Genomic DNA, 68916 nt, shown 5'->3' on the forward strand with positions numbered 1-68916 from the left:
CGACGGCTACATATGTGGATACGACTTGCTCCGAGGAACCACCGCCTACTACAGCTCAGGAGAGTTCAACGACATGCTCTGAAAGCGAGACTGCACCTGTAACAAGCATAACCTCCACCCCATATCCTCTTTCCAACTCCTCTTTGCCCTGGGCTGGGGAGACATCTTGCACAGAGTCATGGAGTTATCCTTCAATCACAACCCCATCCGCTTTAACCACGTCTAGCACACTGCGGAACGCAACGAGTCAATGCAATGAGACAACTGTATCACCGACAAGTTTTTCATCATGTACCGAGTCTATATGGAGTATGTCTCTTATATCCTAGCGTTGATGACAGTTGACTGACCTGATTCATAGGCAATTGGACCACCTTTCAAACATCAGTCACGACGTCCGATATCCCCTCGTCGGGCGAGCAGTCAAGCTCTGGCTATGGAAGCCCCTCTGTCTTCATTCCTGCTAGTTTGAGTGTCATTCCTCGACTTCCTGGCGCCCATCCACACAATGCGAACCCCACAGGTCCTGCTAAACCCAAACGACGGGATCGGCCATCTTACAAAGGCGACGAGGATGACCCAAACCGTGAAGGAGTAATATTCGATTGGTTGAAACGCCTGAAGCGATTTGTAAACGTTGGGGTATGATTGAAATGAGCCGGGAACCGGGGGACTCGATGCTGGCTCTTGGAACTTTCCTACTTGCGGAGTAAGGGATATGGACACATTGTACGGCGTTTTAATCTGGCGGGATCTTACGGTACATGACGGCAACTCACTGCATTGCTTTATCTCTTGACTACTTCGCACATGCAAGCTCAGGCAGATAGATACAAAGACCTCGATTCAGGTATCACATAATACAATTGTCAGCAATTCTCTTGACAACAGCGATGTTATCGATAAAACGCTCGATTTGACCCTTTGTCGGTAGCCATATTTCCACAAGTGCAATTCAGAATGCTGTAGGTATGGCGCCCTGGCTGGGTGCCAACTCCTGGGTGGAGGCGGCGGGCGACGTCATCCGTGTCGTCAGCATCATCATCACTTTGAAGGAAAACAGGTACCAGTGAGGTGCTGTCAGCAAGCCTTTTTCACTTGTGAGGAGGCCTGTTCGGTGACGGGAGCATCCGAGGATGGTTCGGTGTGCCGGTGGCAAGCTCGAGAGGGAAAATGTTTCGACATGTCTTCTAATTAGTGAGGGGGGCCGCCGGGGCGTTTCTGATATCGGTTTACACGGATGTAGGGAGAGAGGGGCCTGTCAATCGGTTCGGTCGGGGCTCAAGGTTGATATTGGAAGCATGTAGGAAGAAACGGTCCGACAGATGCGATGCGGACCATACGACATGATGTAGTGTTGGAAGGTTTAGAGTTATTGCGGTGTAGTAGTGTAGGTTAGCGACTTGGACAGTGAGGAGGGCCCGGGATTCAAGTTACAGACAGATCGCTACCTACCTAACCTATGCAGATTCATATTTTACCTATGGACCTTTTTAATGGCTTATTCTCGTTGGTGTTCTTCTTAGTTTCTCACAAAGCTGAGAATGGCTTTTCCAGCTTAGAGACGGTGATATACGTACATTGTCGAAGTATAGTGTGCGCATTACATCGATCCCGAGGAGTGCGAGGCAGATGGGAATTGCGATAACGATCGATTGATAGCGCAATGCAGATGCATGCAGGTCTGTCAGTGGTGTCAGTGATAGGCTGCAGGGTTCCCCATTGGGTTCACCAATCACCTCTTTGAGAAACGAAGTCACCATCTGTGCTCACCCGCTTCCCGTGTCCAACTTCTCTGCTCCAGTCGTTTCCCCCAATGCAACCTTCTGGCATTGGTCCGACGACGATTCGCGATTCGATGTTGTGTCTCACGCCCAATACCCACACTGCTGTTTGTCCATGTCCCCCTCTGCTGGGCACCTACAACACCTGGAGACTATCCCAACATGGCCCTCCAGACTTCTCTCTGTCGCTCCTCCAACGTGCATGCCGCAAGCTTATACCGTCGACCACGATCCTCTGCTAATACGTGAATCTAACCCTCTTTTCGCTTCAGCAGGCCGTCGTCGTCTATCGTGGTTGTATCGCCCGCTGCCGCCCCGTTTTAGCCCCCGGGGATCCCACCAAGGCTGCTCCTCCTCCAATCGCATTCGCCCGTGCATTTGCAGTCTTTTGCCGTGCCCTCCAACGCCGGTAAAAGCGTGTGGTGCCTGCGTTTTTCCCCTTATCCATGAGGCATCTCGCCTTTCTCGCGCGGCTGCTCTTGCCTCCACGATATATCCCTTCCTTTCTCTCTAGCGCCCGTTACTAGAGCTGGCTAGACCTACCAATTACACGATCCCTTGACCGGCCCGCCCGCGACGGGACTACCCAGAAGCCAAGCCCAGCTTGGATCAGCCGCTAAGCCCTACCACGGTGGAGCAGCGATCTGATCTACGCCCTCATCCCAGCCGATATATCCAACTATTTCGGGAACATCCGAAACAATAGACATCGGGCGTGGTAGGCGGTAACACAAGGCGCATTGCGGTGCAGGAGCCTATGCAAGAGGTTGGAATTGCCATAGTTGGTAACGATGGTGGCTCTGGGCCGAATAAGGGCATGGCTGCCCGCTCTCGGAAGCGCCGTCCTCCTCTCGACATCATGGGCCAAGGAAACCGCCTATATCAACGGCGTCAGTCTCGACGGGGTTCGGAGCGAATTGGCCGTGGATCGGACGCCCGCATTGTACTCGGGCGATTTTGGCGACTGCTTGGGCGGACAAAGTCTACTCAACGTCACCAAAATGGATGCCGCGTTCTACTTCGACAACTCGACCATCTCGTGGCACCTCGACGGAAACACCAACCTGCGGAGCGAGAAGCTAATGAGTAAGTGAGAAAACAGCGATTATTGGCGGTGGTTTGGAACGAACTTTAGAGCTGACCTTTGAAATGCAGTGTACATAACGGTGGACGCTTACGGCGAAAACAGATTTAGCATGACAATTGATCCCTGCAAGATGAACATATACAGGTACGTCCAATAAGAAAAAGCAAACATATCGTTTCCGGTAAGCAGGACAGCTAATGGTACGGCTAGCATGTGCCCCATGAACGCCACGGTGCCCATCAGCGCCTGGGCTGTGTTCCCGGTCGGAAAGCAACAAGTCTCGGGCATTCCCCAGATCGCGTACGAGATCCCGGACTTCGAAGGCTCCGTTCGGATTCAGCTCTTCGCCAACTCCAGTCAGTCCGAGATTGCCTGCTTCCAGGCGGTCATGCGAAATGGCGCCTCCTTTTCCCAGCCCGCCGCCGTGAGTTCCATTCTGGGCATCTTCACAGTGGTCGCCGTCATAGCTTCGTTCGCGGCCGCGGCATACGGCGTCAGCATCCCGCACATGCGAACGCATTATGCGCACTCATTCTCGGTCCTCGTCATCTTCGAGACTTTTCAGTCCGTCTTCTTCTCCGGCGCACTGTCGCTGCAATGGCCTAGCGTGCTGCCCGCCTGGTGGAGCAACTTTGCTTGGTCTGCTGGCCTGATCCCGGTCTCCAACATGGTCGGTTCTGTCAACAAGTTTGCTGGGATCAGTGGCAACGGTAGCCAAGTTGGCGGTGCGGGCTCAACCATTATCAACAATAACGGTGGACTGATACAGCAGATCTATGGTCGTTCCCTCGACAAGGCCGCCGACTTGGCCACTGAGCTCGCACCTCTGGTGAAGCGTCAGCCGTATAACCCTGATGACCCATACGACTACAACTGGGGCGGGAGTCCTGTCACCCCGGGCATGCCAACGCCTGGAGACTGGTCTGGCTTCGGTGGCACCCTGTCGGAGCTCAATATACCTGCGCCCGATGCATTCATGTTGGCTTTTCTCTGGCTGATCATTGCCTTCTGCATCGTTACCGGTCTCGTTGCCCTTTTCAAATTCGCTCTCGAGAGGCTCGCCAAGCTTCAATGGATTCAGCAAGATCGACTCGAGTTCTTCCGGAACCACTGGACAAGATATCTCCGGGCTACTCTTTTGCGGACTCTCTTCATCGCCTTCTTTTCCATGATGGTTCTTTCGCTCTATCAGTTCAATCTGCAAGATCGAGCCGGCCCGGTTGCGATAGCGGCTATTGTGTTTCTCTTATTCCTCATAGGGGTGGGCGGCATCGCTGTATACGCTCTTCGGTGCCGGCTTCGTTCGGCGACATTTGCCTCGGAGCCTGACCACATCCTCTTCTTTTCAACAACGATCCTGCGGTATATCCCATGGTTCTCCCTCGTCCGGCTCAGCCAGTTGCGGAAAAGGGAGTTTGACCTGAAGCCCGCCGGGTCTTTGCCCTTCGTGCATTGGCACTTTGTCTACCATGGCGACAGTGATAAGTCCACAGCTCGGACGAAGGTGCACGAAGATGAAACCTACATCAAGAGGTTCGGGTGGCTTTCAGCCCGTTATCGATCGTCGCGATGGTGGTACTTTGTCTTTTGGCTAGCGTACCAGTTCGTGCGCGCCCTCTTCATCGGGGCGGCCGCTCGGAGCCCTGTGGCCCAGGTGTTCGGGCTCTTCATTGTGGACATAGTGGCCATGGTCGCGATTGCGGCCGTCAACCCCTACGAGGGCCAGAGGAACACGGCCGTGGCCGTGTGGATCCTCGGCCTCGTCAAGATCGCCACGACCGGCCTTTCGATCGCGTTCCTGCCCGAGCTCGCCCTCAACCGCATGGTGGCCACCGCCGTCGGCGTCATCATCATCGTGATCCAGGCGCTCCTGGTCATCGCCGTCTTGGTCCTGGTTATCCTCGGCGGCATCTCCTCCTGGATGTCGCTCTACCGGAACCGCGAGTACTTCTCATCGGAGCGGCTCGAGGGCACCCGGATCAGGTACTACGAACACATCGCGAGGAGTGCCCTGGACAAGACCGCGCTTCCCGTTGAGAGAAAAAAGCAAAAGAGCAAGAATAATAACACATCAAAGCCAGAACGAGGAGTGGATGACGACGCGGAGAAAAGAATCCCCCAAACTCCGTCCGAGCCCTACTTCTCCGTCCGATCGGTGCGGCGCATGGCCAAGATCGAAGACGAGGACGAGGACAACCTCTCCGAGGTGGAATCTACAACACACAACAACAATAATACCACTACTACTCTTAATGTCTATAATACTAATGACGATCCGATCAATGCGGTGCCGCGCCCACCGCCGCTCCTCCCACGCCGCGCGAGCCGCGCCGGCAGCCTCAGCTCGCGCAACTCGGTCAGCAGCCTCCCGCGCGCGGCGCGCGTCCACCGCGCCTCTTGGAGCTCGCGCGACTTCCTGGCGACGCAGAGCGCCGCCGACCTGGAGCGGCCCGACACGGCGCGGGCCAACCGCCACAGCCGGTCCTTCTCGGCCAGCACCGTCCCCAACAGATTCAACCCGAACGCGACCATGGGCGGAGAAGGTGGGGAAGCAGCGGCCATCCTGAGGGACCGGGGCTCTTTGGCCAGTCTCCGAGTTGGTGTCGGCGGCAACAGCAGCGGCTTCAGTCAGCCCGTGATGCCCGTCCAGGAGGATACGGCCGAGGACCCGGAGCTGCATATTGGCGGCCACCTGGATGAGAGCATGTTCCGGAAGAATCTGGATCATTGGATCGCGGGCGAGGAGGACCGCGCGTCGCAGAGGAGCGAGGAACAGGCCTTGAATGAAATGTTGGAGAAAGACGCGTCTGGCTAGAACGGGATGGGGTGTCAGCTTTGGTACTGGCTATGAACTTATGAAGCGACGACATAACCGACATCAATTATCACCATAATTCATGAATATGTACATATATCTTACCCCCGTATTTGTCAGATTGTATTGCATAGATTAGGAGCATGGGGAATATGAGTGACATATTGTATTCGGTTGGGATCGTCACCATAATCGTTGCTACAAGCTGTGCAGATGTACATAATCACCATGGCATGGTTGCTGGCAAGAGTGAAATATGCATGTACTGCTTCGTGGAGGACGGCCGCCACCATCTCCTCGGAACATCGGTGCCGGCTGGGGGTATCTGATTTATAGATGGCGATCCCTTTATCCGGCAGACTGCAGAAATCTGGCCGGGCATGTAGTTTTTGGTCCACCAGTCGGGAATGCGGGTACGAGGTTGCCGAAGAAGTACTCGTCGACAAGCCGGAAGGACTCGCTTACAAGATTGTCCCGAGGTCACATGCTCCCGGGACTGCTACAGCGTCATGAAATCGTGTTTGGCCATTTGTCGGGCATTGAAATAGGTATGGGATATGGGCAGGACCTTAGCAGCCTCGTGTCCCAGGCCCGTAGGCCAGGTCCAAGTTGTTCACATTGTTTTGTTACAAAAGTGGTGATTTAGTGGGGGTGGATGTGATACATGGTCAAGGGGAAGGGTTGCTGCATCACATTGTCCTTTCATATCGATGAGTCCAAGGTATATGGGCTTCAGGGGAAGATTCTCCAACTATGGATTTCCTTATGTTTCATTTATGCCTTGTGTCTTGGTATGTATTGTCAGAAAACCTTGCCTATTGTCGGGCGCCAAGAAGCACTGTTTGGATATGATGCAAATATGGTCCGCTCCGATGGACATGAGTGATTCTTTTCACACGAGGACACCACGGGCTTGGTGGTATCAGCTTCCAAGGCTTCGATACGTTCCTTGGATTGATACATAATGCCTTGCCGCTGGCCCATGCCCATCAGTTCATGTATGCCCCGGGCAGCGGACAGCAAGGTTGAAGCCCCTATTCCCCCTATATCCTAGTCAAGCAGACGATGTAGAAGATACAATTGAGCAGAGAGCCCCAATAGATAGCCCAGGTGCCAATAACGGGCTCACAAACCCGTCGGACATGTAGAAATGCCCCCCTCTCCCTACCGTTCCCCAGCACCTGTCCAGCACCAGCTTGTCGACGATCCCCCCACCTAGCCGGCGCTTCGCGCCCCAAGCTCCCTTCAAATATCCAAACGAACGATACCTACCCCAACGACAACAAGCAACGCAATTCCGGCGTGAGCGGCGCAGTGGCAACGTGGCGAGACTGTGCCCGAGCCAGAAACACACGAACGAATAGATCGGTCACCGACAAGCAGGCAAGTAAGTACTCCCCCCTTCTCTTCCCTGTCCCCGTTGCCCAAGCACATAAAGTTCCTGTGATTACAGCAAAATAAAGTCCATGATTCTGACCGGAGCCGGGCGGCCCGGAACCGCCCGGCTGCCATCACCAGCAGCCAGTAGGTGATGTGCAATATGTTGACCAAGCAAACATGTTATGATAGAATTCTCAGGGAAACTCGAGTGCTGAACGATAGCTAACATCCCATGCCTAGTAATATTCTTTTTTTCTTTTTTTTTCCTCCGTCTCCTTTCTGTAATATTCTTACTTTTTCTTAGTCGTTCTTTTCTTTTTTTGCATCATCCGTATATATCTTTTCAACATTCTTGTGCACTTACTCATAGAGTGAACCGCATTTCACATTTCACATTTCACACATGACACACGACACACTTTGGGGGGGGGGGGGGCATATTCTCCCTTACGTACCAGCCAGGAAGACCTGTAATCATAATACCAATGCCGTGAATAACGTATCTCACGTGCTAATATTTGGACCTTGTCAAGCTACAAGTCTCCCAAAAGTGAAGCCTCAAGATTGATGTGTCTTAATGAGACCAACAGTGATCCAAATTCCCAAATTCCTCGTGCTCGAGTCGGCTTGTGTCGGTGGAGGCCCAGGCGCTATCAACGCGGTCATGAGTGAGCCAGGGGGAAGCGGTAACCTAGATCAGCTTGTTTCTGCCATTCGGGATGGGCAACTGGCTGGCTGGATAATGAACAAACGCATTGAATGGCTTGCCATTGATCCTTTGGATGGAATACGTTCAAAATAACAGAACAGAGGCAATTAAATACTGGATTGTGATATGACACATTTATGATGTGCATCGAGAGTTGCAATACCAAACTTGCCTGGCCCTCTACAAGTAAACCATTGCATCCATCACCCAAAACAAGTTGCCCCAAGCTCCGAAAGGCACTGTACCCAGTAACAAACATCACATCAGAAGAGAAGACGGATTGAATTGCATCCCAAATGGGCTGGTTGGTAGTGGTGGGTATCTGCTCCTTTGCATTTTGAAGTCATTCATTCATCATACCATCATAGCCCTACCGTCAGCTACCTACCTACCTACCTGCCCTATCCAAGAAAACACCAACCACCAGCCACCAAAAACAAACACGAAAGCTCGCCTGCTCTTCTTCTTCTTCTTGGACTCATTCATCAATCATCTCATCAGCAAGCTGCCTACAGCAAGCAACGCATGAAAAAGCACAACAAAGGATGGACAAACAGCAACAACAAAAACACCAAAAACGCAGCAGCAGCAGCAGTAATCAAAATGTGGAACGAGAAAAACTCCATGACTATGCAAATGCATCTGCATCAAAGACGGGACCAGACTGAGGGGTATTAGCCAACCAAACCAGTTCTCGCTCAATGCCATCCATCATGATTCCTGCCCCCATCCTCTTCAGAGGACCTGAGGCACCCCTTCCCTTTGCTTCTCTGACCCAGTGCCCACTACTTCATCTCTCATATAGGCCCCGTATCTTCCTTCCGTCGGTATAAGCAAACTGTCCGCTGTTTCGGGGTTTCTGTGCCCATCCCCTTATACCCTTATACCCTCGACCCAAAGTTCGAGAAGAATAACCAAATGCTCCTCTTCTCACCAACAATATAGACTATTTCTCAACCTCATTCCTCATCCTCCTCGTCGATAGCTGCCGGCGTCCGGCGCTCCGTCCGGCGCTTGGGCCTGCGGTGTCTCGAACTGCTTATGTTGGAGGCGCTGTCGTCGGGCGCCAAGCTTTCCGAATCGTGGTCCCAGTCGCTCTCCGAGTCCTCATCGCCATTCGCCCAGCCAGGTCGCGCATAGCCGTCCCGCGTGCTGTCGCCGCTCGACTGGGGCAGGACGTCGATGCCGTTCGCGCCCTTCCTGTTCTGTATGCTCATCATGAGCCCGGCATTGCGCTGCCGGAGGGCGTTGCGTACCATCTCGGCGCGGTGGTGCAGCTTCTCAAAGGCGTCCTCTAACTGCTCCATGCCCTGGTATATCTCCCGCTCCACCTCGGCCAAAACGGCGATCTCGACTTCTTCGTCGTGGGATACGGCTTGTCGGCTGTACCCAGGGGTAGTGGACGAAGAAAGCGAGATGAAGGAGGCAGGGGTTGCACCGCGACTGTACACGCCCGAGAAGGGGGTAGTGTTGCGGGAGCCCATGCCGGAGGGTGGTCTGTAACCCATGCCGGATCTCAAGTTCTCCCGCGACGGCGGAGGCGAGAACATACCACTGGCAGGGGTTGCGCCCCGGGAACCTGGGTTAGCTTCTGTGGGGGTAATACCATCATCGTCCGCGCCAGACCAGAGGAATCCATCGAAGCGTCCGGATGTAAGGATCTCCCATTCTTGAGGGTTGATGTCGACGATGGTGACGAGAAGATCGTGATGGAAGGGGTTCTTGACAAGGTACATGGCAGTCTCGGCATCGCGAGGGACTTGCGGTAGGCGATACAAGCGCTGCAGGGACAGACCACATTTCACAATGAAGTCAACGCGCGGTTTGCGCACATTGGGGGTGGGTGCCCGGACCGTCGGCGCCAGTTCTTGCGCGCCTAGCAGCAAAGCATTAAAATACGGTCGCTCTCCGTCCTCGAGGCTTGTCAGTATCGCAAACTCGAGCGTCTCATCGTCCATCTCTTGTGGCGGCGGTGCGGGCTCTTCGGCGTTTGAGTCCATCCACTTGTCCACTGCTGATCGGACCTTCTTCGACTGGCGCAAATAGTGTTCTCGGAACTCCTCGGCGATATCGGGATCAAGCTGCACAGGTGACGATGATCGAGGGGGCATGTGGCCCAGTTGCTCGATTGCGTTCGCACCCAAGCTGGCAAAGTCAAAAGGTGGCCACTGGGGCAACTCGACTCTCCCTCCGACGCGCTCCAACACCTCACCCCAGCCCAGACCACGATGTTCCCCGGCCCTCCTTTCGCACATGACGCAGCTGCAGCCCTCTTCCGGCAGATCCCGCGAGAAGACATCCTCCAGGCGATCGAGAAGGCGCCTCGCCACGGACTTGTGGCCCGTGGCCACTGCCACTGAGCCCTGCTTGTGGATAATGTTTTGGTATTGGTCAAGGAGATTGAAGAAAGGGGTGAATAGTACATCCGGCCCGACCAGAGGAGGGTTCGATGGCCGCATGCCGTAATGCCGGGGCAGAACTGAGAGGAAGTGCTTCGAAATAGGCTGCTGGAGGCCGCCGTTCTGAAGGAGGTAGTCTATTCTGGGTACCTCCTGGATGTCCAGGGGCGGTGGTGGGGGAGGAGGTGGTGGCGGCGGCCCCATGTCTGTCATTGGCGTAGCTGCTGGCGTCGGGCGGCCCTCATCGGGATATCTTGGGGTATAAGAGCGCTTCTCGCCCTGTAGGTAATTGGCGGGCGGGAATTGTGGAGTGGTCGTTGGTGTTCTTGGTGAGGAGTCTTGCACGGATGCGGGCGAGTCTTCTGGATCAAGGGACTCTATTTTCCTATCACGTTTCGAGGCGGCCCGCTTCGGAGGAACAGAGGTGGCGGCAGACCTGGCGCCCGCCGTCCTGTCATCGCTTAATACGGAATACTCGTCGTCGGCTTCGAAACCCGGGGGTAATCTGGAGGTTGGCGATTTCTTGTAAGTGGCCTGGCTGGACGTCCTGGACAGCTTCGACTTGTCATCTCTTCTGGAGTTTGACCGGGAGGGCCCGCCAGAGGTTCTTGATTTCGGCCTGTCTGGCACGTCGCTGGATCGAGGCGTGGAGGTGTGGCTTCTTCTTTTCTCCTCCGACATGTCGGTCTCGGGCGGGCTAGGCGGCCTGCCATCTTTCCTTGAACTCGAACTTCGGTGCAGGTTTTCTACCGACTTGGATCTCAGTTTCTCACCAGATCCCAGATCTGTCGGCTCGGGTGTATAGGGGTCGGCCCTCTTGGCCGAGGTGGACAGGTCTTCACGGCTGTTGACGCACTCCCTGCTGTGCACTTTGCTGAAACTTGGGTAGGCGGAGACTCTGCTTCCAGTCCTGTTCATCTCCGGGACGAGATCGCTCATGGACGCATTCTTCTTATGTCGTTCCGCCCGTTCTCGTTCTCGCTCCTGGTCTCGATCTCTGTCTCGGACTTTGACGCGGTCACCACGATCCTTGTCGTCCCGGTCCCGACCCTCCTTCTCTCGCGAGCTGCGGTGGCGGCGGTGGGATGTGGAGGTGAGCGACGACTCGCCGTCCATAAGCCTGGAACTCCGCGAGGACTTGGACTTGTGAAGCGACGAGCGATGGCCATCCTTGTCTCTCTCGCTCTTGGACCGGTCCATCTTGCTGCGCGAGCGGCGGTGTTCGGATCGGGACTTGTCGTCGCTGGCCGTCAGTGCGCTGGCGGTGATGGAGCTGCCCGAGGGGTCATCTCCGGAAGTTGCGCCCATGATGGGTGTTTAAAATCGGACGGATTGTCTATTTCGCGAGCTGAACAGGCGAGCAGGTTGTGGCAGCGAAACCATGAGAGCCCCAGCTGGGCCCGATGGGACAGGAGGTTGCTGGTATGTGGAAAGTTTCTTGCTGCGGTAAAACAAAGTTGGGGTTGGTTGGTAGGTAGGTAGGTAGGTTGTGTGCGATTCGGTGCCCGCCCGTTGAGAAGAATGTGGATAAATTACGTCGATTGTGCCGCTTGTGTGAGGGTGACGGCTTGATTGTTTCGATCTCTCTCTAACCTATGAGTATGTACGTCTTGGAATTGGTATCTCGGGAGGGGGATATGGATATGTTGCTAGGTAGAATGGGAAAAAAGGAGAATGAGGAGTCGATAGAATGCACCGCCAACCAAAAAGAGACGAGGAGTCACGTCTGTCGCCAACCCGACGAGTGCTTGTGTGTGAGTGAGCTGTTCAGCGGCTGCAAGCGAGTTGACGGCCAACACAATTGAATATGATTCGATGGATCCCAGCGGGCATCACAGAAACCCAGCGAAGCACAAGGGTCGGACTGTTTTACTGGGCCTAACCTGGTAGAACAAGGGGGGGCCATGCTACAGCGGACCGCAAGCCTTTTTTTCTTCTTTTCGCAGGGAGAGAAGAAGGGAAGAATCAGAGCATGAGGAGCTGCTCCCTGTTGGCGGGGAAGCCTGGCACCTGGAAAAGTGATGCACTGTGCTAGCACTCTAAAGCACTCCAACCTTGAACATGGGCTTCAAACCCGCGGGGTTTTCCTCCATGGGAAGCTACTAGCAAGGAGTCCATGACACGATTCAGTCTTGTTCGTTGGCCGCGACAGGAGGTACTCTTTACAGCCCTCTCCTATGTCATTAGTCAAAATATCACTTTCTGGTTGCACTTTGGAGCACAGAAATTCCTCTTTGACAAAAGGTTGACTTTTGTCTGGCTTCAGCTCGTCGTTCGATTTAACTCTGTGGCATGCCAATCCCAGCCAACTTGGGCTGGAGGGTTTCGTTAGGTACATGTATCGAAACCGTAGACCGCCTATCGCCAGCAACCTTGCTGGGCTCGGTCCTTTCGATCGCAATCGCAGCTGACAAGCCTCGTCGCGCGCAAAGGCCCAGCGAACCAGTCAGCACTGAATCTCAGCACACAGCCTGGCCAGCAGCAGCAGCAGCCTGACGATGCTCGTTCGCCTGCCTTGCCTATCCTGCACTCCGTACTTTTGGATCTCTCTGGAAATGGAGTCCTCGTTTTTCAGCTGCCTGCCGCCAACATCCTTCTGTCCCATCTCTCGACCTACAGACGGGCCCATTTTGACGATATTGATCAATGAAATCATTCACAGTGCCAGGACTTGCATATAGTTCCTCACTAGATCTCCCCTCCCAGCCCAGCAGCAGCCAAGCGCATGTCACTCACCGGCTCTCTGGCCCACCCAATGGCCGCCCAAAGCTCTCCCAGAATAGCAAGGTCTGCTTTGTAAACGGTACCCGCCCCCCTCACCGCAAGTGCAGCAGGGAGCAAAGTTCCTCGATACCCGCCCCATGATGCTTGCTGCTCCTCTCATGGGCCTTTCCGGCTCGGCTTCCATTCCCTTCCCTTCCCCTTCCCCAAGCGCACTCACTCGCGACCAAGCCCCCAAGGCTGAACGGCGGCCAGGACCCATGAGCGAATCGCTTGCTTGCTTGCTCGCTACCATGCCAAAAATAAGTTCGGGAAACCCAACCACCAACCGTTCTTTCTGTGGTGAAGTCGGACCGTTGGATGTTCACGAATACGGGATTTCCTGTTTGCCTATGGGACCGCCCATCCACAAATCAGGCACTGCATGCTATTTCGTGTGTGCGACTTACTGTACTTACGATGTGATCGCCCTGCGCTCGTCTCCCAAGATTGGGTTGGGTTTGGACGCCGTCATGCTCAATGCGCGCCGGAAAAACGGTCACTAGGCAAAGAAAGGCCTCGATGTAAAAAGCATAAGTCCAACTACTCAAAATGCATGCAACTTGCCTCCTGCATAACAAGCCCGGACTCGTAAAGTACATTGATAGGTCTAGGTAGGTAGAGCCCGTCTTCTCGGTTCGTATCACACGGAAAAGGAAGAAAACGATGCGTTGGGCCCAGGACGGGCGGCCGCGTGTTGAGACACCATTGACTGGCTCTCTCCAATAAGCCCGAAACGATAATTCAAGACAGTAAAAGCAATACGCTGCGCGACCCCTCAATGGAGGAATTCCTTTTTTGGGACGTTGGGGTTGTTCTTCTCGTTCTTGTTCTTATTCTTCTTTCTATATCCGAGATCGCATAGTATACGAAGTCGTCGGAGAGCGATCAAATCATCATCTCTCGGATATTCTAAGTGAAATATAGATGGTCGATGACCCCATGATAAATAACACCAAATCATGTCATATACTGCTGCCGGGAATGTAAAACCCCCTCTCAATCCAGCCCTGCTCCTTTTTCCTGAGCAGTCCTGTCATATCTCTTACTATATATGTGTGTAAATAGTGTGAGGATGATGACGATGTCTAAATCTTTCTCTCTATGGGGACATAGATGATGATGATCATGCAGCACTCTCTTTTCCCTCCTTCATTTCTTTTATACTTTACAGGCGGTCAAGCAGACCACGGCTCTCCAGCATCAGCACGATCTGGTGAACAATGGCGCGCACGGTCTGCTTCTCGAAGTCGACCACCAGGTCGGGCTTAGCGGGGGCCTCGTACGGGTCGTCGACGCCGGTGAAGCCCTTGACCTCGCCGGCGCGGGCCTTCTTGTAGATGCCGCGCTTGTCGGTCTTCTCGCAGTACTCGAGCGGGGTCGCGACGTGGACGAGGTAGAAGTCGCCGTACTTCTCGACGAGCTCGCGCGCGCTCTTGCGGTCGGCCTCATAGGGGGCGATGGGCGCCGCGATGACGGCGGCGCCGGAGCGGGTCAGCTCGCCGGCCACGAAGGCGATGCGCTGGATGTTCTTGCTGCGGTCCTCGCGGCTGAAGCCGAGCTCGGACGAGAGCTCGTGGCGGACCGTCTCGCCCAGGAGCAGCGAGACGGAGCGGCCGCCCTGCTGGTTCAGGGTGACCTGCAGGGCGCGGCCGATGGCGTCCTTGCCGCTGTTCTGGTAGCCCGTCAGGAGGATGGTGAAACCCTGCTGCGAGCGGGGCGGGTGCGACTCGCGCAGCACCTTGACGACCTCGGGGTAGGAGAACCACTCGGGGATCTCGCGGCCGCTTCGGAGGCGCGAGCGCAGCTCGGTGCCGGAGATGTTGAGGGTGCGGGTGTCCTTGGGGATGGTGTCAACGGGGGCATACTCGTCGCTGTCGGGCAGGTAGGTCATCATCTGGAAGGGGACGACCTCGATGCCGAGCTCCTCGCGGTACTTCTCGACAGCGTACTGCGCGTCGTAGGGACCGTAGAAGTCGACACCCTTGCTGTTCTTGCCGGGTCCGGCGTGGTCACGGCCAACAATGAAGTGGGTGGCACCATGGTTCTTGCGGATGATGGCGTGCCAGATGGCCTCACGGGGGCCACCCATGCGCATAGCCAGGGGCAGAAGACCCAGAACACCCATGCCGTTGGGGTATCGAGGCAAAAGAGCCTTGTAGACACGGACACGGGTGAAGTGGTCGATATCACCGGGCTTGGTCAGACCGACGACGGGGTGGATCAGGACGTTGGCGCCATGCGACCGGGCAGCGCGGACAGTCAGCTCACGGTGAGCACGGTGCATGGGGTTTCTGGTCTGGAAGGCGACAACTCGGGTCCAGCCGAGCTTGTCGAAGTGTAACCGCAGCTCTGCGGGTGTGTCTGTAAGGGGTTTCTGGTCAGAACTGTATTCCGCGGGACAATTGCCGGCAAGTGGGGGGTGGGGAAGATAATTCGGTGGTAGTCTTACATCGGAGATCGACAAAGTCGTAGTGCTGGAGACGGTTGATGGCCTCGAGCTTGCCTCCCACGTAGAACTCCTGGGCGGTCTTGTACAGGTAGTCGACAGCAGGGTGCTCCTCGTCGCCACCGAAAACCTCCTTGGCCTCCAGAGCCCTGTTGTTCGGCGTCAGTATATGCGGCACAGGCAAATGCCCCTTGCGACTTGGTTATGCTCACTTGTCAGGCTTGTAGACATCCTCTACGGTGAGGATGGCCAAGTTGCGGTCGTCACGGAGATCGCGCAGGGTAACGCGGGCACCGGCCTTGAGACCGTTCTCGTCGATAGTCGCTTGCGACACGTCGAGGGTGATGGGCATAGAGAAGAGGGCGCCGTCGGCGAGTCGGTTCTCCTTTACGACTCTGAATCATTCTTGTCAGTTGAAAAAGCGCGCAATCGTGGTAGCTTGGAGTGGCACATACCCATTGTAGTCCTTCTCGTTCATGAACCCTATAATTTCAACCAGGTCAGTACCACGTCAGTCTTTGCTCACTCATTCCGTCGTCAAGGCAATGGCGACCCCTGTTTTTGTCGAGATGGCGGGGCAGTAGGAATTACCCCGCCATCCAAGTTGTTGACGTGGGCTGCCGGCATCAACATGTTAAAACTCACCTTCCAGCGGGGAGAAACCGCCATTGAGGATCAGCTCGAGATCGCAAAGCTGTCTCTCGCTCAGGACGATGGCGGGAAGCGTCTCGGCTTCCGCAGCCAGCTCGCTTTGCCGAGGGGCATCGCGCGCAATCAAATCCTTGAGGATTCCGCCGTGGGGAGAGTTGGCCATCTTGAAGAGTTGTGTGATGTGGGATTATGCAGTCGCAACGAGAGAACGAGAAGACAACACACTCGGCTAATAGACTCAAGTGGTTTGAATTATCAAGAAGAAGGGGAAGAGAAGTAAGATAAGAGAAAGATTAACTTCGGAACGGTTTCTTCCTTCACTCTAATTGTAGATGTACCGGCAACGGAGGGGGGGGGGGGGCTCTCCCTCGATACTATCAAAGGTATTACAAATGCCCCAAACCACTGCAGCGCCTTTTTCTTCACGAGTCGGGCTCTTTCGCCGCGTAACAGTTTTTTTTTTTTTCTCCTCGTACCCCATAATGCCACAACGGGCAGTTGGGGATCCCGAAATCAATTGGTTATGCTTTAGCCATGATGGCGTGCTCAGGAACTAGCTTGGCGGCGATGACGTGATGCTGCCATGAGAAGGCAGATTCTGGCCAGATTTATTCTGGATCATCCTCTAGGTTGTCCCCCCTCCAACCCCAAAATAGGTGAGGCGCCCTGGAGGTATTATTCCCTCATGGAGTTCTTCGTGGAGGTACTTGCTGACAGACACTGCACGAGGTGGAGCCCCTCAGTCAGGTATGGGGTTTGTGAGTGGGAAGAGCGTGAATCTGATCTATGCCATCCACCAACACCAGCATCCAGCATCACGTAAGTTGATAGCAGTCGGCAGTAGTAGAGCCGACTAGCGGAGATAGCCTTGCAGATTGATCTGCGATATCCGCTTAGCCGGAACCTTTTAGCCGTCCCAGTCTTGACCGAGCCGCTCCGATTGCCGCGTTGGGGAAGCTAACGGTTGCACCTATTTACAGTTATATTCTCCCTTGTCTGGCTGATAGTATCAAATGCCAATTTTCTGCTTCAAATAGAGACAGGTGGGCGAAGAGAAAAGAGCAACGAGGAATTAGGCACTAAGGCATGATATGATGCATGCATTAGCACGACATGAGTGTATTACTAAGGGCTGTTTTCATGGCAATCCCCCACCTTGCTATAAACGCCCAGCCGCTTCATCTTGACGCTCGACCTGTCGGGTGCGTAAGAAGCAAATTGCCAAGATATATGTTCAACCACCACCTCGAACGACCCTCTCGCTTGCGCCCACGTTATCAGCGCCACCCGCAAGCAAACATGCATGGGACGACCGGCCTTATTCCGGCCTTCACGGAACTGCTGATACGATTCGAAGACGATGCATCGTGCAACATAGCTCTCTGCAGCTTATACAAGCATTACCTAATCCGAATTATATTGAGCTGAGCTATGCTAGAGAGTAGAAACCCAAATGCTGATGTTCAACCGATATGCAAAGGAAAGACAGTGGCTTCGTATATCTCTCCTCCTAGAGCCTGTTACTGGAGTACATATACTCCAGTAACCAGGCCTGCCTCGGCCATTCAATGTAGTGGACGTAGTCCACATGGTAGAAGTGCGTAGAGTTCTCTTCTCTGCTGAATGGCTATGTTTCCAGCCGCTTGATAGGCCAACATGGGTCTTCGCTGGTCTATTTTGGTCTGCTGTCAACTCCACAGCCCTTACCAAAACACAAATGCAACAGGTACGCACCAAATCCATGCAAAGCCCTTATTCGTTCATTAGAGTACCTGCAACGGGACCCTAGTCCAGCTCAGGTATAGGCAGGTGATCAACAAGCTTCATCCGGAGCCCCAGCTTCTCCAGGGCCTCCATGGCATTCTTGTCTTTCAGATCATCCGTCTCCTGCTTTGTCACGAGCACGAAGTCGTGCTTCAGCAGCGCAGTGCCCTCCTTGACCCCGTACTTCTCTGCCGTCTCCTTGTCCACCACGCCGGTGTCCACAATCAGGCTCTGCTTCACTCCAAAGACGGCATCGGAGCTCTCGTACGGGTCGCCTCGCATGTAAAGCGCACTGTCTCCCCCGGTTCCGTATTAGTCTCATGCTGCATGCCTCCACTTTCTTTTCTTTGAGAAAGAGTGCACAAGGGGTAAAAAGACTTACGTGATCAAGTGATCCCACCCCTCCTTCTCAAACATGAAGTGCAGATGCGCCGGTCTCCAGCAATGGCGCCCGAGCTTCTCCAGCAGCTTGCCGACGGGGCCGTCGTGGGGGATGGGATAGCTGACGGGCTTGATGCCCTTGAACCAGAAGCCGCCCTCCTCGTCGCTGAGCATGACGCAGCGCTCGCTGGGCCCCTTATCCTGGCGGCCCTCGTGCTGCACGTCGTAGTGGCCGCTGCTGTCCGTCTCCCAGATGTCGATCTTGACGTTATGGATGGGCTTGCCGTGGATATCTTTCACGGTGCAGATGCAAAGCAGGGGCACGCCCTCCGGGTCTGACGACATCTCGCCGCCGCTGGGCATGGTCGGCGCGTCGTGTGTGTGGAAGGGGCCCAGCACCGAGCCCTCGGTCGACGAGGGCGGCTTGGGGTGGTTGATGCTGTCGACGAGGAGGGAAAGACCGAGAACATCGGAGAGGAGGATGAATTCCTATTTGAAAAGAATGGTTGGTCAGAGTCCGGGGAGTAGCATAAAAGGGCCCAGGCTATGGGTTGCCCTCTGTACAATCAATGGCAAACTTACATGGCGAACATCATTGCTGATCTGCCCGCAGCCAACAAGGAAGTTCAGAGCTGCCATCCATTCCTCGCTACTCAGCCTTGTTTCGCGAGCAAAATCGTGGATATGCGTCACGAGACGAGTCATCAGGTAAACGAGCCGCTGGTCCTTGCATTGCGAATTAATGCGGTTCGTATTCGGGGTGATGTTGTCGATGGTCAGGTCCAGCAAGGGCGGCGCATTGCTTTGGGAAGCCATTCTGGTCGTCGGTATCAGGGCTAAAAGGGCGTAACTCAAAGGGGTACTAAGCAATCAAATCAAGAGTAACGAATATGGTATATGAAGCGTAACGTAGACGAGGACTTGCGAATAGCAAACAGAGAAGACATTGCGAATAAACCCATCTTCTTTCTTCAGTACTTAAGGTTGCGGTCCTAGAGTATACCCCGACGCGGACAGACCCTTATGTAATTCTCAGTAATGCTGTGTCACCCGCGTACCAGCAGGACCAGAGTCCACATCGTATCCATTGCCCGAGGGCCTTTGCTGGACCGGATGGACGCATGGCAACGTTGGCGAGACACGCTAGGGGACAACAAAGCCCCGGAAGCGCCTGATCCTCGCCGTTACAAAGGTTGGAGAATTGCCATTTCCGACAACCCGTCAGCTCACCTCCCGCTCAAGCAAGTCCGTTTGGGCTGCTGATACGCATGCTGAGTGCCATTTGCGTGGGGATTCCAATCCAAGTGAGGGGCTATTTTGGAGCTACTCACGCTACTTTGCTTATCGTCGGGATCAATCCCTCGGAATGCGGGGTAGTTTTCTGCATCTTTCCGGGTAACGTCACTGGTCAACTGGTAATTGCAAGGTATCGATTGGTTACTGAATCCTGGCGTCTGGTAACTGACCTGTGGCTATTCATATGCCAATTGATATATTCTGCGTAGATATATCCCACTCTCTCGGTCATTCGGGAAAGAATCATGGTGCAATTCATAAATTGCCATTGCCTGCTTGAGTCGAAAGAGAACTTAACTGGCAATTATTGGCATTTGGTGGGACCATGATAGACTCCTGTCACTCGCCAAGACAACAACAGCTCGACAGAGTCGCAAAGGAACTACAGGACACAAGCTCAAGTATATCAGCATGTATCGTTTCTTTAGAGACGCAATGACTGAGGAAGATTCGGCGGGTCTCTCTGACATCAATATGTACTTACAAAAGTTAGCCAAGGCGGTAGAAGCAAATAAGCAGATGATCATATACCCATCATCGCATCTCTTGCCAGTGGGCAACCGGAAATCCCGCGAGAACATCTTCCGAGATCGAGAAGCCACTGGCTCCTACCATATCACGGATGACTAAACACCGTTGGGACTAGCACAAGTTGGCATAACGGGCAACAGAGCTACAAATCGCGGAGCAGATCGCTGGCGAGGGACAACTTGGTGACAATGGCTGAGCTGCCAAAAGGAGGGCATCTGATGACAGGACGGGCTAAACATTGATGTCAACCTAGGGCAATTAATGATTGGCATTGAGTTGACTGGCCTGGTTGGTAACGCTGTTTCCAATTATTATAGCATTGGTACGCACAGACCCGTTCGGGTCGTTGACCACCAACAAATATTCACATCAACCATTTTATGCATCCCCGATCACAACGAACCCAACGCTCAAATAATTTTCAGTGCATCCTATTCTTGGTGTGTATCTAATTTGCCACACGTCGATTTTGCATTCAGTATTTGGCTGTGTTCACAACAATTGGCAATACCAGATTTCCATCATGGCTCGACGCAACCACAAGGATCATCTCAAGGAAACCAAGCCCAAACCGAAAAAAGAGCAGGTAAGGTCATCAAATACCCCACTCTTCCAGAACATCCCACTGATACCACAACAGAAGCTGGAGACTGCAAGTGACTTTGAGAATGCCGCCAACGAGCATGAAGAGGCCGGTGGGAAGTGGCGTGCCGGCGACGCTGCCAAGTCCATGAGGTTCTTCCAACGGGCCATTGACACTTATGATCAAGGCCTCAAGGCATTTCCCCAAGATCTGGATCTGGCCTACAACAAGGCTCGCATATTCCTCGAGGTCGCCGAGCATCCTACACTGCTCAGCCAACTTCGCGAAACTTTGCTCGAGTGGCTCCAAAGAGGCTTGGAGGCGCACCGCTACGCTCTGAACGTTGACCCAAACAACGCCGACACGCTCTTCAACACTTCTCAGATCTTGACCAGCATTGCAGAGGAGATCTCCAACGACGACGACGTCTCTGATGAAGAAGCCTTCAAGGCACTTCAGGAAGCGATGGATTTGCAGCAAAAGTGCTTGTCCATCCAGGAAGTGAAGCTGCAGGAAACTCTCACGCAACAGAACCTGGCAGCGGAACAGCCTCCGTCGCAGGAAGCAGACATGGCGGGTACAAGTGCCAGTGCGGAGGCCTCGACGGAACAGGATTCCTCTGGTGAAGAGTACCAGGATGTTACGGTCATTGAACCCGTTACCCCCGAGGTTGTCATCGACACACTGCTCGTGCAGCTTAGGACTCTGACGACATTCTGCAATGTCCGCAGTGCTTCCTCGGAGGATTTGAGCCCGTCATGGCTTCAGGGGGCGGAGGAGCGATCAAAAGAGATCCTGTCCAGACTACAGGTCTTGTCGACGGACCAACCCAAGAAATTTCCAGAAATTGCTCTCACGAAGGCCAACTTCGCTTCTGCATTACTCGAAGTCGGATATAGGTCCGGCAACCTCGATGCGACCACATACAAGACCGAACGAGACGCGGCGTTCACGATACCGGACCTCGGCCTCGAGAACTCCCATGAAGCGCTCATTACTAATGCGCGCTCCCTGATAGCATTCAGCTCAGCACTGTCCGAGATCCAGTTCACGGACGCCCAGTCTCTGGCCACTCTGCGCTGGAATGCGTTGACCGAGGGCATCAAAAGCCTGAAGATGTCGTCTGAGGTACAAGGCATCGACAACGACGAGAAATCATTGAGCCACATGCTACGAGGCGATTGCTCGCTGCAGCTGCATAACCTGCGCTACGTACCCTGGTCACACCAGTCAGCCGCCACCAACGCGGCCCAGAACCTCAAGAACGCAACAGTCTTCTACCGCAACGCGAAGGCACTGTCGTCTGACCCGGAGCAGAAGAGCGTGGCTGGCTTGCGATCTGTGGTGGCAGAGTATATTTCTACTCTGGAAGAAGGCCAGCCTGCCGACATTGGCCCTATCATCAAGTCCAGTAATGGTGACCCGGCATGGGTCATGGAGCAGATGGAAGACATGATGGCTGATTGTGTTCTACCACTGGGTCTTTTCGACTGAAAAGGGGGTGGACCCAAGCTGCAGAACCAGTTCCGTAACAAATACGATAGAATAGAGTAAAAAAATAAGAAAGACGTGATCGTTGAATGCTTGCAGGGATCAAAACCTGGCGTATCCATGGTACTTTTCTTATGAACAAGTCTGTTGACCAGGGTATCTACTCAAAGACGACTGGCTGCCGTTGAAGGGACGACTGACGCTTTCTTAATACGATCGCTAGTAATTGATAACGCTTGGCAACTCAATCAGCATATTATATCTCCACAACCAACTTCTTCGCCGAAACGCCCCTTTTCAGCCTATCCAGCGCCGTCTGGACAAACTCCAACCCCTTCCCTACCACCTCGGGCTCGGGCGCCGCCACAAACCGCCCCGTCGCCAGAGCCCGCGGCAGGAAGTCCTCGTAGATGGCCTTGCCGACCTCGTTCCCCTCGAGCGTGGTCCCGACGACGACGTTGGACTCGATCCCGTGCCGCACGCTCTGGAACCACAGCCAGACCGAGAACGACAGCATGCACCAGATCCGCGCGGGGATCCCGGCGTCCTTGTTTTGGGGCGTTGGGTACGAGACCCGCGATAGGAAGCGCCGGGTGCCGCTGGCCTTGGGGAGCTGCCGCAGGACCTCGACACAGCCGCGGCCGGCGTCGCCGCCCATGGACAGGGCGCCGACTACTTTCTTGCCGCGGCAGAACTGCACGATCTCCGAGACGGCGGCGGACGGGTCGCGGTAGTCGAATGCCGCCGTCGCGCCGAGCGATTTCACGAAGTCGAAGTTGCGCGGGGAGCAGGTCGTGATGACCTCGTAGCCCGCGGCGCGCGCGAGCTGGATGGCGTTGCAGCCGACGCTGGTGGAGCCGCCCCAGATGAGCAGCGTTTCCTTCTCGGTCTTCGTCTCCTCTCCGTCCTCGTTGGTGGAGGCGACGGCGACTGGATGCCGCAGCGCTAGTTGGTCTTTCTGGAAGAGACCGCAGCTCGCCGTCGAGAGGGCGAGGGGCAGCACCGCCGCCCGTTCAAAGGACAACGAATCCGGGATCGGGGACGTCATGCTGGCCTGCAGCAAAACGTAGTGCTGGAACGCGCCCATGGCGGGATCGTTGAATTTCTTCTCCGAACCCAGGGCCTGGCCGACGACGCGGTCGCCGGGGCGAAATCGCTTAGCCGCCCCCTCGTTGGAGCTGCCCACCTCGACGACGGTGCCCGCGACATCGGAGCCCAGCACGTGCGGAAACTTGACCCAGCCGTACAGCAGGCCGCCCAGGTCCTGCTTGATGTACTCGATGGGGTTGACGGCGACAGCCGCGACGCGGACGAGGAGCTGGGCGGGGGCGGGGCAGGGGTAGGGCGCTGGCTTGACGGCTAGGGGGCGGAGCTTTTCGCCCATTAGGTAGGCGGCTTGGTTGTCTGGCATATTGTGGTGGTGGTTCGTGAAATATGACTCGATAATAGATCAGGAAGTGACTGTTATGGGTTCATGCCGTCTCATGTATCTGTTGCTCGACCTTGGTAAGGGGGTGGATGAGATTGTCTTATATATCCCATGGCGACAACATACCCACGTAGGCAAGCTTGTCCCTTGCATGCTACGGTAAATCCAAGCGATCGAGACTCACGCACACTTCGTCTTGAGATCGTGAGATTCTTCTTAATAGAACAGGCCCGTATACACTGGTGGGGCATAGAGAGCTGCGAATGCGAGCCTGGTAGAGTCAGTGAGCCAAGAGGCGGTCGAATATTCCCTCCGTGGCTTTGGGGGGTCAGACTCGCATCTGAAAGCCCGATTGCTCGAAACGACATCCTACCTACATATCAGCAACAGTCCAAAAGGGAATAGTTGCCTCTGGGGCGGCCATGTGTATTCGCCCGGTGTCAGAATCCCACGTGCGGCTGACAGGCGCGCTGCCTAGCCGGGTGGCACAGCTACGTCATGACTTTCGCCCTCATACGGATCCCGCATACCAGGTATGTGAACAAACCCACCCTGTCGCCCAGACTTGAGGCTCTTCTCATAAGATCACATGTGATGAACCAACACTGTCCCAGCAGTCGTTTGCTGTGAAGGAACTTGTTCAATGCATGTTGACGTTGTGGTGGTATCCAGACATTTGGGCTCGCGTGGTGCGCAAACACTACATTGGCATTCCATCACATGACCAGCTGGGGGAAGCTCGCACGACATGATGCACGACATGCATGTCGGTTCCTACCGCCTCTCATGTGAAGGTGTGTGCATGTGTAGATATGATTGGACACTTATGTCACATTGCACCATTTGAGGCTTTGCGGCACATGGCAATAGAATTGCGCTAGGGGAAAGAAACCTTGTATAAAGATAGGAGATAGATGCCTAATATAGGGAAATAAAGCAAAGAACCACGAAGTGATAGCGACCGTAATCCCACCAAAGTCAAGTTCGCCAGAGAGAACTCCCGGAGCGTCTCATCCCAGAAATGACTAGTATACAGAGGAAAATGCACAAGAGAGCCCGCCCATGCACCAGAAACAAGGAGATTGGTCCGTAACAACCGTCTTTCTATAACCGCGATAATGAAAGAAAAACCCCCAATGTGTCTATCGATCCTCCATGTCTTGCCTGTTGCCTGGCGCAAGCTATGGAGCCGGTCCTGTATTCACCCGGATGCTTGGTTCTGTCGATTTTGTCGAGATGGTCTATTGACGGTTGGGAAAGTTGTGAAAATGCAATGGGAAAAATTCGGCGAGAAACGACAAGACAGAATAGGAATAAGAAATGACAGTTCGTCTGGTCCAGTGGTCGCCAATTGGTCAGTGTCTTGGGGAAAGCTGAAGAGTCATGCAATACAGATGGCATACTGCTTGCACCGGAGCCAGGCCGTTTCGTTGTCACGAAGGGGGTCTAGGGGGTCACCACAGGTACTAAAGCATCTGGCAAGGCCCCAAGGCCAGTCCTCCTGCGTGAAATGCTCTTAGTGGTGTCTGTGGTGCTTCGACTTCCGCGGCTTCTCGATGTGGCAATAGGCGCAGCGGTAATGTCCACAGCCATGACTGGGGCATATATCGTTAACCGCGACAGTCATTGGGCCTTGAGAACATTGGCACTATACGATGGCCAGACGGTCAATACAAGAGTCAAGATTGGAGCAGTTTAGGCGTGCTTACGCAGTACCACGTCAGTGTCTTGGATGAAGACGGCATAGTTGCTGATTGATTCAACGAAGCTGGGAATGTATAGAATTGTACAGTAGCTGGTATAGGATTCAGGATAGGAGAGTATTGCGTGATGTGAATGCTGTTGTTTCAAGAGAGGACTCGAAACACGAAGCATCGTAGACTTCTTATAGAGCACTCACAGGATGACAACATTGAGCCCATTGGGCACCAGCAGAACTGGACTTATTATGCCTTCATCGTCATGTCGAATATGCCTTCGTCGGTACGGGCGAGAAGTCATCGCCTGTCATTTTCGTTGAGGCGACAAAGTGCCCGACGACGATCCACTCAGGGGCTCGAACTTCTATTACCACTCGCCAGCGGGTCGACAGATGACCCAAGCATGGTGCCCGTCAATGATACCAGAATCAAGAAAGCTTGGTCCAAGGTTTTCGGTAGAGGAGGAACAACCCATCAGAAGGTTATTACTTCGTCATCTATCATATACAGACATGATCGCGGTGAGCTTCGATATTCCTTTGGTTCTGAAGCCTCCTAGAAGCCATGACACTGCCACGGAAATTCGAGCAAGCAACGATCGCGTGGCTTAGACTCATGTCACTGCTCGCCAACCAGACACCAGGTAATACCAGCGCCGTGCCCCTCAGGGGTAACTCGATGGCAAGACGGCCGCATTGTTCTTCGGTGAATATGGTTCATCGATGGGCGACTGGACTGTCATATACAGGCGGGAGGGAAGCGGAGCGATCACAGTTCTGTTGGCCCTGCGTTTTTTGAACGGTCCGAACACTGCCCTCAGTTTCCTTGACCGCCTTTCACTATCAGCCCAGGGCAATAGGTCGTGTTGTAAGCAGGTAAGGTCATGCGTAACAGTTGCAGACGCAGTTTCGATTCCAATGGCGCAGCTTGGGTCTAACCACGTGTAATATAAAACCAAAGAAATGTGGATAAGATATGATTATCTCCTAGAAAGGAAAGCCAGAGAGTCTGGGCCGGTCTCTTGCGCGAAAGAGCCTCAAAGAACATATAATTGTGTTCTTCAAGCCCGGCCAACAGGAAAGTGGCAGCCTGAATCCAGATGCAGCAGTAAGGCTGCAGAAGTATCGGCGTACTCCGAAGAGCCGCAAGGCTGCAGAGCCTCAAACTCTGCTAGAGACGATACTTGCGCTATCGGAGTGCAGCCTTATTTACCAGGGCGGCTGGCTGTGCACGCCGGGCACCCATCTCTTTCACCCTTAGGCCGCCCTGAGCGAACAGGCGAGGTTTCGTTTCGGTGTAAAAGAAGTCATCCGGCACATTGGGCACTGAAAGACTACCTGGCGATAGGTCCATTTACGATCCATGTAAGAAAGTAGAGCCGCTTCAAGTAGTTGGACTGCCAATGTTCAAATCGAAAGTGGAAGGGAGAAAACACGAATGTTGGAATGTTTGCCCAGGTGGGACATAGAGTGCCAAGACTTGCTCGAGTACGGAGTAGGCAGAGATCTGACAGGACGTTTGCCAGGCTTTGCCAGCTCGTTGGCATAGTCGGGGAAACGCTGTAATAGCAATCAACAAATTGTACTTTGAATCGTAGCACCATACTCGATAACTTTGAGAACCGTCACTGGACGATACCCGTTCTCTTTCGAGCCAACTCAGAAGGTGAGAGGATAGAATGAAATGACAGTTACGGAGATACTGCCCAATGAGGAGAATCCCCTTTCAGTGGGAATTGATATCAGGTCGCAGGTGGAACAATGCGATATTGGGACTGCTTGCGCCCATCTCGGCCTGGTAAATAAATGCAAAAGAGAGTTGATAGCAAAGGCCGGCCAAAATTCGCATGTAGAGCGGAAGCTGGATACTCGAAAATAAGAAGAGAGATCTGCGAGCGTTTATATAGGCTCCCAGAGCCTCAAATCAAATGACTGAAGCTCTTCGAGCCTCATGGGCGCGCGTGCCCTTGAAGAGGCTGTCTTTCAGCGCACACCGCGGTGACGGCTACATACCTTCAATAGGGATTCTAGATGCTGTGAGGAGCTCACCAAGGCAGCCCTTCCTCATCTTGGATGACCCTGGTTCAGGTTGTAAGGTTTACAGCCCGGCGGTAATAGATTTGCAAGGTCGACAGGCAACTCTTGAGCATATATATATTCTTATCGGCAGGGTTCCTTGGACTGTTATCCGCAAGTTGCGTAGAGCAAAATCAGCTCAGAGCTGAGTTGAACGTCATGGTATCAACGCCACGAGCTGAAAAGGGGATAATGACCACTCTTCCTGGCAAACGAGGCACAAATAAGCCGCACGGGCGAGTACTTTACCTGGTGTTTCCATGTTTCGATATGTGCATTCATAAACAGTAGGTGTGTACTTTTACCGTAGAATCGAGCCCATGAGGCAAACACCATGGTTGTCGGTGCCTCAAACTCAAACATATCGTCAGTGCTTGATATTGGGCCTGCAAGTCGGGGTAGCTCTGCGATACGTTCACTTGGCATGCGGCTCCAGCAGATCGTAAGACATGATCTGAGTGACACCTCAATAGCGCAATACCTCATTGGATCTGAGACGCGGGGGATGATGTCTTCCTCTTGGTTCGCTTTGGGATCTTGTTGGTGCAGCCAATGAGTGGAAGTTGGCATGTTGAGCGCAGGAAACCGAAAACGAATGGCAACCCACCTACCACTCTGATAGGAAGAGTTCCAGGTATGCGGCGCCATGCATGAACATGTTTGGGAGTGTTTGTATGCGAAGAAGGAAAAACATGCTGCGGGGCTGCTGCAGGTTTTCTTTGTCAAATATTCCAATATCAACGTGCATATGAGAAGCGTACAGTATCTCTCGGCACGGAGATGAGGTCCTAATCAAACGGATCCAAGATAGCGTCAAATGGCAGGTGCAAACTGCCGCGACGGTGGAGTTTGGCAACAAGGACAAGGCATGAAAGGTTCAGTGAGATTGAAGAGCGCAAAGAAAGGAGCCGGGATATTACCAGTGGGGGGAGACAGCCTGGGCTCTCGGGTAAATCGGGGCGACGCAGCCCCAGAAGAAAGTCCTAGCAGGGCAAGCAGGGGAGGTTTGGGTGTGACCTGCAGCTAACCGTCCAAGATCTAACCAGTCAGCCGGCCCAGCGTCGCAATGTAATTTGGTGTTATGCGCCGCCCAAAACATCTAAGGTTCATATGTAACGTCCTGCCGCCGCCGCCGCCCACAAGATGCCTTTCACGTCCCAATCCCACCGCAGGCTCGATTGTTTGCTGCATTTCTCTGCAGCCTCGCGCCAGTTCACGACGTCCCTCGCGCGGATACGATGAGCTGGTCATGACTTTTGAAAGCACAAAGGCCGCATCGCGGTGGGTAACGCGGGTTATTCCAGCAATTTTGGCTGTGGCTGTTGGCTATGCGACCTACGTTACGGTAGCTCGTGTCTGTGGTAAGCTCTGCCTGCTTGCACCTCCAACTTGACGACGACAAATCGCGACGATCTTCTTTCTAACCCACTGCTTTCTCTTTTAGTCGACTTCCTGATCCACGACCGACAACAAAATGGCAGCGCTGTCGCCGTGCTCGTGCTGTATTTCCTGTTCATGCTCCTCATGATTGGCACCTACCTGCGCACGATCATCACCATCAATACCGACCCCGGCTTGGTGCCTCTCGGCCCGCTCGCCGTCTCACGGAGGGGCAGCAAAGAGGGGAGCGACAAACATCGCGGAGACGACCTCGAGGGCCAACCGTACTTTGTAACACCAGACGCCAATCCCGACAGTCCCGGACTCGAACATTTCTACACAAAAGATGTCTTCATCTGCGAAACCGACGGTCGTCCCAAATGGTGCTCCGAATGCTGTAATTGGAAACCGGATCGTGCTCACCACAGCAGCGAATTGAATCGCTGTGTGTTGCGGATGGATCATTACTGTCCGTGGGCTGGGGGTATGGTGGGCGAAAATTGTAGGTTGCTGGGTCAGACGATTACAATGGGTAAAGCACATGGCTAACAACTCCACCAGCTTTCAAGTTCTTCGTCCAGTTCACCACGTACACGGCCTGCTATTGTGGCATCGTCCTTGGTGCCGCCGGCTCAACGCTAAAGAAGAAGATGAGCAGTGGCGCCGGGGTGGATGGCTTTCTGGTCGGCGCCCTGGGACTCGGAGGCTTTTTCGGGTTGTTCACTTTCATGATGACGATAACATCTCTTCGATATGTTCTGCAGAACATGACCAATGTGGATCTGCTAGGGTCCCGGACCAAGGTCTATCAACTGGCGGTGCGGATACCCCGTGGAAGCGAAGGTACGGACAGCTACCACGTTATCAACTATCCGTTGGCAAGGCCGGGTTCCTCATATTCCGCGAACCAACACGCCAACGGTATCGTGGCTCGGGTCAACTCCCCGAATCTAGGGCGCGAAGCTCGGGATTCACTTGCTCATCGAACTTTTGCCATTCTCAGAACGGAGGCCGGCGAGAACCCGTGGGACCTGGGGTATTGGGAGAACTGGAAGGAGGTCATGGGCACTAATATTTTCGACTGGCTGCTCCCGATACGAAGGTCACCCTGCGTGAAGCACGAGCTCAACGAAAGTTTCTACCGCATGGGCAAGATCGTGGACGAGGTTCGCGCGCGACATGGGCTTCCCCCGGACTCGGCTGCTGGGCCGGATGGTTTGGAGATGCGATGATACTTTTTGGTTGGTTGGTGGGGAAAAAACGGTCAGAATTTTAGTCGAGCATATTAACGATACCCAGAGAGCATCAAAAAGGCGTTGGTGGAAATGCAGATACCAGAACTTACAGGTTTATAGATTTTCTAATTCAGAATACCCCCCTTTTCACCGACTTCAGCCGGGCGAGTTCTCCATGGGTGCTAGCACAGTATATAACGGACACGGCAAGCGCCTTTCTTTTCGCTTCGCGATGTTGTGGTTGTGGTATATTGAAGGGAGACCTTCGACTCTATTCTATTTTATCTAACTGCCCAGCACAAAGGAAAAGTCTAGGCACGAATGACTGACAACACCGAACCATGCGTACCCAGAACCCATGACCAGATAAAGGAGAGAGACGCAAGCAAACCAGGCTTGCAAATTGCCGAAAGGTGAAAGCCCAAACAAACGCCAGATGCCAAACCAGGTCCGCCCCATGGCCCCAAGCTAAAAGACTCAAGAAAAGGAGGAACATCGAAACCGAGACCAGCCCTCTCCATTGTTGACATCAACCTCAGCAGTTGCAATAACCGTGGCCTTGGGCATGGCCGCATTCACAGACCCATGATCCTGTGAAATTACTATAGGTGAATTTGCCGTAGCTTCCACAGCTGCAGCATGTGACATCTCTTCCTTGGTTGCAAACGAGCGGGTAGCCCTCTGCAGACGAAGTTCCGTGCGAAGCCCTATCACTCAACGTATCAGTCTCGGGTCTCGATGTGCAGGAAGGGGGCTTGCTCACATGTTGCAATGTTTGATACTTTGTTCTGTCTTGAGTTCTTGGGAAAAGCGCGTCGGGGAAGGAGTCTGATGGTGAAATATCGAAGTAAGTGGATGTGTTGAGACGGTGTAGGAACGATGAGATGGTGTATTCTTCTTTCTTTGCTTGAGTACTCTATCTCATTCCAGGAGTTGGCGATGATGCCGCCTTTATATCATGGCGCCTGAGAGCATCACCATCCCGGACAGCCGTCCTAGGACGACTGAAGTCACCACCAGTCTGCCAATACATCGCGAAGAGCCTCATTCGGACCATCCAAGCTGCGGCTGACGAAGAAGACGCCTAGGAGCTGACATATAGTGGTGATCTTCGGCGGCAGCGTTGACTCCTTCGAGCCCACTAGGTCATGCGCTTGATGGCGAAGGATGAAGAGGCATTGCCGGAAAGAGCAACTAGTCCGATCAACATGCACTACGATCTCACCATCAGATGAAAGGTCACTGCCGCAGTGATCAAAAGCTCGGACTCCAAGGATACATAAAGCTAATCAAGGCAGTTACGAGTTCGCGGTGGTCCCTTGCAGTGTGCTTCAATCAGATAAACATGCAATGAGCTTTGAGAGACGAAAGCCCGGCATGTGCGCAAGGAAAACCAGGGGATGGTAGGTGGTGGCCATCTTTAGTAACTCTGGGCTATGTCAAAGTCTCTCGGTGAGAGCTAATTCCAATCCGGGTACCACTGAACATACACAGCAGTAAGGTATCGACCCATAGCACTCGGTCGTGGTTGAAGCCATGATAGGGGCTTATTATTCAAGTCGAGAACCACAACGACTCAGATGCTCAAAATAGGATTGCATATTGGAAACCGTTTCTTGGCAGATTCGAACAGGGGGCGAAGCATGTATACACACTGTTGAGATATCCAAGCCGCAGCCTTAGAGCATCTATGGTTGATCGGTTCCTGCGCTAAGATCTAAGGCACGAGGATACACCTGCCCGGCTCGGACTCGATACCCAGCCAAGTCGGCTCGGATAGCAATGCCTTCGACATAGCATCCTACGTCAGAATACGGCAGTGTTGTTATTTGGTCCACCCACCCAGTCATCGTCGAGTCAGTACATGCTCATCTCCTTTCTCGAGGCTCCAGGGGGTGGATCAAACGCTCATTTTGTTTCTACCTACCTACTTGTCCTGGGAAAAGGCGGAGCATCTCACCAGAAACTGGGTCGAGCAAAACGATTCTTACCCACTGGATGCTGACTTAGGTATACCCACAAGCGAGTTGCTAGCCGCCAGCCTGATCTTGGGAATCTGGGTCGAACCAGACAGGGAGGTGTGGGGGTCTGTTGCTGCCTTTCAGCCCTATAGGAACCAGAGCGACGCATCCGAGAGAGGCTCTCGCGGTTTGGATCCACAGAATAGAGAAGAGGGTTTCCAAATGCAATATCTACCTGTCTATTTCTGGTTTCAGCTCCTCCCTTGGCTTCCACAACTGGACGTGGCTTGGGTATGATATTTGCAATTGACTGTGGAGGTGAATTGAAGCCCGGTTTTTCTAAACACGTGGGACACCAAGCCTGCCTACAGCCCCGGCAAGGCGCCAGCTGAGAGCATACCTGAGGACGAGGCTGTCTTGGGAATCACTCGGCCTTGCGTGAAGATCTGAGACATTCAGCTCCTTATTGCACTTTACCCAGCGCTGTCTAGATGTCTTTCACACTCGAAATGCCATCGCCAGAAGATACTAGCCGTTTGGCAGTGACTTATTGCCCTTGGCTTTGGCTTCGTTAGTCCGACTATATTATCCCATGGCATAGGTCCCGGAACATATACCCACAACGGCAGTAAGACGAACCTGGCGACAGCTCCTACCTTCCAAAAGGAGATCCAACCTAAGACGTTTCCTATTGTCAAAGCCCAGACCGGTCTGAGTATTGTTCACCCCAAGGCTTCGCCTATAACATACTGCCCCCTTGTGGATAGCGATCTCTGGGTACGTTTTTGGTATGTCTAGCAGTCTCATCAGACGGGTCACACTGTAAGCGGGTGTTGCTTTTCTTGGTCGTCCTGGGACACGTGCCATACATAGTCTCTGCCTCCTCAGAGTTGGGGTAACGGACAGCCGCTACGTCACTTGCACTTGCAGCCGGTACCCAAGACCCCCCTATAAAGATATGTCGGTCTAAGTATTGAGGACGCGGCCCATCCCCCCACCTTGTGTCACAGCTACAGCCCATCACCAGCGCCTCCCATGCAAGGGGTGGGGGGCAAGCAAGTAAGGCTGCCTCCTCCTCCTTCTCGTATGGAAATCGCACAAGAAGAGCCTCGATCCACAAGTTCTGGCAGGGTGTTTGCAAAGTGTGTGTCTTGTCGACTGGGAACGTGCTTCTTTTCTACTATTGATGTACATTTAATTTTAGCAGTGAGACATGTAACATCAGATACCATGTAGATAATCTCTGTCTCTCTCAGCCTTATATGCGTCACCATCCCAACCAACCCCTGTGTCGTGGTTGACCAGATGCAGCGCAACGGTGACAGTGCCGGCAGGACATGCATCATTGGGAAATGCAGGGTATATATATCTTGTATACATTAGCTAATCTCGCTCGCGTGGCTCTGCTGCGGAAGCTATTCGGACGAACTCATGACACATGACCTGAGGGCGATGCCTGCGGCATGCGAGCAGGTAGGCGGAACGAAAGCATGGATACTGCTGTGCGTTACCTCAGCACCAGCGGGAATAGGGGGCCAAATCAGTAGGTATGCTCCAGGGGAGGAACGGCATCGAAGCTCCTGGCCTGGAAGCGCTTTGCGCTTTAGGCATCCATCTTTCCCAGATGCGTCGCTGCACTGTATCTCTATTGTAAGTACATGTTTGTAAGTTGGTTGAGATGATGTGGGGGTTGTTGACTTTACATCTCCAGCGGCTTGGCCGCCTATTCGCACTCGACAACCGTAGGCCTCCTAGCAGTGCCGGCTCGAGAACACAATCAAACGACTCACATGCTTTAGCGAGTTCCTGCTTCGTATTTTCCCTCTTCTTCATCTTCTGGTACTGCCCCCAAACCCCCCTACCTATCGACACTCGGCAAAGTCAAGAGCGAGACTCATGCGGATGGATGGCAACGTTACGTTGGACCCCAAGTCTCCAGCTAAGGAACTGGAATCTGTAAAGGAAAAACGAAAAAAGGCTGGTTACCAACAGAAAACTCATTCAAAAAACACTTAACAATGTGTTATGCTTCCGCGAATGTGTCGAGGTCATGGCTCGTTGGCGAGTACAAGGGCATTAAGTCTGGAACGGCTTGATCGGCAACGAATGGGTTATCGCGGCCAGTGTTTGATTACGGCTCGTATTTATATGCAGTTGCTTCATTCATGTCAAAAGGGCGGGAGTGGTTAGGAACTTAAGGAGCGACCGTCGGGAAACTGCCCTTGAGGAGTTATGTATGAAGTAGGAGTACGAAACCCATCCGCGAACCCTGGATTGACAGAAAACCTACCGAATCTATTATCAGACGAAGCGTGCACTATCGAGTGACAGGTGCCCGGCCTTAAGCACATACACCGGTATCTCTTGCGACAAAATAAAAACACTTTCAATAGCAGTTGGTTAGTACGCCAGTCTTGGTGTTTGCCGCAATTGCAGCTCGGTCGAAGACGTCCAGGTTGCGGCTTCCTGAGGAACTTGAGAGTATTCTCCACTTTTCCCGAAATAGCGACGCGATTAGGTTTAGCAAGACAAGGACTCCTGCCGCGTTCATTGATTCTCGATTCAGACGGAGGCATCTCCGTGATCCCAACATCATCGCTTGCATTGCCCTTCACGGCTGATACGAAGACCATCGCTGTTCCAGTTCAACGACAGGCATGGCCGGCTGTCGCCATATCATTGCGAACCATTGCTCGGCCTAGCCAGCTAATTTGTCTGCCTACCAATCCATGAGCTGCTGACCCTAGCACCTCTGTTACTTCACACGTGCACATACACACACACACACTCTCTCTCTCTCTCTCTCTCTATTTCTCTCCGCCATCGTCATCGCCATGCCTTCCTCGCCCGTATTCCAGGGTTCCTCCCCGGGCTACGGGACAGGGCGACGAAAGTCGCAATTTACGTACAGGCAACTTGGACTCTTGACGTCATACTCGACTTCATCGCCGCTGAGGGTCATTTCTCACATCGACCTCGATGCGTTCTACGCCCAGTGTGAGATGGTTCGGTTAGGAACACCCGAGGACCAACCTCTGGCCGTTCAACAGTGGTATGTCGCATCTGCAGCAATACGTGCTTTTCGTCAGATCTAACAACATGTGCAGGCAAGGCTTGATCGCCGTCAACTACCCTGCCCGCAAGTTCGGGATTGGGCGGCACTGCACGGTGACGGATGCGAAAAAGATGTGCCCCCAGCTCATAGCACAGCACGTTGCTACTTGGAAGGAAGGAGATGAGAGATGGGCTTACCATGAAGATGCCGCCTCGCATATAGGAACTCACAAGGTGTCCTTGGACCCCTATCGACTGCAATCTAGAAGGATCCTGGCACTTATCAAGGCATTCCTTCCCGCGCACATGCAGAAGGTAGAGAAGGCTTCCATTGACGAGGTATTCATCGACTTATCCGCCCAAATACATTCGATTATGCTGCAGAGATTCCCTGAGCTGTCCAACCCTCCGCCATACGACGATCCCACGGAAAAGCTGCCTCTGCCGCCAATCAGCGCCCTGGACTGGCAAGCCGATGCACTCGTGGACCTAGATGACGCAGAGGCAGAGGCAGACGACCCGGACTGGGACGATGTGGCCATCCTAATTGGGTCGGAAATCGTACGAGACATACGTGCAGAAATCCGGCGGAAGATTGGGTACACATGTTCTGCTGGCATTGCATCTAACAAGATGCTCAGCAAGTTGGGCTCCGGCCACAAGAAGCCCAACCAACAGACCGTCATACGCAACCGAGCCGTCCAACACTTCTTGTCAGACATGAAAGTCACCAAGATTCGGAACCTTGGAGGCAAGCTAGGCGACCAGGTCACGTCTGTGTTCGAGACGGATGGCATCAAAGAACTACTCGCAGTCCCGGTTGAACAGATGAAAACAAAATTAGGGGAGGACACGGGCATATGGCTGTATAACACGATTCGTGGGATTGACACGAGCGAAGTAAACGCACGCACACAAATCAAGTCAATGCTCTCGGCCAAGTCGTTCCGACCAGTCATCAATAGCATGGATCAAGCTGTGAGATGGCTCAGAATCTTTGCCGCCGATATCTTCTCGCGATTGGTGGAAGAAGGGGTCCTGGAGAATAAGCGGCGGCCCAAGACAATTAACCTTCATCACCGTCATGGGGGACAGACACGTTCGCGTCAAAACGCTATTCCACAGGGCAAGGTATTGGACGAGACAGCCTTGTTTGAACTTGCCAAGAATCTCATGAACCAAATAGCTCTGGAGGGAAGAGTTTGGCCATGCGCCAACCTAAGCTTAAGCGTCGCAGGCTTCGAAGATGGCGTTACAGGCAATATGGGCATCGGGGGTTTCCTGTTGAAGGGCGAAGAAGCAAAATCTCTCAAGGCATCCTCTCGCGAGGCCAGCATTGATCCCCCTTCTGAAGAAAGGGCAGAGAAAAGGAGAAAGGTCGACAACCCGGGCATTCAACGATACCTTGCACGGGCGGCGTCATCCAGCGATTCCAATAATGATGGGACTGAGGAAGCCAGGGATCGTCAGTCGCATCAAACACTCGCATCTGAGCCGTCCCCGAGCATGGTGCGAGTCTTGAAGTAGAACAGGATGCATCTACGACAGGGACTAAAATCCGACAGCCGCCAATCACGAACTACGCATGCTCGCGTTGCGATGCAAGGCTTGAAAGCGCCGAAGCACATCAAAGCCATCTCGACTGGCATTTCGCTAAGGACCTCCAAGAGGAAGAACGTGGCAGTTCTACATTAGCCAATCGACCCGTGGGTCCGCGCAGCCAGAAGCCGTCTGCGTCTACCTCACGACAGGAAACACGAGGCAGCGGTAAGAAGCAGAGTAAGTTGAACTTTGGATGACCCGAGGTTGTATGCCGTTGGAAGCGAGTGATATATCGCCATTCCCATCTAGTGGATCTTCCCGTTGCGCCAGCCAACTGGGGCCATCACAGATCTGGCAAGGGCCAGGAAGCATAATCTCACGTCGAGTTGGACATAACACACATGCCCCGGGCGAGATAGAGAGGGAGACAAGTGGAAGGGCTGGTTGGGTGTCTGTAGGCCGAACCACTAGTGCCGTTCTCGTGCAGCCTCCCCCTCCTGCCCGAGCGGGAAATGGCGACCATTTCGCAGATGGGAGGTCGTAATATTCAGGCACAAAGGCATTTGAGCTTGCTTAGTCGGTTTAAGGAAGCGTCGGTTTAATAAGCCCACAGAACTAGTTGGCCTCCGGACTTCGCGGCAGGCACTTCCGGCGTTTACATTCGACGTACTATATCGCAGAACAAGGACAACCCCCCGGGGGGGACGCGGCGATGTAAGTAGGCAAGGCCCTCCGTGGAAGCATGATAATGGCACGACGGTCGATCCAAAGGCATGACCCCTAGATAGTATTACGAATGTGACGAGGCGGCCGGCACTTCTCACTGGCGATGTGATATGTGCGGAATGTGAATGGGTTCGACGGAACGAAGCACCAATTCTGTTGATGAACAAATGTCACTTGAACTGTCATGAGTGATCTATTTGCGTCACAAGGCAGCCCAAACCTGGCCTGCTTCCTTGAATCTGGCACTTTATCCCAAGCACTGACGTCGAGCCTAGGCAACTAGGGAGGAGCCAAGAAGCTTCCCAAAAGGCGCCTCAGAACTGGATCCACGACGCCGTGATTGGTCGTGTAGCTTAGGCACCGATGACTACTGCATTTATCTGGACCCTACGCATTGCTACCCAATTTGAAGCAGGCACCTCCCAGCCTGCAGTCTCAGTGCAGCAGACACGACACGTTGACAGAGTTGGATGGCTTCACCAGGGCTTCCGCGTCCTGACCCAATCCACTTCTTGGCAATATGTGGTTTCTTGCCATGTAAGCCCGTGTGCGTAGGTTCCGGGAGCACCACGAAGGCGAAAAGCCTCACGCCTGTCTGACTCGAAAGGCGATGACGAGGAAAAAACATGCTGTTTCAGTTTTTGTTATTGCTGTCGATTTGGATGCTGCCAATCGCATCTGATATGCCCCGGGTGCCTGCTTTTTGATAGGGCATCAGCGGCGATGGTCGCTGTGCTACGCAAAGCGCCAGGCCAGAGGGACGAGAACAATAAGGTTCGCTGTTGGGCAACATTGGCATGCCATGGCATGCTGTTGCAAGGGACAGGAGTGTTGTGTATAATACAGACGGTCCTTGTTCCCTGCATCTAGGGGCATTTCCTGAGATCTCGCACGCCTCTTTGCGTATCCTCAGTTCTACCCTTACTCAGGTCTCAACCAGCCCTTCCCTTTCTGCCGCGTAGCTGCATTAGGATCCCGCACATTTCCGTTGTGCTGTGACAGGAGAGGCCAGCCTACCTAATCTGGCGACCGACAACGGCTTTCTTTTTGGCGCATTCTTGCGGTCAGCTAAAACGGCAAACAGGCGGCAAAGCCCAGTGCCAGGCCCCCACTCCACTGAAGGACAAACACAAACGTTCCCGGTACCCGACTGGAGCTCGTGCCCAGCACCTCCCCCTAGGTACTGTAACAGGGAAACCAGGCCGTCTTTAGGCCTCAACAAACACCCAGCCAGGCCTTTTTGATCTTACATTGTGTGCCCAGCGAAGGAATGGTCAGCAGCCTGTCCTACCTATCGTCAGAGATCTCCTGTTCTTCTTGTCCCCGTATTCGCCGGCACCAGTTTCCGTACGATCCTGTCCCGGTATATTTACGGCGCCAGATCAACAACAATACGTCCGCTAGCAGCAGCCAGGCAATAATAATACGTTGTCCTATGTACCGTCCTGCCGGTTTTCTGCCTCCCACTCCCACTCCCACTCCCAATAGCAGTAGACTATTACTTGCCACACCACCACTACCACCACCAATACCACCCCAGACGACACCGCACCTCCTACATGTGAGCGTGAGCCTGCTTGTCCGTCGTCTTTTTCGCCTCCCGACCGACGATCACTTGCACTTCCGGGCTTCCAGAATCGTTTGATTTCTCCTCCAACATCCATTCAACCACTGTTTGCTCACATTGCGTGCATCACGCTGCATCATTTCCTGCATAAAGCCAGGTTCCGCGGAACACGAGTCAGCCCGTCGTTGACAGGCTTTTCGTTCGATTTTTGGTTCCCATAAATACGTTTTTTTGCCGTGCTCCTGGGCCTAGCCTGGAGTTCGAATTTGTCTTCTGAAAAGGTCGGCCGTCCATCTTGCTGAACCGTGTGTGTTCTCGCATAAGAGACATAGACAGCCAACCAGAAGCTCCCACGCACTTCTGATCACACAGTAACACTGCTCCACTGTATTGGGAGGCGATCTGCCTATTGGTTTCGCTCTGCTGCAACGGACTTTCTAGGCCTCTCACCTGACGGCCACGGCTATCCTGACTGGTCCAGACCTGCATTGTCCCAGATTGGCACTCGTCCACTGCCAGCAATTGGTGTGTCAGACATAATCATTCGGTACAACCACCCTTCTTTTTTTCTTCTCTCTGCCCGCCGCCCCCCAGCGACCTCCTGGGCCAGTAAGTCTGTTGCCACCGACTCAAGGATTGGGCTTGGACAAGCAAGAGCCAGCCACCCACCCCCCCAGGTACCCCTGTCAGCCAACGACGACGCGGTAGAGGCCAAGGCTTTGGTCGGGTTCCCCTAGGAAACCCTGAGTGGAAGATTCCCAGAGAGAGGGCCACCTTTCTCAGCTAGGCTCCTCCTGCTGCTGCCGTACCTCTCGTACTTGTTCGCTTTTCCAAAAAAGACCCCACCAAACAAAGAACGCCTAGCCGCTCTCTTCCCTCTCCACCACTTGGGCTTGGTGCTCCCCTCACCATCCATTTCTTGGTTTATCTCGCCCCATTCTCCCCCTTGTTTTTCTCTCTCTCACATCTCTTCTTTATCTCTTCGTCGACGTCCTTCCTAATCCTCATCGTCGCCCGGCATCTTCTCTACTACCTCGTCGCCCTTACCGTAATTCAAGATGTCTTCCAGACCCGGACGTTCAGCTCAACCCCCGCCGCCGTCGTCGAATCGACAGAACGAGTATTTCGTACCCAGAGATGGCATAGACCGTGAAGTAATAACAGCCGACATCTGTCGCTACCTTGGAAACGATGCTCTTGTCCGGCCCGGCGTCTACGAGGTACTTGTCCTTCGTGCTTCGCGATGCTTCGTTTCAATATGCTGATACGGATTGCTGCGCAGAGCCCTCAAACTGGCCAAGCCGTCCAAGGCTACTTCATCACAGCCTATAGAAACTTAACCACAGTAAGGCTCACCAACACCACCACCACCGACGACGACGACAACAACAAACACAATACCCAAGTCATGAAGGCAGTCTGCTAACTCGGTGGCTTTCGCAGGCAATGATCGAAGATCTGAAAGCAGATTCTGCGCGATGGGACCAAGAGAGGCGGCAGCAAACTGCTCGCAACCCTGTCGGAGGTACTATCGCCTCAGCTGGCGTCTTCGTGCAGAAATCTAACTCCCCAGTAGTCCAATACCGCAATTCGGACACGCACCAATCCCGTCAGTACTATGGACCCACTGATGGTGCTGGCAACCAGTACTCGGATGCCTCTCGTGATAACTATGATGCTGGCGCTCCAAGATACCCCGGGACTGGCTCCGCAGGCTACAATGGTGCTTCATCAAATTCCGGATACCCAGGCTCATCTCCGTATGCAGGTCAAAGCGGTGGGTATGGCCAACAGCCCTACACCACAGGTCAGCCCCAGTTTGCCCAGTCGCCGCAAGACTCGTACCCGGGTGGTGCTTCCATGTCCGGGACAGGATTTACTCAAGCCCCTTCGGGAGGTAGGCCATACGAGGTGGTTGGCGCACACCGAACCGTCGCGCCCGGCAGTGGCGATTATGGTTATGCCACCGGTCCTAGGGGTGAGCCCGTCCCTGTCACTACCATGGTTCAGGGGAGCAGACCGGTTTATGTAACTTCAGGACCTCCTGGGCAGCCTGGTTTCACTACTAGTTCTGGTGCTTACTACTCACAAAATCCGGCGTCAACCCCGGCAGGATTCCCTGCTGCCCAGCCGGTTGACTCCTTTTATGGGCGCGGTACGTACCCGAGACGTTCAAAGATTGGTTCACGGTGATTTCTGATTCTTTTAGCATCGCCAGCTGGCACACAAGGCTTCGCGTCATCAACACACGACTCACAGTATGAGCCCGCCCCTCCCACCCGCGGCTCGGCGCAACCTCCCAGTACCCAGGCGCCCAGCAGTGGATCCTCCTCGCGCCACAACCGGGACAGTCGTGACAGCGTTGACCGACACACGGATTCTAGGCATCGCAGCCATCGCAGCGGTCGATGAGCAGTACATTCCGGAGAATTACCCCCTCCCATCCCATCCCAGCCCTGGATTGGCAAGAGTAACATCTTGCACACATTATACTTTAATGACTGTTCCTTCCCACTGCCAGAGGATTTTTGGAGCCCAGCTTGCCCCATCGGCATTGCCTTCAGGATGATCATCTTTGCGATGTTCGCATTGCCTCCAAGGGTTGCAAGTTTGCGCCCTTTGATACCCAAAGGTTCACACCTTTTTTCCACGGATCATCCACGTTTCTCCCGGATATGGACTTTTCACATTATGTTGCGCGCTCGCATGCGACTTACCTGCTATGGCAATGGCGCACTACGGGGTCTTTACGATTGCATACGGACGATTCACAGACCAGTGGACTATTTTCCTGTTTCTTTTTGCACGTTTTTGCTACAAAACTGGCCATTTTTACGTTATACCAGACCTGGGAATCGGGAGGCGAAAAGAAGAACCTCATGACGGAGCAATGACTTACTTTTCATCTCAAGAACCATCATCCCTTGCCAGCTTGCTGTCCGGATCCTGCCGAATCGCGGAGGCTTTTTGCGTTGCTTTCTGTATCTTCCGGTTCATGGATTCCCCTGTCAACGGCGCATTAGGCGAATGGTGAGACACAGAACTCTTTTTTGGTTGACTAATAGATAGGGCAACGGATCAGGACAGCAAGGTGAGCACTGGGCACAGTGTATATATATGACAACCTCTCGTGAAGGATTTCCCAAGAACGCCGCTCTTCTATCCTGGCAAACCCTGGATCATTTGACTTGTTTCAGGATGATACTAACCTGCAAGGTCAACAGCTCTACGCTAGCTAGCTGCCTTCCCCCATGGACCCGATCTCTGGATAACATTTGAGGACTCCCTTTACCGGATACCAGAGGATTTTCTTTGCCAGGAAACCAGGAATACCACCCAACCTTGGAAGACAGGAACCACCGGATCACATGCCCATTGGACTTGCTCAAGGCACACACCTTCATGGACCTGAAAGCACATATCCAGTGCAAACCTCTGCGGCTGCCCACCGCCTGGTTTCGGATCTCAACCTGAATGAACCCTACAAGGTCAGAACAAGAATGACAAAACAATCAACTCGATGTCGAGTATCGGTAAGAGACCACCCTCCCAATACACTGCGAGACCATGTAAACCGAGATAAGCGACATCGACTCGCCATCTCAAAGCCCACATGTCACGGAGACAGTTTCTTTCAGTTTCATGCCATATCCATTGGACCTCGATATCCTACTTTACAACCATTAGGCGTTTCCCCACGGAACAACATATTGGCCATCTACCAGAGGACAAGCAACGACATTATTGGATCCTTCGTTCGGAAAGACTGAACACATAATTCAGAGGCTCAATAGTTTGGCCCAAATGGAAACTTGGAACACCATGGAAATCTCGTTGGAAAGTTGCCATTCTCGCACCCATGTATAGGCCGGTTTTCGACTCAACAAACAACGCCACATCAACGGACAATCGCCCCCTTTGGATTTCTCAGCAACTATCCTCCACTGGTACTGGTCATCAAACATTGGATATCGATTTTGTCGTTTACTGTTTATTATCGTCGGAATCATTCTGCTTCTGGACTTCTTCCATGGATTATCTCTTCAACCACCCTAGGACATCACCTCAGCCGGACTCAACGTTGTTGCTATTGTTAGTAGCTGTCTTGCTCATGTTTCTGTTTTCTGTTTTGCTTCCAAGGACTTTGAGGACAACCTACACCAGTAAGGTGATATCAGCTGACTCGAATAGGCGGGGATTTCTCTTTTGCTTCAGCAACGCCTGGATGCGGATCTGATGCTTGTGGCCGGTCGATGCCTGACCGCGCTGGTGCTTTATCTTTGGGCCGTGGACTCTGGAGGAGCTCGCTTTTCCTACTGGTATCTTTGGGGGGTTGTCATGTTTGGCTTATGTGTACCTTGGGAGTTGGGGACATTGGGACTTATGTGATCTATGGAGTTGGTATGACTTGTTCCTTTGGGTTGGGTCTTGGGCACACAGACAGGGCAGTTGGGGCAGATAGACTCGAGGAATACGATTACTGGCAATCTCCTTATGAACGCTACTGAGCGTTACTTTGATGGCGCGTGGCGCGTGGCAGCGTTAATATCATCCATTCGACTTATTGATCAACAACATGATACCGAAATAGGCCGACATATAGGCTTCCAAAGTACAGCTGCACGCCATTTTGTCATTGGTCAACGTGAGTTGAAGAACGCATTCGGGGATTTGATCGCAATCTAATCACATGCATTGCGTGGCACCAGAGACTTGGTGGCGCCTGGGTACCTGAAGATCAGGAGGTTGCAATGATATTTTACTCATGTTGGTTTGCAATCCTGAAGATATTCAGGATGGAGATTTATTTGCTCTGTCCGGAACGAAGTAAGGCTTATTTATATGCCGTTTGCCAGACAAAGAGCATGAACTGTTGCTCAAGAGTGTATGCCTTAGATCTAAAAATACAATAGGTGGAATCAGGAAGCCTAGGCAACATATTGCAGATCCGATCATCTCCAATAGCTCGGTGGTGGCGGCGGCGGCGGCGACGGCGGTAGCAGCAGCAGCATGCGCTTCAAGCGATCCGACGAGTTGGGCAATTGGTAGATGCACTACATCATTCTCCGAGGAGAGAAGAAGCCATTGAACCCATCGACTTACACTTTCCGTTCCGACTTGCCATCGATGCAGGCGGACGAAAGTTCCCGTGCACATGAGGCGTCAAAGTTCGCGTTGACAGCACAGCTAGGATCAACTCAAAACATCGAGACAGACAGGCGATGCTAGAGCTTCATGTTTGGTTTGGACGAAAATCTTTTTTCCAAAGCCGAAACAGCAGGAGCTGCTGGATGCCTCGTATGTAAGCTGGCAAGTCGGCCTTTCGGTCGTAAATGCCCCTTGCCGAAAAAGTTGACACGACAAGGAAAAGGCCGGTTACGCAGGGCAGGGTACACAAGCAAGAACTCGCGCGCGTGTTTCGATAACAAACATTTGCAGCGCTGATCGAGTAAGTAAGGGCCTTTTAAAACTGTCACCTGGCTGCCGTCATATATCACTGCTTGTCCAATCAATAAACTCCGCATGCTGCGAGGCACAAGTTTGTCGTGAGGACTTTTGTGGGGAGCAAAATAAGATCAGACGCCGCACCCGTCCAGTCTGCCCGTGCCTGCCTGGCCTGTCCGTCCGTCCGTCCATTCCGTCGCTGTCACCGCCTTGCCATGGATTGCCAAAACTTGGAGGGGTAATCCATCCATGCTATGTCATGTCATAATGGATGGCATTCCACAGGACAAAGGGCAATTTCCCTGACTTCGGATAAATCCTCAGATTTCCGGACGGGACCTGTACGGTTCGGATAACATGTATTCCGTGTACCGGTAGACCGGCTTCATTCGTTTACAGCAAGGCGCTTAGAGGGAGGGAGTGCATAGCGAAAGGGACATTGCCAGCTAAAATTGTGCAGGTATCATCCCACGACGCCAAACCAAGAAGGAAACAAAGAGACAAGAGAAAAAAAATCCGACCCCTCGATGACGGACGGCTAATGCCCAAGCGTAGGGGTTCCTTCCCAGCCGGGTGCAGGGGACTGGGTCGATGGGAAAAGTTAGGTACATTCCAAGTACCTGCGCCGTACCTGATTCACTGCGACCTCCCGCCGCAAGGTCTGCCAGCGAAAAGAAAAAAGCTGCGCATGTCGAATTGATTTGCGATATATCGATTGTGTCTTCACTGGACGCAATTTTCAACCTTTGCAGAACCCGTCAACAGTCGGTTCGGAAGAAAAGTCAGATTGCTCCTGTCTACCTCCCTCCCTCCAGTCTGGAGTACCTCTCCCGCAAGGGCTCCTGGACTCTTTTGAGGGGGGTTCCACTCAGCTGTCTGGGACCCATCTTTCTCTGCCTTATCGTCAAATCCTAGGCCGCGGATCTTTGGCCAGGGAGCGAGTCTCTGATTTTGCCCAAGAATCCTTTCTGGGAGCATTTTGCCTGCCCACACACACACACACACACATGTTATGCGCACAGATTCAAGGCTCGGTTGGAATTTCCGCGGAAAATCAAGAGGCATTAGGAAATGTTTATTAAAGTTTCGTCCGCAATTGCCATTTGGCTGAAAATATCGCTGAGATTTTTATTACATCATTGCAGACACCAAGCATTGAAGATATGCTTGGTCGAAGGCGGATCGGTAACGTGGCAGAGAAGGGTTACAGTGAAGACAGAAAAAGACCACCAAAATAGCAATTACCCCAGTTTGTGTCCCCTGGGACATTTTACCCATCTTGTTGAGCCGCCAGTGCCCTTTTCGATTCGGTTGGTTGTTACGCTGAAATGAATTGATCATGCCTAGGCTGCACCTAACCTGTCCCAATAATGCCCTGATCCAGAGGCCTAGTGCCTAGCGATCGAATTACCCATAGGTAGCATCCTCCCCTAGATCTGTTAGTGTAATTGCGAAAGTCCAGCGCCAGACCCGGTCCGGCCAGGCAGGCAGGCACAGCAAAGCAAAGCAGCAAGGGCTTCAGCTGTCTGTAGAATTCCGTATACTACTACATTACTGAGTGAACGAATCAATCCGTCAAAAAGAGTGTGGCCTGTTTGTCCTATCCAAAAGGTAGGTCTCTCATCCACCGCCAAGCCCCTGCGAGGATAAACCGGCCAAGCCTCTGGATGATCGAGAAGCTATTACTCCAGTTGAACTAGGTATTATTGTTACGGCGGGAAAAGAATAAATATCACCGGAACGTAGGCGTATTTCGTTGATTTCCCTGTCGTAATCAAGAGTAAGTGGGATAATCGAGGTATAGTTGTCACTACCGTGGACAGAATACTGATTATTCCAGCGGTCGCTTTTCGCCTGCGCAGAAACAAGCCACCCATCACTGATTAATCGATTGGCTGATTGATGCATCAAGTACTTGCCAGGTAGACTTGGCTTTGGCCGTGCACGTTCTCTGCCAGTGCCCCCAGCAGCCCCAATCCACTCAATCTGGACTGCTACCCACTGACCTACCGACACACCTCACACCTCACACACACACCTCTTCCAACTTACGCCGCTTGCTTGCTGCCCCGCCATTCTACTACTTACTGTTGTGCGAGTGGCAGAAAAAAAACAATTGTCATTCCCAACTGCGGCGACGCTCGCATCACGTTATCGTTGTTGACGCTGGCGGTATCTTCTATTGGGCATTTGTTCTTGGTTCAATTACCAAAATATTCCCCCCAATTTCCTTCGTCTCGTATAGGTATCTAACGACACCGCCCTGCATTCGTCCATCCCATCGAGAAAAAGCCCCCTCCTTAGGGTTAGGCCGCCGCCACCATGAATGTCGAAGCCATCAGGAGTCGCGTTGTCGCGACTCTGTCCTCGGATATCAACGTACGAAGGGCCGGAGAGCTTGAGCTGAAATCCGCCGAGTCTCACCCTGGATTTACCGATGTTCTCCTCGACATCCTGACCAACGAACCCGATGAATCGATTCGTCTATCCACCGTCATCTACCTCAAGAACCGAACGAATCGCGGCTGGTCCAAGTCCGACCACTACCCCGATGAGGTCGTCTTGAATGAGGACGAGAAGGCCAGATTTCGGGAGCGCATATTGCCCATTCTGGCCGCCAGCCAGGGTCCCATTCGACAACAGCTCCTTCAGACCATCCAGCGCATCCTCCACTTCGATTTCCCCGGCAAATGGCCCGACTTTATGGATGTAACACTGCGCTTGCTGCACGAGAACAACGCCTTGTCCGTTCTCGCCGGTCTGCAATGCCTTCTCGTGACATGCCGTGCCTACCGCTTCAAGGGAACGCAGGAGGGCAGTCGCGCCGAGTTCGACAAAATCATCGAGGCGAGCTTCCCCCGGCTCCTCGAGATTTGCAATGAACTGGTGAACCAGGAGAGCAACGAGGCTGGTGAGATGCTTCACATTGCCCTCAAGGCTTACAAGCACGCCACCTGGGTAAGCAGCTATTCCGTGATACCCGACTTTGTGGTGCTAATCCGCGCAAGCAGCTCGAACTATCCACCTTCCTCAAGCAGCAGCCCGTCAACATTGGCTGGTGCACCGTTTTCCTCCACACCGTTTCCAAGACGATTCCCGCAGCGGCCATGCCCGAGGATCTCGACGACCGAGAGCGCCATCATTGGTGGAAGGCGAAGAAGTGGGCTTACTTCAACCTGAACAGGCTGTTCATCCGACACGGCAACCCCTCGGCCGTCACTACTAGTGGCGACGACGTCAAGGCTTTTGCCAAGGACTTCATCGTGACCGTCGCTCCCGAGATCCTGAAGCACTACCTTCAGGAAATCGAGAAATGGGTCTCGAAGACGGCCTGGCTCAGCAAGCCGTGCTTGTCCTATACGCTCGTCTTCCTCGACGAGTGCTGCCGGCCCAAGGAGATGTGGCCGCATCTGAGCGCCCACCTGACCAACCTCGTCACCCACTTGGTCTTCCCCGTGTTGTGCTTGAGTGCCGAGGATGTCGAGAAGTTCGAGGACGAGCCCGAGGAGTATCTTCACCGAAAACTCAGTTTCTACGAAGAGGTGTCGTCGCCCGATGTCGCGGCTACGAATTTCTTGGTCACCCTCACCAAGGTCAGGAGAAAGCAGACGTTCGACTTGCTGTCCTTCATCAACAGTGTTGTCAGCACCTACGAATCTGCGCCTGATGACAAGAAAGACCATATTGGCAAGGAGGGCGCCCTGCGCATGATCGGCACGCTGGCCCCTGTCCTCCTGGGGAAGAAGAGCCCTATCGCCGACCAGATAGAGTACTTCTTGGTTCGCTACGTCTTCCCCGACTTCAAGAGCCCCATGGGTTACTTGCGCGCGCGAGCTTGTGACACCATCGAGAAGTTCGAGCAGCTCAACTTCAAGGACCAGAACAACTTGATCGTCATTTACCGCCACATTCTGGACTGTATGGCTGACACCGATCTCCCGGTTCGTGTTACTGCCGCGTTGGCCCTGCAGCCTCTTATCCGCCACGACGCCATCCGCGTTAGCATGCAGCAGAGCATTCCGACCATCATGCAGCAGTTGCTCAAGTTGGCAAACGAGTGTGATATCGACGCCCTCGCCAATGTGATGGAGGACTTTGTCGAGGTTTTCGCAACCGAGTTGACGCCTTTCGCCGTGGCTCTTAGCGAGCAGCTGAGAGATACTTACATGCGCATAGTAACGGAGCTTTTGGAGAAGCAAAACTCGCGCGATGATGATGGCGAATATGGCGACTATTTGGACGACAAGAGCATAACGGCTCTTGGTGTCCTACAAACCATTGGAACGCTGATCCTTACTTTGGAGAGCACACCCGATGTTCTCCTCCACATCGAAGCCGTCCTGATGCCGGTTATCCAGGTCACTCTGGAGAACAAACTCTATGGTACGTTATGCCAAGCGTGAGTGGCGTGTATCTCTGCAACTCTAACAATTGTAAGAAACAGATCTTTACAACGAGGTCTTTGAGATTATCGACAGCTGTACATTTGCCGCCAAGAGCATCTCGCCGACCATGTGGCAGGCATTTGAACTTATTCACAACACCTTCAAGTCTGGCGCAGAACTCTACCTCGAAGACATGCTGCCCGCCCTCGACAACTTCGTTCAGTACGGTGCCGGCCAGCTTACGCAGAAGCCCGAATACGTCCAGGCACTCTACGGAATGGTCAATGACATGTTCTCCGACCAGAAGGTTGGCGGCGTGGATAGAATCTGTGCTTGCAAGTTGGCGGAAGCCATGATGCTGAGCTTGCGCGGCCACATCGATCAATGCGTTACGGGTTTCATCTCGATGGCCATGACGGTGCTTAGCAGCCATGACGTCAAAGTCAAGAGCTATAAAATTCATCTGATGGAGATGGTCATTAATGCCATCTACTACAACCCTCTGCTGACAATAGCTGTGTTGGAACAAAAGGGGTGGACCAACAAGTTCTTCAGCTTATGGTTTGGTAACATGGACTCGTTCACGCGCGTCCACGACAAGAAGCTATGCATCGTGGCTATTGTGTCACTGCTCAGCCTGCCGGCTGACCAGGTTCCTCAGAGCGTCTGTGTTGGCTGGCCGAGACTCCTCCAGGGCATTACTATTCTCTTCAGGACTCTGCCAGGTGCCCAGAAGAACCGCGAACAGGCCCTCAAAGACGACTTCACATTCGACGCCGGGAGCTACGACTACGAAGACGAGGACGAATGGGCTGAGGACGACACGAACTGGCAGGCCGAGGAGCCCGAGGAAACTGCCGAGGGCAAGGACGAGAGCACAGCGTACCTAGAGTTCCTCAACGAGGAAGCAGCTAAGTTCAGCCGACTCGAGAACCAGTACAAGGAAGCGGACGACAGCGAGGATGAGCTCGGCGAGGATAGCGTCCTGTTGGAGTCGCCGCTTGACAAGATCGATCCCTACCAGCTCTTCCGTGTGGCCTTCATGAGTAAGTGCATACAGAAACCCCGTTGCTTAGAAGAAAGCGTATCACTAATCTCTTGTGGCGACAGAATTGCAACAAGAACAGCCACAGCTGTACAGTACAGTGACACAGCCCCTGTCTGCTGAGGAGCAGGCGGTCATTACGAATGCCATCCAACAGGCCGAAGCCCATGCTCAGATGGCGTTGCAGATGGCCGAAGCCAACGCAGCTCAATTGGCTGCGCAGGCATCGGGCGCGCAAGGCCCACAGTCACCTAACGGAGGTATCCCCCCTAGCTAGAGCCTGGTGATGGACAGTTACGCTCTGCCTCCTCAGGTTTCTCGGTATACAAGAAATCTCCAAAGAATGCTGCCGGATCCGTTTCGGCTCATCCTAAACCCACTCATAGCCCTTCGCACGCGGAAGCAGCTTGCGCAAGAAATATAGCGTTGGGCTTGTGACGAGCAGCAACCCCGAAAGCGAAGTGGACGTGGTCGTGGTGGACCATATCAGGCTGGCATCGTTTCGTGTTGGCGTATGTAGTAGTCCGTTGCAAAGGCAAAGGCAACGATAGCGTTGGCCGGGTCGGGGTTAGGTGCAGTGGGATCCCCCCGCGTGTTGGCCATTCTTATACCTTATACCCCCCATGCCGAGAGCGCGACAAGGAAGACGTCGAGAGGAAGCGGGGATATTTTTTATCGATGGCGGCTTGGGTCTTCGGGTTAAGCGGTGTGTTCGTGGTCGGAAAGATTTTAGATCGTGCAAACAATATCCCAAGCCCCCTTTTTAAGTAGTAAAATTCAAGTCTTGACAAAAAACATGAAAGAAGAAGCTCGCGTGGACGTGACCTGGGAGATGGAGGTCGCCATACTGTCCCGCTCCTGGAAGTCGTTCGCGGGAAGTATTATGCCAACAGCAGTGGTTTTCGTATTGAGGGAAACTGGAAGCGTCGATTCATACGAAACTCAATATCGAGATGAACATATTGCATTATCAATGGCACAATACTTTGGAAACGGTAATACGGCAAACCGTACGAGATTCGCGAGGCCTCGCTGTTTCAATCTAATTCAGCAGGCTACATGCAACTAACTGGAGATATCATGTTGTTCGACAGGTAATCCCAAAGGTTTGGACAACCCGGCTCGCTTGCCTGACCTGGTCGTCCATAGGAGGCAAGGGGTAGCGCTTTAGATCCATGCGCCAATACTAGACTTACCCTTTTATTGTTGCGACCGTAGATGCGTGCTTGGTAATATATCACTGCGAGCGGATATGCAATAAAGGAACCGGACATCAGCAGAAAAGCCGGTTGCAAGGACACAAACGTATCGCTGGTCACCGGTTCCAACATCCTCGTCGCTGCGTGCGAGCCAGACCATACCATTCAAGAAACGATCCCATACATGACCAGCAACAAGAAGCCTTCTTACAAACGGCTATGAAGGGGCGTACATGATTGGTCCTACAGCATACCTCTGCCCTCGGTGACCTTTTGCAGACGCAGTCGTCGTTGCGAAGTTCCTGGCAAATGTTGTCACCGGTTCTGACAGCTCTGCTGCCGCCGATCCGTTTTCCGCATCGCATCGCCTTACTCTGCCGCTCTGGATGCCAGCAATGAGATAGCCTCTGTTGCCCAATCCATGTGGCCATGTGATCCTGCTCCCACCAGACGGGGATGGCGCGCAGTATCGGCTTAGTCTGGCCTCTGATGCGAAAGGGCGTGGTGGACTAGACTTCCTTAATCTATCGCTTATGTCGAGACAATGCCGATGACACGCTGGCGGTAATTGCCCAGCGAAGGACCAAATGAAGTTATATGAAAGGGTTTGTCGTCGGCATTGAGCCCCGAGCCTCAGGCTAAAGGGGGCCTGTCCAGTATTGTGGGGACAGCACGAATCCGGACGAAGTTGTCCAATCCGGGCGTCAGGACTCGGTCTAATTGGGCAGATAGGCGACCCCTGTAGAAGAGCGAGCAGCGAGAGTGAGAGATACCAGACATGCACGCACTTGTCGGACAGGCCGGCCGGTGAGTCTCGTGGCCACACCACAACATGTTATCATCGACACTAACAGCCGGCCTCCGATGCGAGCCAAAGGGGAAGGTCGCCATCTCGAGCTGGCCAGATTCCCATAGAATTTCCTTCTATCAAGAGAACAGCCATGCAAGGGATGTGGGATCAAGCAGCACAAGGCATACCGGGTCCTTTCCATGACATAGGTAGTCGAATCAGGTCGAGCAGCTAGTGTTACTTACGGATAGCTTCAAGACCCCGAAACCATGGTAGCACCCTCAAATGTTCGTTACTGGCAGCTGGGGACGGAGTGGCTCCTGGGCCGCCGTGCCGTCTACATCCCACCGGAGAATCGTCATCCATCAGTAGAGACGGGTAGCGAAGGTTCCCAAGAAAACCAGGTTCCAATTCTAGACCACGGTCTAATTATAGGACTGCGTTTTGAATGCAGGAAATTGGTTTGCTGGTTGATATATTAACCCGTGGCTAGGAAAACCGGAAACTGGGAACGGCACCCCGTGCCCAGAACGGAGAGTGGGCGATAAGCTTAACCCTCGATGCCGTTCCTGGATAGGGTCATTGCAGGGGGCGGGAACTCGACGCAACGTCTCGCTCGCTAAGTCTGCAGAAGCGAGCCAAGAAACGTCCCAATATCCAGACAAGTATGGCCGATGATGCACCCTGGCAACTATATAATGCTCGGGATTCTCTGGCCTGCCTGAGACTCTGACGCACTGGTTAGCACTGATCATCCCATCCTCGCTTGTATCTTACAATATATATCGAAGACTCCGTGAAACTTATCCTCGCAAGATGAAGTCTATTCTCGTCGCCGTGCTAGCAGTCTTTGCCAGGTAAGAAGATACTTTGATCGCTCCACGATGTCAACGAATAGTGTTAACAATGAGGTTTCAGTATCGTGACTGCGCAAGAGGCTGCGGCAGTTACTGCTGCTGCTGTTCTCGATAATGCTGGTGCACTTGAGCCCGCTGCCGCCTGCCCAACCGTCACCAAATCTATCGTGGACCCGGGCTGCGCCCAAGATTGCAACAATGACTGCAGGCTGGTCACGACCGTCACCAATGGCTGCGGCTGCCCGGCCTCCATCCCCACGGCGACCCTGGTAGCGCCCTGCGGCGGCGAGTGCCCCAACGCCGGGTGCGACATCATTTACCGGACCAGGAACGAGGCCTGCGGGCCTCCGCGTCCCACGAAGCGCACTTCGACCGTCAAGACCAGCACCAGCCCGACGTCGTCGCCCGTGGTCATCACCAGCATCATCATCCTGCCGCCGCGGCCGACCAAGACGTCGATCCCGTGCCCGACGGTGATCCGCACCACGCAGCCCGCCGACTGCAGCCCCATTCGCTGTCCCATCCCCGGGTGCACCGAGCACACCAGCCTGGTCGTGCCCTGCGGCTGCGACGGGCCCAAGACCATTATCGCGGTGCAGGGCTGCCAGTCGACGTGCCCGGGCGGGTGCATCACTCGCACGACGACGGCCAGTGAGCTGTGTGCGACTTCGGCATGATGCTGGCTTGCTTGATTGACAGCAACGACTGAGCTTGAGTTACCGTCTTACTTGAAGGCTTGGAGATGATAGGAGGATAGGAGGACAGGAGGACAGGAGGATGCAAGGGTGGCAGGTGGCATGCGAGTGGGGCCGGCGGGCGGCAGTCGCATGTTGCCACAAAGCCCACGTTCCCTTCTCGTTGGCTGCGCTTCGTTTTGGCGCTTATCTCTGGCTGCACACACATTCATCTCTACATACATACATGTAGCCATCTGATCTGATACTGTAACTTTTTGAATTCAAGGGCGTTTGAATTTGGAACAATTTTGGTTTACTACTATACCGCCACCTGCTTTCTTATTTTCTGGGCAATGCTGCTGCTGCTATTGATAATCACCACCACTGTTTCAGTTGTGTCACCGGACCTTTGGGCGGCGCTATGACTGGGCGGTCACCTGGGGAATGAATGGCAACCGGCGACTTCCGCCGCCGCTGCTGGAGCTGGTGGCTGGTTCGCAACTCTCCTAGACAACAACACAACAGAACAGACACATAGACACGAGCACACCGACCATTGGCATCGTGATACCCACCGTCGCTGCACTAGTCCTATCTCCTATAATACCTAAGCGCTACCTCCTTTTTCTACCTTCTTTCTTTTTCGAAACCCTTTGCTTCCCTTTTGACTTACCGTAGTCTCCATCTCTATTCTTGTTCTTAGTCCAAGTAAGCCAAGAAGAGCCCCTCATCAGCAGCAACCATGACCACCCGGTACAGAGTCGAGTGTAGGTGCCATTCCATCCCATCTCATTAGCGATATTCTAACAAAGGATCTCCAGATGCCCTGAAGACACACAGGAGAGACCAGTTCATAGGTATTGCAGCTCCTCACTCCAGGCCTTTCTCCCTTAGGACAACCCCTCACTTTTGTGGCAGGCTTGGGGGCTTTCTAAAGCCCGGACAAGTGATGCCGCCCAACAAACATCACTTGCCACGTCGAACCATAGATTCTTGGAAAGCACCCAGAGCGGATCAAAAACCACTCTCTGCAAATGTGTACTAACCCGTCGCAGAATGGATCAAAGGCCTCCTGGCCGTGCCGTTTGTGCTCTACTCTCAGCCAACGGGCGTCTTCCAGACCGCCGGCACCAGCTTCACCCACATGTCCGAGGAGGCACACCGCCGATATGCCGAAATCATGAGAGATGTCGAGTTTATGCTGGACGATCACAGTAAGCTCCTTGGCATGCTCGTGCATAATTGGATCACGTGTAGCTAACGGCCACACCCATCATCAAGTCGCGCACCAAGCCGACCCCAGAGCCCTCCAGTCCAAGCTGAAGCTGCTCGTGCCAACTATTGGCCAGTTCTTCACCAGGCTACCGCTCGAGGCGGCCTTCAAGTACCAGGACCGGAAGCGTTTCATCTCCTCGCGGCGCTTCGTCTCGCCTTCGTTCAACGATGTCCGTTTAATCCTCAACTCGGCCCAGATCATGGCGGTGACGACATATGGCACCTTGCAGCTGGCCACCTTCGATGGTGATGTGACCCTCTACGACGACGGCGAGTCGCTGCTGCCGGATAGCCCGGTCATTTCTAGGATGATTGATCTCATGCGGAAGAATGTCAAGATCGGTATAGTCACGGCGGCGGGCTACACAACGGCTGACAAGTACTATGCCCGCTTGCACGGGCTACTCGACACGATTGCTCAGACTCACGACTTGACGCTCCAGCAGAAACAGAACATCCTCATCATGGGCGGTGAGGCCAACTACCTGTTCGAGTTCAGCGCCAGCTCGCCACACCTCCTCGAGCCCATTCCCCGGGAAAAGTGGCTGACCCCCGAGATGGCGGCTTGGTCCGACACTAACATTGCGGCGCTGCTGGACGTGGCGGAGGCGGCTCTGCGCGACTGCATCAAGACGATGAACCTGCCGGCGACGCTGATGCGCAAGGACCGGGCGGTGGGCATCATCCCGACGTCGGCGGCCAACCGGATCCCGCGCGAGTCGCTCGAGGAGACGGTGCTGGTGGTGCAGAAAATCCTGGAGATGAGCCTGGGCGGGCGGGGCTTCGACAACAGCATGGTGCCCTTCTGCGCCTTCAACGGCGGGCGCGACGTCTTTGTGGACATTGGCGACAAGAGCTGGGGCGTCAACGTGTGCCAGAAGTGGTTCGGCGGCGGCGGCGGTCAGATGATCAAGGGGGAGAACACGCTGCACGTCGGCGACCAGTTCCTCAGCGCCGGGTCCAACGACTTCAAGGCCCGCAGCGTCGGCACCACGGCCTGGATCGCCAGCCCGGCCGAGACGGTCGAGCTGCTGGACGAGTTGGCGGATTTGATGGGGAAGAAGCTGAGTTGAGCGGGTTTACTGATTACATTTATACCAATCGTTATCTGGCTCATTATCTCGCAAGACGGATATCCATCAAAGTTTTTGAAATTACACATAGTTTACGGCAATGTATGACAACGCGGTTCAGTATGACACATTGATTTTGTTTCCCAGATTTGACAAATACAGTTAGATGGCCTCAGGAGACCTTTACTACGGACGGGCACTGGTCAAGTCAAGTCGACCAGTATAGAAACCTATCTGAAATCAAGTACTCCCGCTTGATGAAGATGCCCCAGTTGGTGAGAAGCGCCCCTCGAAAATGGCAGCTGCCTTTTCACTGGCATCACGCGCCTCATCAAGCGCCCCTTTCAAGAGGTCTGAAATATTTTCCCGCACTGACTCCCACCGCTCCGACCGATCCCGGATGATAATAGCGTCGTGAGATACGTCGTCCAGGAGCGACCGGGCCCGCGGCAGATCCCCGTCGCCGTCCAAGGCCTCCTTAAGGTTCCGGAGCGAGAAGCGCAGGCGGGCTCGCGCGGCGTCGGCCTCTTCGAATTCGAGGCGCGCTTCCGACTCGACGAGGCCGCTGATAACGAACAGCGCGCCGTGCAGCTTCTTGGTCGAGTTCTTCAGCTGGGTCTTGACGGTGTGTCGGCACATGGCGGACGGGTAGATGCCCCGGTGCGTGATGGTCATGGCGGGTCCTTCGGGGTGGGGGCAGGCCTCGGGCGAGGCGCCCTCGGGGAGCTGGTCGCAGGTGTCGGTGGGGAAGAAGATTAGTTGTTGGGAGCCGGCGGTCTGGCGGCCGCAGGACTCGCAGACGCATTGGGTTTCGAACAGGTAGGATTTGCACATTGTGGCGGTTTCGTTATTCTCTTGTTGATGGTATGGTTGTTGTTTCTGGTTGTTGTTCGTGGGTTGAGATGTCGATGTTGGTTTCTGTTGAACTGGCTTCAGTGCTCCAACTTGGACTTCCTATATATACACCATCTCGAAACAGAAGAAGAGCGCCTCTTGGATCATGGCTGAGAGGCGATGAATGTGTATGTGTTTGGGTGAGTGTTTCCATCTGGCGTTTTGGGTCGGCTCGAGCCAGCACTATTCCGTGATACTCACAACCACAACAAAGAAGCCGTCACGACACATCATCTTGATGGCTGGGATAGAGGACCCGTGGCAGGGTCCCAGTGGCAGTTCGTTTTCGCCATTCATATTGCGACTGAAGTTGACATCTCATGGATCGATCACATCCATCTACGGTCGGAGCTCCATCCGGTGGAAAGAGGTCGGCAAACACGCCAGAATCTCCGGACTCCGATACATTATTGACCACTCCTACGGAGTCGGAATCTCTGCACTTGACGGATGCAGGCCAGTCCCGTAACTCTACTAGTTCTGAATGATCGCCCGTAGAACAATTCATGACAACAGCAACATGTTTTCATTAAATCAGACTCCAGGTCATTACCAATCACACAGGCCTCCGCCCCGAAGCCGGACGCGGGCGGGGTCTATACCTGCCGGCTTGGGTTTGGGCCGAGAGGTTATCAGTCATCCGCCGGCTCCACTGTTTGCGCCTTTCACCAACCAGTTAACCAAATCGACCTGTATATCACAATGCCGTGATAAATGTTTCATAGTTAGTGAGTCACAAGTTGACTTGGAGAACCTGTACCCATTTGAGGTCGGCAGAAGGTAACTTTGCACGAAGGTAGTCGTATAAAGGGAGACTCAAGAGGGATAACTACCGATCATACATAGCCCCTACAGCTCGGCTGCAACCGCATACTCCATCTGCCGCCTTACGTCAGAGCTTGTCGCCATGGCCTCCATCTCGTCGCTCGTGGCCAAGCACCGGCCCGACTTGGAGCCTCTACAGGACCTCTACAAGCACTTCCACGAGCACCCCGAGCTCTCGAACCAGGAAAAGGAGACGGCGGCGGCCATCGCGTCAGAGCTGCGCCGCATCTCGCCCGACTTCGACATCAAGACCGGCATAGGCGGCCACGGCCTCGCGGCCATCCTGCGCAACGGCAGCGACGACGAAGGGGGGCCGACCGTCCTGCTCCGCGCCGACATCGACGCCCTGCCCGTGCTCGAGGGGACGGGCCTGCCCTACGCCAGCAAGCGGCGCATGATGGACGTCCTCGACGGCGTCGAGAAGCCCGTCATGCACGCCTGCGGCCACGACATGCACATCACCTGCCTGCTCGGCGCGGCGCGGACCCTCGTGTCCAGCCGGGACGCCTGGCGGGGCACGCTGGTGCTCGTCTTCCAGCCGGCCGAGGAGCGCGGCACGGGCGCGCAGGCCATGGTGGACGACGGCCTGTACGACCCCGAGCGCCACGCCGTGCCCGTCCCGGACGTGGTGCTGGGGGCCCACGTCACCGGCGCCGCGCGGACGGGGGTGATCGGCACCCGCCGGGGCCTCATGGCCACCTCGGCCGACAGCCTGCGCGTGACCCTCTACGGCCGCGGCGGACACGCCTCGATGCCGCACGCGGCGGTCGACCCGGTCATAATGGCGGCGAGCACGATCCTGAAGCTGCAGACCATCGTGGCGCGCGAGACGGACCCGGCCGACAGCGCCGTCGTCACCGTGGCCAGCGTGCACGCCGGCGACGCCGAGAACATCATCGCCGACGAGGCGCGGCTGTCGGTCGAGAGCCGGGCCGTGACCCAGCGGACGCGCGACCGCACCCTCCGGCGGATCCGCGACATTGTGCGGGCCGAGTGCCTCGGGGCGCAGGCGACGCGCGAGCCCGACTTTCGGACGACGCGGGCGTTTCCGCTGACCGTCAACGACGCGGCGACGACGGCGCGGGTGGAGGAGACGTTTGCGGCGCACTTTGGGGAGGGCAAGGAGGAGGAGGGGAAGTCTGCTGTTATGCTGGAGGAAAAGGGAGAGGGGGAGAACGAGGGGTGCTGCTGCCGGTACGACCGGGACATCCCGCGGTTCGCCGCCAGCGAGGACTTCAGCATCCTGGCCACGGCGGTGGGGAAGCCGTACTGCTTCTTCATGTACGGGGGCGTGGAGGCGGCGGCGTGGGACCGGGCGGAGAGCGAGGGGACGCTCGCCGAGAGCATCCCGTCGAACCACTCGGCCCTCTTTGCGCCGGCCGTCATGCCGACGCTGCAGGTGGGGCTCGATGGGTACGCGGCGGCCGCCCTGACGTTCCTGGGGAAGCAGGAGAAAGAGTGATGATAGACCCCGAGTGTGTAAGTTGTTAGGCAGATGTGAATTTCATGATTCATGCCCCCTGTTTGGGGGGCAAAAGATCTGCCTGGGCAGATGTTCGGAATATGACAAAATCTCAACACTATTAGTCAACCAAGTTGTCTAGGGATTGTAGCTATTACTCTGCCATTCTTCACTATAGCGTTGAGATACCGTGAAGGGTGATGTACCCATGCTGTTGTTTCGAGTCTACTTTCCGATCGGATTGTCCTTCTGTTCTGCAATCCAGAGCACGCCCAGTCTACCGATGTACCAAAGCTGATAACGCAGAACCAATATTTCTCCCGGTTCCGCCCTCCGGATAAATGGGCTTCGGCCGGTGGCGTAGAAATGTGACAGCCACTTGGTTCCATCACAGGTAGCATATGCGTGCGTACCGACACACACGTCCTCTGCCGCCGGGAAAACCCAAGCGTGCAGGCTTGGCATACTTGCGCTCAGCACCAGCTTGCATTCATCCCCGGTGCGACGCCTCGCAAGTTTGGTATTTTATGCAGCAACCGAAGGACAATGTACACGATGGCAGCTATATAGATGGGTAGGTGTCGATGAATTCAGACCCCCAACCGCACGCCTTGCCTTCAACGGCTACCATCACGATGGGGTATAACTTACAAAAGATAAGTCGAATCATGGCAAGTAGTACCTTAGGAAAGATCCCCACTCGTCCCCTCTCCTTCAAACCCCGAGTGAGGCTTACACGAGTGAGATGCGCAAAACTCAGGCGGCGGCATCCCCAAAAACCGCCCAGCAAGCCAAGAAAGCCAGTATGCATCGTGATCGTGGTGGGCCGGGCTCGCCTTCTCCTTCTTTAGTCGAGTGAGCGCCGCCGTATTCGCCTATGCCCGGTGACCCCCTTTAAAGTTTCCCCAAGAGCGAGCATCAGACCGACCGTATGAAGCCATCGTGAAGTCAGGAGCCGCCCTGTCCAGTCATAGAGGCCAGCCAGTGCACATGTCGAAACGACTGGCTACAGAGCCAAGTTGGGATCCGGTCCTGCAGCCCATAGGAACCAGCTGCGGGCATGCCTGTAGGAGAAGAATATCGGGGCTTGCTGCTTGCTGCATGCGGCGCCTAGCAGTAATGATAATTGAGCCTGGCTGACCGATGCCTGGTCGCGAGGCCCAGGGACGGCAGGGCGGCAGAGGGATGGAAATTTTTGATTGAGTCGCGTGACCGCTGCAGCTGCAGCCAAGCCACAAAAACGCCATGCGCTTCCTTCTTCGGTGGGCGGTAAATTCACTCCGACACAGGCAGAGTCAGCGGCCGCGGGGAGACGGACATTGAGTTGGGCGGTTTATGTTTGACTCAGATTGGGAGAATGAGGCTGACCACTGACACATGCAGAGAGAGAAAAAGAAATAGAAAGAAGGAGGAATACGTGGGTAGCAAGCCAATGAGACAGCGCCGGCTGGCCCGGCCACGGAGACGCTTCCGGCGGCTCTGTCTTCCTGGCGTCGCTGTATCATCTGGGGCCGCAAACATCGGCGAGTCACCGCCTCGACTACCGGGTGCGCCGGACATACTGTGCGGTATATCCCGTGGCCGGTATCGCGCGATAGGGGGGAATGTGGTCATTCATACCTATCCTACTCACAAGCATGGCAGACAAGCCCCTCCCCCCTTTCTTCCTTCCCCTCGCACTCTCTCTCCCCACAATGTGCATACACGTGTAACGTACGTACGGGAGAGATATGCACCTACTTGGGTATGGATGGGACGGGTATTTGCATGGCTAGGGGTGCGCTTTGCAGTTAAAGTGCATACCTGACAGTCCCGAAAACGGAAACACGACAGACCACACATGGACAACCCCTGCCCACCACATTCCCGAATCCAACGACGACGACAGGCCCGAGAGGTACCAGGAACATCGCCCAGATACTACTACCCCGATCGCGCATGTATATAAGTCGTTGTGGGTGTAAAAACAAGCTTCACCAAGCTTCACCAAGCTTCTCTGGGCTTTCCCCATGCAGAATGCTAAAGCTGATGGGGCTGGCTTGCTGACATGTACTCCCCCACCCCTACTGCCTACCTACACAAGTAGAATGTAGTAGGAGGCTTATAGACTCGTGTCTTATAGGCTTGTAGGTTGCTGCTGCTGATCCCCGGTGTGACATTACCAGTGCAGCGAAAAAGGCGCCCCAGAAAGGATGCGCCAGCAGCAAAGCAACAGGAGCCGACTAACCACCGCTTGCTGCAGCCCTTCCTACACCGGCTGATTGCTTTACCGGGCATTCAGCTGCGGGCACGAATCAACAGCCCCGGGCTTGGCGCTAGCCTCGACACTTGTGCGTTCGAACGGCCGTGCCTTTCGGTTGGTTCATCCATGCCGCTGCAACCGTTGGGGGAGGGAGCTGCTGGCTGCTGGCTGCTGCTGTCGCGTTCATCCATGATGGGCCATGGAGTGAATGGCTGGATGTCCGAAATCCCTCATACTGCTTCTTTTGCTACTCTACCCCTCCATCCCACCAGTTTGGCAACCACTCAGCAAGCAGACGAGGAGAGGGGGGATGGATACGGAGAGCCTGAAGGGGGGGGGGGGGCGTGACGGAATATGATGATGTGGTGATGGGCGTGATGGGCGTGGTGGGCGCGCCGCTGGAACCGAACTTGAAAGTCTTGAAGCCAGCGATCATCCTACCTGCGCTCCTCTTCTTTACCTACATAGCACCATCCATACATCCATCTTGCTTGGTAAAGGTAGCACGACATAATAGGAGAATACCACGCCAGAAAGGAGAGAGAAAGAGAAACAAACGTTGGTCGTCATCAACCAATCGGCTTCCCGAGCAGGAAACATGGAGTGCAGACAGACAAGCGTAAAAGACGGTGAGTGCCAAGTCCCCTCCCCTTCCCCGCTTTAATGGCGCCGGTCCCAGGTTATGCAGGAGAAGAAGGAAGGGTACGTAGATTCGTGTGTATGTGTGTGAGTGTGTGCCGATGCCATGTCATGTCAGGGGGGGGGAATAAGCAAGCTTCGATAAAGCCGGACGGATATGCCCAACGGGAATGAAAAGGCCGACCGGATACAGCACCAGTTGGCACCGAGTGAGTGGTCGCGCAATGCCGAGAAGCCGTTTCGTTTTCTGGTCGCGTGCTTTGCTTACTGACATACAGTACCTGCCTGCAATCTCCGTCAGATGTTTCGAGGACATTTGCCAGTAAGTAGCCTCACCTAAAAGTATTTACTAAACATGCAAGTCGGCCTCTTCGGGTCTGCATCTGTGAGACTGGGCTGAACGGCGGGCAGCGTCAGTGCGTCTTGTGTAAGTCTAAGTGTGTGTGTGCGCCGTGCTGTGCGGGCACGCGACGTACCGAACAACCTAAGAGACGCATGATGCAGGCGCCCTAAAAGGCTTGTTCTGCCCGCCCGCCCCCCTCGCGCTTTGATACGTCCGAGGCGAAGGAGCTGGAGGGGAAGTAGGAGGGGGGCAACCAGCAATCCATTTGAACAATCCAGCAATGGGGGTGGTGGGTGGTGTACATACACTCTGTAAGAGACGAGGATCACCCGCTCCCAAGAAAAAAACTTGGATGGATGATGGCATTGTGATATCTGACAAAATAAATCATGGTGTAGTATATAGCATGCCACACCCATCAATATAAATTGAGCTATAGATATGCAACATGCCAGCCATATGTACTGTTGACCCCCAATGTAAACTAATCCAAAAGATCAAAAGTGCCAAAATTGAACTGGGACAGAGCGAAAATGACCACGGAGCAACGAGTTGGGGTGGTCATCAATGCAGTAGCCAGAGCCAACATTTCGTAAGTCTAGCAAGAAGCTCGCACGTAGTATCAACTAAGCCAACCGACCCAAAAGCAGAGGCTAGGAGGGACTGAACCTCCCAAAAGAGAAACAATACCCTGTGTACTTACATACATATCTGTCTCGCTATGGGGTATGGGGTAGTGGTGGTGGCCGGAAGATTTGCTCTACTCTTGATGCACCACTTACATGGTGTGTAGCACTTGGCCACACATGTAGCAGATGTTACCTTGGTTGATATTAATCCCAACTCCTCAAACCAAAACATCGGCTGCATCGCATCCCATCCCATCCAATTCTCGATGGGCTGCAGGCGCGCTAGCGACCCAGATCCCAGCCCACCGGCGTTGGCTCTCCAAATCCCTGGGAGGCCGACTGACCACTGGCGGCGCACACGGCGTACAGCAGGTCCGACCTCCATCTCAGCCTGAAATCTGCCAACTGTCTGTGCGAAGTTGGGTCAATATGGAAGACTGCGCCGAAGGACCTGTAACATGTTTGTTCGAGTAGATGGGAGGAAACAGGCACAAGGGAAACGGAACAGGGTGATTAATAAACTTTCTTTCGTTTATTATTAGTGGCGTGAGTGCCAATCGAGTCGGTCTCTATTCTGCTAGTCTAGAGCCACACACCCCATCAGCACATCGTCTCATGGCTTGCTTGCTCGCTTTCTCTACCATGTCGTGTAGCTGTAAACTCAAGCCCGAGTATCCTCCTGTCTCTGCAATGCAAATGTGTCGGGGAGGAACAAAGCTGCCAACCAACAAAAGTTGGGCAATAACCGCCCACCAGCTTCTTTTTGCCGTGCGTCTCTTTTGTGTCTCTGTACTTGCGCGTGTGTGCCTCTCTACCTCACGCCTTGCCTTCCGTGTCGACAAAAATGACTGCAAGCCGCATGCATGCAAGTGTCGCAAACCATGCGTGTTGTGTGGTCACCCCCTAGACAGCAGTACAGATGACCACTCTGGAAAAAAGGGGGGAGAGAAAAAAGGATTATGTACGCGGTCGGAAGGGAAAAGATCTTTTTTGTACGACCCTTCGCAATCTTCAACACTAGAAAGTCGATGGGGGGTATAGGAGAAAAAAGCCCTGAACTCGCCGGTTCTATAATGAAGACCAAACAAAGGGAAAAACACCCCAAATATCAAAAGTAACCTCCGTGTCATGCAATGAATACCGGAACGCCGCTCTATGTGCCGGTTGTCTCGAAAGTGAATGGACATGTCTCGAAGAACCACGCCGACTGACTTTATCGGGGGCCTTCATGGCGAAATGGGGGAAGTGAGAGAAAATGCAAAATGTCGCCGTCCGCCAGGCGGTCCGCCAGGCGGTCCGCCAAGCGTAGTCTCCTCTAGTATCCTGCCTTGCCGGGCATAGGAGGAAGGCCGTGACCGTGGTTCACAGGAGGCAGGTGGTTGTGGCAGTAGATCTTGCCGGCGGTGCTGATGGTCGCGTTCTTCTTGGAAGCATCGATGAACATGACCGGGTCATCGTAGCTTTCCAATTGGCAGCACTCAATCGTCTTGAACCACCGCGAGCCGACGACCTCGGCTATGGTCCAGCGCTTCTGCGGGTTAGGGTTGAGCATCTTCAGCAACAGTCGCCGAAGAGCCAGGGGCTTGACGCAATAGTCGAAGGCGTCGAGGTGAGGCAGCGCATCCTTGGTGCCCTCGGGATTTCTCTCGACCCGGGCGTTGTACTTCTCGTAGGCTTGGACGAGCTTGTTGTATTGGCCCGCCGTTTTGGCGTCATTCTGCCACTCAGCCTTTTCCCAGATGTTGGCGCCGAAAATCAGGTAGATCATGACAATGGCAGCACTCCAAACATCCAGTGGGCGAGGGTCGTAGTCCTGTTGCTTGCTGAGGACCTCGGGCGCAATGTAGGGAAGACTGCCGCAGATACCAGGCTTGCACAGTCGCACTTCGCCGTTCATGCCGCGGCCACATTGACCGCCGGCTTCCCGCAGACCGGGGTGGATTCCTGAAAAGACCTCGGAGACGCCAAAGTCTGTTATCTTCAGCTTACTATCCTTGGTGATCAAGAGGTTCTCCAGCTTAATGTCGCGATGGGCAATGCCGTTCGAGTGCAAATAATGAACACCCTGCGCCAGCTGCTTGAACAAGCAATGGCGATCCACTTCACGCCCTTCTTCCTGCAGGTACTTCTTAGAGACAAGACTGAACAAGTCGCCCTCAGAACAGTACTCCATAACGTGATTCCAGCGTCCGTGGTCGGTGCACAAGCGAATGGTCTCGACAATGTTGGGGTGGTGCAGACTCTTCGCGATGCTGAACTCGGACTTGATCTTCTTCTTATAGTCACTCTCGGATTCGGCACTGCGCCGGCTTCGGAATTCCTTGACGGCATACATCTCGCCAGGCGAGCCCTTGCGCACCATCAATGTGACCTTGGACGTCGCGCCCTTGCCGAGATGCTTGCCATGACGGCCGAGCAGCTTGTGCTGGTATTCAAACTCCTTGAGGAGCTCGGCGACGTCGACAGTGAAGTCATCGGGAAGACTCAGACTCAATCGTCGCGCCTTCATTCCCGTGCCGGCATCGGGGGGCAGAGCCCATGGTTGCCGGGTCAGGTCGAGGTGTTCTTGGGCCTTCTTGGAGCGCTCGACGCTGCGCGTGCGACGGATCTCTTTCCGAGGACCGCTGACAAAGTTCACGCGCTGGCGCAAAGAGAGTCCGGTGTGGGACTTCTTCTTGTTGTTGAGGAAGTCGTTCGACGACGGGACCGACGACGGGGTCGATCCGTCTTTGGATTCCGGCGACGGCGGCGACGGGGGGCTGTTGGAGCGAGTCGTGGGGCGTGAAGGGTGGAAGGAGAAGCGACGACTGCTGGTAGGGGTAGCCTTGGCTGGTGTATTTGACGTCGTGGTGTCGAGCACGGCACCACTGCCACCACCATTCTGGTAGACGGGCTCGCGAAACTCCATAGTGTTGCCGTCCGTCACATTGGAGGCGGAACGCCGGAACAGCGAAGTCATCTTGGTCCCGACGCCGAGAAAGGACTTGGAGGCTCTTAGTGAAAGATTACCCAGCGACGGTCTTCTGGGAGGCGGCGAGGCCTCTGAAGGGTGTTCAGATTGGTACTGTTGCTGCTGTTGTTGTGCTAGCAGTGAAGGTTGTTGCTGGTACTGGTACTGGGAAGCAGAAGATGTGCGATTGGAGTTGGTGGGTGAATAATCCGAGGGAAGTGACGTCGAGGTGGGCGTGTCTTGGCTGAACTTTGAGGTGGGATCGGGGCTGGTAGCGCTGCAGGTGGGATTATTGGCTGCTGGGAGCGTGAGGGATTTAGAGGTTCTAGGGGATTGGTCCTCAATCAGCTGCCCAGACCCAGCGTCGGTTGCACTGCTGCTTAAGTCCTGGCGCTGTGGCGCCCGTGGTGGGGTTGCTGCAGTTTCCACTACTAAGGGCGGCGGTCGCCTGTAGGCCGGTGCAGCTGGCGGGAAAATGGCCTTTTGCGAAAAGACCGTAGCGTCAGCAGTAGCGGGCGAAATGGCGCGGGCTGCCGTGCTGTCTCCAGGAATCGTCGCGGCAGTAGTGGGCGTGGCAGTAGAGTCCTCAGCGAGATCCGGGGAAGCAATAAACTCAGTATCCAGTGGCGGTTGGTCGCTGTTTGGGAGATCCAACAGGGTCTGGAATTCTCGCGACTGTCGGCCACTTACAGGGGTGATGGGCTCGTTTGCCGATTCGCTCTCGGTTTCATCGTCCTCTTCGGGGATGGGGCCAGTCAGGTCTGTAGGGTAACGGCGCGGCGAGGAAGAAAGACTGGACGCGAGATAGCTATTACTGGAAAACCCGGCGTGGCTGCTGTTGCTGCTTTGCTGGGACGGTTGAAGGATGGGGATAGGATCGCAGGTAAAGTGAGACTTGGAGGGCGATGGGGTCAAAAGGCCGTTATTGTCTGTGGTTTCAATGCATTATTAATAACGTGCATCGTTTTCTGAGTGAGAGAAAATAATACATAATAACATAGCATTGCTACGTAACTACGTAACTAGCTAGATAAGCAAAACCAAGGGCAACAAGGGGGGCCCGGAAACAAGAGATCAAACATGCGATTGCAGAGACAAGGAACAGTGAAATCGGGGAAATACCTATTGGGGCAGCTGATGATGACGAGATTCGGCTTCTCGGCGTCGGAGGAGGGGCGCTCCTGGTCCCATTTGCACCAGTGCCAGGACCAGCACCATTATTCGTTGGCTCTGTTGCGGTTGCTGTAAGTGTGTGGGAGGGGTGCTGCACAGGAGCAGGAGTAGTAGCAGCAGCAGCAGTAGCCACCATGGTTCGAGGGGTCGCCATCGTGAAATCCGTCTAACAGGCCCGATTGGACCGGCTGCACCTGCTGCAAGGTTGAAAAGGGTCGAAGACGCAGGCGGCTAGAACGAAAGAAAGAGCAGGAGAAGAAGGAAAAAAAAGTTCCCCCCCTCGAGTTCTTCGCCAAACGACAAAGAGGTTATTTCCCCTCAACTTCGTCTTACTCAGGCAGGTCCGGATTTTTTTTTTACTCTATGCCGGCCCTATCTGAGGGAATAACAACAAAGTTGACAGTCGTTATGGTTGCGGGCGAACGAACACCAAAAAGTTCGCAATTGGGAATCCCTGCAAGGCCCCAAATCAAGGGTGGGAGGGATCGAGACGGCGGAACCTTATGCTTGCACCATGGATCACCCGGGGCAAACTGACGGGCAGTATTAGCGCAGCAGAGTCGTAGTGTGTGGTAGTAGCGACACTGTCGAAAGGGCAGAGATGGATCGAGAATGTATGATGGGCAATCCGCCGTGGTCCGTCTCGTTCGTTCCAAAGGTTCGGTTCGGGGCTGCCGATGTGGTAGCAGCAGCAGGTAGGCGCAGGCAGGCACACTCTTCTGATCTGAGAATAAAAAGTCCGGTCGAGGGGGATGGAAGGGCCCTTTTTGAAGTGTGAGAAGGGAGAATCAAAATCGAGTGCCAAGTAAATCCGGGTCGAGGGGATGAGCAGTGACGACTCGCGCAATTATAATCAAACACTGCCTGAGCAAGATCGTCGAAAGAATAGTTGGGATTACACGCGGAACCGGTGATGTTGGCAAAGCCCCTTTTCTTGGCTTCTTCTTCGAATGTTCGGTGCAGCGTCAGATGGTGGCAGGTTGTGCACGCAAGGTACTATCTTTTAGGTAAAGGTGTTGTAAGTCCAATCCTGTCCTTGTCCTGTGCTGGTGCTGGGGGGGCCGGATACCAAGAGGCGAGTAGAGGGGGAAAAAAGGCGTGGAGGGGCATATACGACCAACAGCAGGTAATGGTTGCGCTGTTGTGTAGCCCTGCTTTGGTATAAATGCCCAGAGCCAAGATCTTCGCGCCAAGGCGAAACAATACGGGCAGACTCAATAATCAGAACTCGGGGAAACAAGATAAGAGGCACCTCCAGGACTATATATGTCTTGCGAGAGGGGAGCGGCGCTGTTATAAACTTGAGACAGAAAAAAGAAGGATAGGAACACCTTCTTCGCCGTCATACTAAACACACACTCCTCCTCCTCCTCCTCTCTTGCGCTCGACTGCGACACACTCTCTTCTCCTTCCACAAAACCCACCCCCCCCCCCATCCGACTAAGCTTCGAATATGCCCCCCTCGAGTACACACTCGGTAAGCAAGTAGGTATTACTCGGAGCAATGCCAATATGAGCTGCAGGACGAGCTTGCGCTAAACTTGTTCGTCCGGGGGTCTTTCTTCGATGAAGCGGGGACGATGTCGACTAGCGTTACATATGCGTGTAAGTGGGATGGAGTGAGTGCCCAGCACAAATACGACATGGGCCATTGCAGATGCACTCGCGAGGGTCTAGTGTGTTAAACCCTAGCAGCGAAGGGAAGATCACTTTATTCCCAGATATATGTAATGGCTGTATGTAAAAACATGAATCTACGGTAGCAGTGAGGCACGCGGTATGTGATGTGAGATCAGATAGATACCTACTTGATGTACGTGGCACACGGCCAGCCAGATGACATGGGGAAGAGTACCTTGTAGGTATGCAGTAGCCAAAGTGCATCTGTAGATGGAACACTCCGTTCCTCTCTAGTAGTACCTATATCTCTCTGGATGATCTTCAAGACATGGACAAGAAGTATACAATACCTATGTGCATTGTGTACACGGCATCTCTACTCTCCCAGTCTCTTGGCCTCTTACTGGCGAAGGGTTCACGACCAAATGTGGAGGTTACACAAAAAGAAAAAGTTATGGCCTGGCCGTACTAATATGTACATACTGTGTGCAGATTGAACGGGAGCGAATGGGCGCGATGCCAAGTTTGGGGCCCCAAGTGCAGGGGCCAGTGGCTGGCCGGCGCTTCAAGGGCTGACTTGCCGCAACGGGAAAAGAGATTATTTTGGACGATGCGCGGGCAGGGGGAGGCTTGTGAGTTGAAGG

At 54.0% G+C, this 68916-nt stretch overlaps 15 protein-coding genes across 15 annotated transcripts; 10 read left to right on the plus strand and 5 right to left on the minus strand.

Moving 5' to 3' along the window:
* Positions 1 to 2575: 2575 nt before the first annotated feature.
* PG985_011234 (TRP-like ion channel) lies at positions 2576 to 5686 on the plus strand (the record flags this gene model as incomplete). Its single annotated transcript, XM_066831001.1, has 3 exons — positions 2576 to 2870; positions 2940 to 3015; positions 3082 to 5686. 3 exons carry the CDS (start codon positions 2576 to 2578, stop codon positions 5684 to 5686), a joined length of 2976 nt encoding a protein of 991 aa, XP_066681683.1.
* A 3048-nt stretch (positions 5687 to 8734) lies between these two features.
* On the minus strand, positions 8735 to 11482 carry PG985_011235 (uncharacterized protein; the record flags this gene model as incomplete). Its single annotated transcript, XM_066831002.1, has 1 exon — positions 8735 to 11482. The coding sequence occupies one exon, from the start codon at positions 11480 to 11482 to the stop codon at positions 8735 to 8737; it is 2748 nt and encodes a 915-aa protein (XP_066681684.1).
* Positions 11483 to 14102: 2620 nt separating this feature from the next.
* On the minus strand, positions 14103 to 16197 carry PG985_011236 (uncharacterized protein; the record flags this gene model as incomplete). Its single annotated transcript, XM_066831003.1, has 5 exons — positions 14103 to 15298; positions 15387 to 15532; positions 15596 to 15778; positions 15839 to 15866; positions 16029 to 16197. The coding sequence occupies 5 exons, from the start codon at positions 16195 to 16197 to the stop codon at positions 14103 to 14105; spliced, it is 1722 nt and encodes a 573-aa protein (XP_066681685.1).
* Positions 16198 to 17819: 1622 nt separating this feature from the next.
* PG985_011237 (dioxygenase) lies at positions 17820 to 18995 on the minus strand (the record flags this gene model as incomplete). The annotated part of the gene is made up of 3 exons (XM_066831004.1): positions 17820 to 18090; positions 18181 to 18668; positions 18762 to 18995. 3 exons carry the CDS (start codon positions 18993 to 18995, stop codon positions 17820 to 17822), a joined length of 993 nt encoding a protein of 330 aa, XP_066681686.1.
* A 1534-nt stretch (positions 18996 to 20529) lies between these two features.
* Positions 20530 to 22083, plus strand: PG985_011238 (uncharacterized protein; the record flags this gene model as incomplete). The annotated part of the gene is made up of 2 exons (XM_066831005.1): positions 20530 to 20592; positions 20623 to 22083. The coding sequence occupies 2 exons, from the start codon at positions 20530 to 20532 to the stop codon at positions 22081 to 22083; spliced, it is 1524 nt and encodes a 507-aa protein (XP_066681687.1).
* A 253-nt stretch (positions 22084 to 22336) lies between these two features.
* Positions 22337 to 23491, minus strand: PG985_011239 (uncharacterized protein; the record flags this gene model as incomplete). The annotated part of the gene is made up of 1 exon (XM_066831006.1): positions 22337 to 23491. One exon carries the CDS (start codon positions 23489 to 23491, stop codon positions 22337 to 22339), a length of 1155 nt encoding a protein of 384 aa, XP_066681688.1.
* Positions 23492 to 28533: 5042 nt separating this feature from the next.
* On the plus strand, positions 28534 to 29896 carry PG985_011240 (DHHC zinc finger domain-containing protein; the record flags this gene model as incomplete). The annotated part of the gene is made up of 3 exons (XM_066831007.1): positions 28534 to 28645; positions 28729 to 29166; positions 29226 to 29896. 3 exons carry the CDS (start codon positions 28534 to 28536, stop codon positions 29894 to 29896), a joined length of 1221 nt encoding a protein of 406 aa, XP_066681689.1.
* A 4798-nt stretch (positions 29897 to 34694) lies between these two features.
* Positions 34695 to 36830, plus strand: PG985_011241 (sister chromatid cohesion protein eso1; the record flags this gene model as incomplete). Its single annotated transcript, XM_066831008.1, has 4 exons — positions 34695 to 34912; positions 34968 to 36423; positions 36480 to 36693; positions 36766 to 36830. The coding sequence occupies 4 exons, from the start codon at positions 34695 to 34697 to the stop codon at positions 36828 to 36830; spliced, it is 1953 nt and encodes a 650-aa protein (XP_066681690.1).
* Positions 36831 to 39807: 2977 nt separating this feature from the next.
* PG985_011242 (uncharacterized protein) lies at positions 39808 to 41161 on the plus strand (the record flags this gene model as incomplete). The annotated part of the gene is made up of 4 exons (XM_066831009.1): positions 39808 to 39969; positions 40032 to 40094; positions 40193 to 40904; positions 40959 to 41161. 4 exons carry the CDS (start codon positions 39808 to 39810, stop codon positions 41159 to 41161), a joined length of 1140 nt encoding a protein of 379 aa, XP_066681691.1.
* Positions 41162 to 46516: 5355 nt separating this feature from the next.
* On the plus strand, positions 46517 to 49901 carry PG985_011243 (Importin-beta domain-containing protein; the record flags this gene model as incomplete). The annotated part of the gene is made up of 4 exons (XM_066831010.1): positions 46517 to 47152; positions 47206 to 48577; positions 48639 to 49625; positions 49690 to 49901. 4 exons carry the CDS (start codon positions 46517 to 46519, stop codon positions 49899 to 49901), a joined length of 3207 nt encoding a protein of 1068 aa, XP_066681692.1.
* A 2528-nt stretch (positions 49902 to 52429) lies between these two features.
* On the plus strand, positions 52430 to 53147 carry PG985_011244 (uncharacterized protein; the record flags this gene model as incomplete). The annotated part of the gene is made up of 2 exons (XM_066831011.1): positions 52430 to 52470; positions 52532 to 53147. The coding sequence occupies 2 exons, from the start codon at positions 52430 to 52432 to the stop codon at positions 53145 to 53147; spliced, it is 657 nt and encodes a 218-aa protein (XP_066681693.1).
* A 742-nt stretch (positions 53148 to 53889) lies between these two features.
* On the plus strand, positions 53890 to 55495 carry PG985_011245 (uncharacterized protein; the record flags this gene model as incomplete). The annotated part of the gene is made up of 4 exons (XM_066831012.1): positions 53890 to 53914; positions 53969 to 54004; positions 54203 to 54361; positions 54429 to 55495. The coding sequence occupies 4 exons, from the start codon at positions 53890 to 53892 to the stop codon at positions 55493 to 55495; spliced, it is 1287 nt and encodes a 428-aa protein (XP_066681694.1).
* Positions 55496 to 55790: 295 nt separating this feature from the next.
* PG985_011246 (uncharacterized protein) lies at positions 55791 to 56254 on the plus strand (the record flags this gene model as incomplete). Its single annotated transcript, XM_066831013.1, has 2 exons — positions 55791 to 55846; positions 55906 to 56254. The coding sequence occupies 2 exons, from the start codon at positions 55791 to 55793 to the stop codon at positions 56252 to 56254; spliced, it is 405 nt and encodes a 134-aa protein (XP_066681695.1).
* A 1042-nt stretch (positions 56255 to 57296) lies between these two features.
* PG985_011247 (uncharacterized protein) lies at positions 57297 to 58676 on the plus strand (the record flags this gene model as incomplete). Its single annotated transcript, XM_066831014.1, has 1 exon — positions 57297 to 58676. One exon carries the CDS (start codon positions 57297 to 57299, stop codon positions 58674 to 58676), a length of 1380 nt encoding a protein of 459 aa, XP_066681696.1.
* Positions 58677 to 63844: 5168 nt separating this feature from the next.
* Positions 63845 to 66806, minus strand: PG985_011248 (uncharacterized protein; the record flags this gene model as incomplete). Its single annotated transcript, XM_066831015.1, has 2 exons — positions 63845 to 66408; positions 66677 to 66806. 2 exons carry the CDS (start codon positions 66804 to 66806, stop codon positions 63845 to 63847), a joined length of 2694 nt encoding a protein of 897 aa, XP_066681697.1.
* Positions 66807 to 68916: the final 2110 nt, after the last annotated feature.

The sequence above is a fragment of the Apiospora marii genome, assembly GCF_038362585.1.
Source record: "Apiospora marii strain CBS 49790 chromosome Unknown utg000007l_segment0_segment0, whole genome shotgun sequence".
NCBI classification, from domain to species: domain Eukaryota; kingdom Fungi; phylum Ascomycota; class Sordariomycetes; order Amphisphaeriales; family Apiosporaceae; genus Apiospora; species Apiospora marii.